Genomic DNA, 72,089 nt, shown 5'->3' on the forward strand with positions numbered 1-72,089 from the left:
AGTATGTATGTAGCATGCATGTAGCATGCAGTATGTATGTAGCATGCATGTAGTATATATGTAGTATGTATGTAGCATGTAGTATGTATGTAGCATGCATGTAGTATGTATGTAGTATGTATGTAGTATTTTTTTTTTTTTTTTTTTTTACATTTAACACATTAGCCGGATGATGGGACTACTACTGTCCCATCATTGGCTAATGTGTCAATCACTGTCATGGTAGCAGGCATCGCCCGATGGGACTTGTAGTCCCATCGGACGATGCCTGCACATACCCCCGGAGCCTGCACAGACCACCGGCAGGCCGGCACAGCCCCCCGGCAGGCCGGCACAGCCCCCCGGCAGGCCGGCACAGCCCCCCGGCAGGCCGGCACAGCCCCCCGGAGCCTGCACAGCCCCCCGGCAGGCCGGCACAGCCCCCCGGCAGGCCGGCACAGCCCCCCGGAGCCTGCACAGACCACCGGCAGGCCAGCACAGACCCCCGGAGCCTGCACAGACCCCCTGGCAGGCCGGCACAGCCCCCCGAAAGGCCCGTACAGACCCCAGAGAGGCTGTACAAGGGCAGGAAAGGGTTTTTCTTATTCCGATACCGGAAGTCCCATAGACTTGAATGGGACTTCCGGTATCGGAATCGGCGATACCGATACTTTTTTTAAAGATCGGCCGATACCATCCGATACGATACTTTGAAGTATCGGACGGTATCGCTCAACTCTAGTCATGGCCAAAAGTATTGACACCCCTGCAATTCTGTCAGATAATATTCAGTTTCTTCCTGAAAATGATTGCAAACACAAATTCTTTGGTATTATTATCTTCATTTAATTTGTCTTAAATGAAAAAACACAAAAGAGAATGAAGCAAAAAGCAAAACATTGATCATTTCACACAAAACTTCAAAAATGGGCCGGACAAAAGTATTGGCACCCTCAGCCTAATACTTGGTTGCACAACCTTTAGCCAAAATAACTGCGACCAACTGCTTCCGGTAACCATCAATGAGTTTCTTACAATGCTCTGCTGGAATTTTAGACCATTCTTCTTTGGCAAACTACTCCAGGTCCCTGATATTTGAAGGGTGCCTTCTCCAAACTGCCATTTTTAGATCTCTCCACAGGTGTTCTATGGGATTCAGGTCTGGACTCATTGCTGGCCACCTTAGAAGTCTCCAGTGCTTTCTCTCAAACCATTTTCTAGTGCTTTTTGAAGTGTGTTTTGGGTTATTGTCCTGCTGGAAGACCCATGACCTCTGAGATAGACCCAGCTTTCTCACACTGGGCCCTATATTATGCTACAAAATTTGTTGGTAGTCTTCTGACTTCATAATGCCAAGCACACGGTCAAGCAGTCCAGTGCCAGAGGCAGCAAAGCAACCCCAAAACATCAGGGAACCTCCGCCATGTTTGACTGTAGGGACCGTGTACTTTTCTTTGAATGCCTCTTTTTTCTCCTGTAAACTCTATGTTGATGCTTTTGCCCTAAAAGCTCTACTTTTGTCTCATCTGACCAGAGAACATTCTTCCAAAATGTTTTAGGCTTTTTCAGGTAAGTTTTGGCAAACTCCAGCCTGGCTTTTTTATGCCTCGGGGTAAGAAGTGGAGTCTTCCTGGGTCTCCTACCATACAGTCCCTTTTCATTCAGATGCCGACGGATAGTACGGGTTGACACCGTTGTACCATTGGACTGCAGGGCAGCTTGAACTTGTTTGGATGTTAGTGGAGGTTCTTTATCCAACATCCGCACAATCTTGCATTGAAATCTCTTGTCAATTTTTCTTTTCCGGCCACATCTAGAGAGGTTAGCCACAGTGCCATGGGCTTTAAACTTCTTGATGACACTGCGCACGGTAGACACAGGAACATTCAGGTCTTTGGAGATGGACTTGTAGCCTTGATATTGCTCATGCTTCCTCACAATTTGGTTTCTCAAGTCCTCAGACAGTTCTTTGGTCTTCTTTCTTTTCTCCATGCTCAATGTGGTACACACAAGGACACAGGGCAGAGGTTGAGTCAACTTTAATCCATGTCAACTGGCTGCAAGTGTGATTTAGTTATTGCCAACACCTGTTAGGTGCCACAGGTAAGTTATAGGTAATTACACAAATTAGAGAAGCATCACATGATTTTTCGAAACGTGCCAATACTTTTGTCCACCCTCTTTGTTATGTTTGGTGTGGAATTATATCCAATTTGGCTTTAGGACAATTCTTTTTGTGTTTTTTCATTTAAGACAAAGTAACTGAAGATAATAATACCAAAGAATTTGTGTTTGCAATCATTTTCAGGAAGAAACTGAGTATTATCTGACAGAATTGCAGGGGTGTCAATACTTTTGGCCATGACTGTATATATATATATTTTTTTTTTTTTGCCTAAAATGCAAAGTAAGGCCTCTTTCACACTTACCACTTACACACTGTGACAAATTCACTGGTAAAGTACTGAAAGGGAGATATGTTTAAGTAAGGAAGTTAATTTCAGTGATATGAACCTATGGAAAATGCTCCAGAACTCTCTTACTGAGAGGGGTTAATTGGGCATTTTAAGGACTAGTCATATTGTTAAAAATATAAAGCCAGAAAAAGCCCTTTAATTGAAAGAAAGACACAGACTCCTTTATTTAAAAAAAACGCTCCATACACTCTTTTTCCCATTTATTACTGTAAAATTAAAAAATAATAAATCACCATATTCCTCACCTGTCTGATGATATATATGTTCCATGAAGATCTCCAGCACTGCTACATCTGGATTGCATGGCTGACCGATGGCATGATGCCACCACTCAGCCATGAATGCAGGAGACATTGAATGCAGCTTCAGTGATGAGCGGTAACATCATAGAGATTACAGCAGATCACATCCAGCTGTCCCACACTCAGTTCGCTGTGAGCCGACCGATGAACTGCAGTAATCTTCATGACGTCACCGCTAGCAACATGAAAAAGACTGTGAACCTTTTAGGATATTGGTCCCTTTCCCAGATTTCCCTCTGCTTGTTATGAAAATTATGTGGGAGCCCAAGCCATTTTTTTTAATTATTTATTATTTTACATACGATGTACACAGTGGGTGCTGAATACAACTCCCATCATTATCTCCTGGTCGCGCTGATCTCTGGGAGACCAGGCGACAATGATGAGGCCTGCCTTGAGCACCCAGCATCTGAGAACAGTGTGAACTGTTCAGCTTTTCCTACTTGTCAGTACGTGTCACACTAATGTGGCACACGGATGCCACACGTATGGAACACACGAACACAGATGGTTCAGGTACTGGAAATATCAGGACATTTGAAGAGAGCCTAAATGTGTCATCTTTTAACTTTAACCCTTTTTAGAGATCATTTCATCCTCAACTTGCATAACTGTTCACAATAACAGTAATTTTAACCAGGAATGGCCAAACGTTTACATGCCACTGTAGCATCTATCTGCCTGATAGTTTTATGCCCTTGTTAAAAAAAATGAATAAAAAAATATTCCTCGACAACCCCTTTAACAGATAATATTAGAGCTAAACTGTAGAACACTTCCAATGACAATTCATTTAAAGTGTTTTTATTTCTGCTCATGAATAGTTCTTACATTACTAGTCTTAAAATATATAATTTAGACATAGAGTAAAGCTAAATAAATTACATAAAAAGATCAATAAAGCTCAAATTTGAAGATAATAGTGATAGTTAAAATATATCAATTGACTTAAAATATTTTAGCTGACACATATATAGTTGTGTTCAAAAGTTTACATACCCAGGCAGAATTTTTGCTTTCTTGGCCTTTTTTCGGAGAATATGAATGATAACGCCAAAATTTTTTCTCCACTCATGGTTAGTGGTTGGGTGAAGCCATTTATTGTCAAACTACTGTGTTTTCTCATTTTAAATCATAATGACAACCCAAAATATCCAGATGGCCCTGATCAAAAGTTCACATACTCTGGTGTTTTTTACCTGAGAACATGCACAGAAGTTGACACAAATGAGTTTAATGGCTACTAAAGGTAACATCCTCACCTGTGACCTGTTTACTTCTAATCATTGTGTGTGCATAAAAGCTGAGTGAGTTTCTAGGATCCAGACGGACTCTTGAATCTTTCATCCAGCCACTGATGTTTCTGTATTGGGAGGCATGGGGAAAGCAAAAGAATTGTCTGTGAATCTACGGGAAAAGGTAGTTGAACTGTATAAAACATGAAAGGAATACTAAAAGATATCCAAGGAATTGATAATGCCAGTCAGCAGCATTCAAACTGTGATTAACAAATGGAAAATCGGGGGCTCTGTAAAAACAAAAACAAAATCAGGTAGACCAACAAAAATTTTGTCCACAGCTGCCAGGAAAATTGTTCAGGATGCAAAGAAAAACCCACAAATGACATCAGCTGAAATACTGGACTCTCTGAAAACTAGTGATATGGCTGATTCAAGATGCACAATAAGGAGGCACTTGAATAAAAATGGGCTGCATAGTCGAGCCACCAGAAGAAAGCCATTACTGCGCAAATTCCACAAAGTATCTTGCCTACAATATGCACAACCGCACAGAGACAAGCCTCAAAACTTCTGCAACAAGGTAATTTGGAGTGATGAGACCAAAATTGAACTTTTTGGCCACAACCATAAATGTTGCATTTGGAGAGAGGTCAACAAGGCCTATGATGAAAAGAACACCATTCCTACTGTAAAGCAAGGAGGTGGATCGATGATGTTTTGGGGATGTGTGAGCTACAAAAGGACAGGAAACTTGGTCAAAGTAAAGATGAATGCAGCATGTTATCAGCAAATCCTGGAGGCAAATTTGCACTCATTGGACCGGAAGCTGCGAATGGGGCACACTTGGACATTCCAATATGATAATTATCCAAAACACAAGGCCACATCGACTTGTCATTGGCTACAGCAGAATAAAATGAAGGTTCTGGAGTGTCCATCTCAGTCTCCTGACCTCAATGTCATTGAGCCACTCTGGGGAGATCTCAAGTGCACAGTTCATGCTAAACAGCCCAGGAATTTACAGGAACTGGAGGCTTTTTGCCAAGAAGAGTGCACAGCTTTACCATCTGAGAAAATAAAGACCCTCATCCACAACTACAACAAGAGACTTCAAACTGTCATTGAGGACAGAGAGGTCAATACAGGGTATTAAGAAATGGGGTATGTAACCTTTTGATCAGGGTCATTTGGATGTTTTGGGCTGTCATTAAGATTTAAAAAGAGAAAACACAGTTGTTTGACAATAAATAGCTTCACCCGACCACTAGCCATGAGTGGAGAAAAAGTTTTGGTGTTATCATACATATTCTCTGAAAAAAGGCCAAGAAAGCAAAAATTCTGCTGGGGTATGCACACTTTTTGAGCACAACTGTAAAACCTCCAATTTAGTTTTTTGTTAATAGAAATTGTATGTGAGCTTGAAATGTTGTATCACTTCTTAATTAGTGTAAACAACCCCATTTATCATGCATTAGGCAATTTGCACTGACATTTCAGACTTTTATTATCACCCGCTAACAGCATGGAACAGCAAACACAGTAATGCCTTCATTGCGCTGTGTTACTGCTTTGCTGTGGACCCCTCATTTAATGAACAGCTTGAAGACTTTAGCTTTGCATTCCCTGTAAGGATGAAAACTCCTGATATGCTTGTTAACAAAGAAGCTTGCACACATCTGTATGTTTAATGCTTAAGATGCATTTAATAATGTATTAGCTCATAGAAACAAAACTGACACCAATATAGACATTCTGCACAAGAAATTGGAAAGTGACGACTCTATACTGAAGATGAGAACATTTATCTAACTTCGATCAAACTATGTCACAAGAATAAACGTTGTCTTCTCTGGCTGCCATTATTACTGGGTAATATGAGTTTAAGGCTATGTTCACACGTTGCTTTTTTTCTGCGTTTTTTGTCTGCAACCAAAACCTGCTCTCTTGGCAGTAAAAAAGCTGCTTACAAAAAGAATATATCACTGCATTTTTGTTTGAGATAATATGTGTCATTTGTCTACAATACATGCTTAATAAAGTTAGTTTCTTCACCAAAAAAGCAGTAGCAAAAAACGCAGCATGCATAGGAAGCAGCATTTTTGCACTTTCTCATTGCTTGTGTTCAGAATAGTAAAAATTGGTCTGGTCATTAACATGCAAACCACCATTGGGGGGTAAAGGGGATAAATAAAATGTCCCTGTGCTGAGATAATCTTATAAATGTGCCCCTGCTGTTCACTGTGCAATGTACTGTGTCTTAAGGCCCCGTCACACTAAGCGACGCACCAGTGATCACGACAACGACACGACCTGGAAAAGATCGTTTGTGCGTCGCTACATGGCCGTTAGTTAGCTGCCAAACAGGCAGATCTCCTAAGTGACGCAGCAGCGATCAGCGATCTGTATAACGATCTCAGTGGTCGTTGGGACCTTGTCGCAAAGCATGTAGTGTTTTAACGATTCAATTCAACCTAGTCCCGCCTGCACCGCAGAGATATGAGTTGCCAACGAGGTCACTCGTCGTTTATAGAGGGTGTCAAACTCATTGATTCAGGCGCACTAGTGGGACGCCAACGATCAAAAAACGGCCCAGGACGTTCGAGCATGATCAGCGACATCGCAGCAGGGGCCACATCGATGCTGCATGTCACACATAGCGACATCACTGACGATGTCGCTGTTGCATCATCAAATCGGTGACACTTAGGCATCTTTCACACTTCAGTTCAGTCATAATCCGCCAATTTTTGAAAAAACCGGATCCGCCAAAAAGGGGCGGATCCGTTTTTCCCCCCATAGACTTACATTATTGGCGGATCTTGACTGACGGTCGTCCGTCATCCCCGTTTTTTGACGGATCCGCCAAAATTTTTCTGGCTCCCGGGCGAATGAGATGGACACTGCAACGTTTTTTCTTCTTGACAGACTGCTATTTTCATGTGCGCATACCCAGAAGCTTTGCTCCGGGAACATTTTTAACCCAGTAGTGCCGTTCAGGGATCGTAAAATGCTCTCTCTCCTTTTTTCCGGGATGGGTTCCTTTAAAATTCGACCTTCGTCGGATCTGTCTGAACAACGATCCGGTGCCACATGTTGCTGTCAATCCGCCGACGGATCCGTTTTTGCCATTTTCACGGATTACAACTGATCTGTAAAATGGATGTGTGAAACAGGCCTTAAGTGATATCGCTAGCGATATCGCTAAGTGTTATGGTCTGATCATACCAAAGCTCCTGGGCAGGGGGGAAAGCCAAAGAGCATATATTCATTACAGCAGGGGATCACAGCTGATTTTTTTATGAGGCAAAACATTTTCCTGACTGTTTTTAAACAATCTTTTATTTCAATGAAATAATTATTTGCGATTCCATGCTGTAATATCTGTAAACTTTTTTTCTCCACCCCCTAGGAGCTGTGGTATGATCAGACCATGCTCCTGTACAGTCAGACACAGGCATTACACAGTACACAGCAGGGGCACATTAATAAGATTATCTAAGCACAGGAACATTTTATTTAAACACATCCAATTGTGAAAGTTGTTATTATTATTATTCCAAGATTTAGTGATTAAAAGGAACTTTTGTTCTTGAGCTACCCCTTTAAGTGAAAAGTCAATTTGCCAGTTTACATAAGTTTTAGTTTTTTGTTATTTTGTGAAACAAAAAAATGATCTCTTTATAAGAAAATAAATGCTTGTGTGAACCCACCCATATACATGTGATGCTATGTATATTTGTTGAGTCCTGGATAGCATTATTCCCAGAGACTATTCTAGTTAACTACAGACATTTATGTTACATTTAGAATTAATGATCTAGGGAATTTTCAGTTAAATATCAATCTGATTGAGAAATTACAATTCCTATAGTTCAAGTTTGACTGCCAGATCACCTTCAGGAAAGAAAATAATTAATTGCATCGCTTGTCCAAATCAGAGCCAGCTCCAGGTTTTCTTGGCCTTGGGCGAAAGAGTCTCAGTGGGCCCCTTTAACACATACCATGAATCATAATACACAGATAAAGCAGAGAAATATAGGTACAGTACAGTGCCAAAGATTTACCCTACTTCTTACATTACATGAGTGATATCTATTGTCAATTCTACAATGGCTCACAAACCGAAGAAGCCTCGCAGCACACAGTGCGTGCCATGGGGGGATTCAAAAGTTTTAATTTTAGACCAGACAGTGTAGTCCTTCATACAGTATTATGGGCAACACATAGTTCTCTTACAGTTTGCTGAGAACCATATATTGCTTCATACAGAATAATGGACCACATATATTGCTTCATACAGAATAATGTGTCCCATATATTGCTTCATACAGAATAGTGGGTCCCGTATATTGCTTCATACAGAATAACAGGCCTCATATAATGCTCCATACAGAATAATGAATCCCATATAATGCTCCATACAGAATTGTGCCCCATATAATACTCCAAAAAGAATGGGCCCCATATATTGCTCCTTACAGAATGGGCCCCATGTAATGCTCCATACAGAATGGGCCACATATAATGCTCCATACAGAATGGGTCCCACATATTGCTTCATACAAAATGGGCTTCACATATTGCTCCAAACCAAATTGGCCTTATATATTGCTCCATACAGAATGGGCCTCATATAATATTCCATATAGAATGGGTCTTATATATTGCTCCACACAGAATGGGCCCCATATATTGCTCCATACAGAATGAGCCTCATATATTGCTCCATTCTTAAAAAAAATAAACACTCACCTCTCCTCAATGGCCACAGGTCCAGATTCCTCAGTATTAGGCTGGAGTCACACACAACGAATAAAAAATTGATCCCATTTTAACGGTACGAAATCGCACAAAGAATTCTTGTCCAGCGATCCGTCTGTCATCCCATTTTCCGTCGATGAACCGATTTTATTCGCATCAAAGCATCAAATTGACATCCAATGCCAATGCCTGATGCTCTTTCCTGTTGACCTGGAGAAGTCTTGCGATTTAATCGCAAGTCACAAGTGTGGTGTGTTTTCAATGCGATTTTTAATCGCATCCATAGACTTGCATTGTCGAATCCGATCCGAAAATCGGTGACAATCGCAGCATGCTGCGATTGTCTCGGTCCGAGGATTGGATCCGATAAAAAAACGCATGATGGGAGCAGCACCATAGAATAACATTGGGACGAATGCAATGCGATTTTTTATCGCATTGCATTCATCCGATTTAATCGCTAGTGTGACTCCGGCCTTACCGTCATCTGGTTCTCTGCACTGTGACTGCTCAGAGCAAAGGACACACTGTAGTGACAACATTGAGCCCACTGCCCTGAGAAGTCACAGAGTCAGGAGACTCGAAAGACACTGGAGCTGTGTGGGAACAGGGAGAGGTAAGTATTACAAGTGCCGGGGTCCTGAGAAAGCTTGGGGTTCACTCGCGGGCGCTGGCACTGGGCTGCGCCGATTCATGGGCTCCAAAGGGTGCCTGTGCTCCAAGGACAAGTGGGCCTCCTCACTTGCTCAGGACCCTTCCACTTACCTGGGTACGCCAAGCGATGACGCCGGCCCTGGTCCAATTGTACTGTATATGACTCTCATCCTTGTGAAACTTAAAACCTTATCGATACACTAACTTTTAAAGTGTGACACAGGAAAAGTTATTCTAAGTGGACAAAACAACAGCCGTCACAAACTTTATTGCAGTTTTAAAATCAATATAAAATTATTTTTAACAATTTTTTTATTTATGTATACAAACAGAAACTAAAATACTACTAAAATAAGAAGTTTATAAAAAGTATTTTGTATACAGTGACACATTTTATAGAGAAAAAGGCCCAATTCATGAAGAGCAGTGCTGATAATGCTGGTCCTAATAGGGACGCATCCTGAATTCAGGGGGAAACTTAATTATTAAGAGACGAACACCGCTCAATGAATCAGATGCAACTGATAGGCCTCTGTGCTCCTTGCTACAAATTTTACTCCAGCACTGAAGTAAACTTTCAGGTGAAAAGTACCCGACAGCTAGTTATAAATAGAGATGAGTGAACTTCCATCTCAAATTCTACAAGAATGTAGCAGATTTGGATTCGAGTTCAGTTTACTGAACATTTTTCCTCAAAGTTGGTAGAATTCTATCAAAGTTTGATAAATGATTGTGTTTCTACTAATGCTTTTGTTTTTACTTTATCTATGATAGTGGTGCTATATGATGAGCAGCAGGGGACGTGTTTTATGAGTTGAGGGTTTGTGTCTTGGTCAGGGGAGCTGAGAAGTGTAGTTTTTTAATTTTTTTTCTTTAATAACTTAATGTGTATACTTTCTCTCAGCCAGTTAAGGTGCAACAACCATCCACAACGTCATGACGCAAGGTCTTCTATGATTGGCTGCTGAAGTCACATGTCCCTGTCCATAAATAAAGCCTATATCTTGCTTTGCTGTCGCCATTTTCTTAGTGTCACAGTGCAGAGAAGCTGCTCCTGCTAGTGCTGCTGAAAGTGAACTTGTCATTAAGCTAGATCGGTTCCTGTTCTGTGTGAAATCAATCTTCCAGCATCTAACTAGACTGTGCTAAAACTGTGTTGCAGTCTCAGAAGGTCCCATTTGCTGTTCAAAATCATTTGGGCAAAAACTATGTTGCAGTGAAGAATCAGAAGAACAGATTTCCTCTTAAAAATTGTTAGGCCTAATATAGGGTTTCAGACAGGAGGCCCTTTGTACTAATCCAAATCGTTTGGAATAAAGCTGTGTTGCAGTGAGGAATTAGGAGGCCATATTTCCCCTTGAAAATAGTTAGGTCTATTATAAAGGTTCATTCAGGAGTCCCTATTTGTTAATCCAAATCATTTGTGATAAAACTGCTGCAGTGAGGAATCAGAAGGACATATTTCCTCTTAAAAATTGTTAAGCCTAATATAGGGTTTCAGCCAGGAGTACCTATTTGCTAATTCAAACCTTCCATGATAAAACTGTGTTGCTCTGAGGAATTGGGCTGACACATTTGCTCTTAAAAATTGTTATGTTTAAGAGTGCTGTTCAGGCACACTATTTAAGAAAATAAATAGGGATTGTTCATTTACTGACAGGTGTGGGCGTAAGGCCGGGGTCACACTGGCGAGGAATACGGCAGAGTGAGAGGCGCTAAAAGCACGCATTAGACACTGACCAATGATTCTCTATGGGGTCCCTCGCACCAGGCGTATATTTCTCATCCGTATTCTACGCTCCGTGCCAATCGCAGCATGCTGCGATTGTCAGCGTACTACGGCCGTAGTACGCCAATGCAAGTCTATGGGTGCGCAAAAAATACGGACTACACACGGACCACAAGTGTGACCTGCAAGAAATACATACCCGGTGTCTTTTAGCAAAGCCGGCAATTCAGTGCGCTATACAGTAAACTCACACTGACAGGTTTAATAAAGAAACCAAAGAATAGATATAGACACATAGAATACATATATATATATACACGCATTCTATGTGTCTATATCTATTCTTTCATTTCTTTATTAAAACTGTCATAGGGCTCCATTATATGTCCATTTTGCAAGCCTGCGAGAAAATCTCGCCATACGGATGCCATACGGATTACATACGGATGCTCACATGCGCAAAATACGCGACCACACCTTGATTACGGATGACATACGGAGCACTGTTTAGGGGGTCTGTCATCCGTATTACGCATGTAAAATACTGACCGTATTTTGCGTCGGTTAGTGTGACCCCGGCCTTAGGCTGTGAAACAGCAGGTTACAAGAGGGGAAGGGCACATACAAAAAAAGTGGGCAAACGCTAGGTCGCGGTGAAAGGGGAATATGCTTGGTGTTTGCTTTGTACATACATTAGGTGCTAATGTTAATGAAAGCTCAACTGAATAAACACCATCTCATCCTATCCAAAGACCACTGAAACATGTTACTGCATGGGCTACTCCACTCTATTTCTTTGGCAACCACACAGCGGTACATCTTGTGGATAAGGGCCAGAAAGAGCATGTGCTCCAGTGAATGGCAAGCGCTGCATCAAGTGGCCTCTCCTCCTCTTCCTCCATCTTGGGAACCACAAATGAGTTATTCTGCAGAGTTGTTCACACATTCTATTCCAGGTAAGCATCTGCACCGATGTCCAAAATTTTTTCATGTTGGATCCAGGGCCAAATGAACTAGGGTCTGAGCAGAATCCAGACCTTCATGACCAGACATTAACAACGGGGGGTGGAGGTGATCCTGAAGAGACTCAGAAACCAGATGGGCATGCTGACTGAACTGCAGGAAGAGGAATATGGTTATTTTCAGGGTGAGGAATAAGAGAACAGAAAGTATGGCGATGAGGTTGTAGATCCCACTTGGTTCGAACCCATGAGTATGCAGCTGAATAGCTCAGCAGATGAGGTGGAGGAGGAAGACAAGGAGGTTACATTGTAGCTTCCTGCACATACACGAAGTGATGAAACTACTACAAACACTGCATCCTCAGCCACAACTGTGGCTTTGGAAAGCACTGGACGCTAGTCTGCAGTTTTCAGGGGCAGCAAGGGCTATTTTTTGTTATTATTTTTTGTTGTAGCGCCATTTATGTGACAATGGTATACATAATAAAAGCAAGTACAATAATCTTAAACAATAGAAGTCACTGACTGCTACTGTAGGAGAGAGGAACCTTCCCCTGAGAGATCACAGTCTACAAAGGATAAATGAGGATTCAAAAGGTGAGAGTAGAACTGATTGTGCAGCAGTATGGTAGAGCGATAGTTATTGTAGGTTGTAGGCTTGTCAGAAGAGGTATTTTTTCAGGTTCCTTTTGAAGGTTCCCATGGTAGTTGAGATTATGATATCTTGAGGGACACATTTCCAGAGTAGAGGGGATCTACGGATAAATCTAGTATGCGATTATGGAAATAGGAGATAAAAGGTGAGTAGAGAAGGAGGTCTTGAGAAGATCAGAGGTTGCATGCAGGTAAGTACCAGGAGAATAGGTCACATATGTATGGAGGAGACAGGTCCTGCACCTCCTCCTCCTCCAGCTTCGCCTCCTCTTCAGCCTCCATCTCCAAAAGCAGCACAATAGTAAAACACTGGAAGCACTGCAGTACTGCCTCATCAAAGCGGCAACAGGCTGTACTGAAGCTAATATGCTTTGGTAACAAACCGCACAATGAGGAAGAGTTGTGGACAGCTGTGAAAGAGAAGGCAGATCTGTGGCTAACCCTGCTGAACCCACAGCCAGGCATGGTTGTGTGTGACAATGGCTGGAACCTGTTGGCTGGTCAGTGGTGAAGCGAGCTCACACACGTGCCATGCCTGCCTAATGCGCTTAACCTCATTGTACAACATTTTCTGAAAAGCGACACAGAGCTGTCAGATCTGCTAGGAAAAGTCCAACGCTCTGCGGACCCATTTTAGAAAGTCAGCTACATCTTCATCCGCCCTTACCCGTGCATCAACAGCACTTGCAGCTTCTGGCTACCGGCTGGTGTGTGATGTCCCCAGGCATTGGAACTCTACACTGCAGATGTTGTTAAGGATTTGTGAGAAGAAGAGGGCATTTGGTGACTATTCTACCAGAATCAACAAGGTTGTCGTTATTCAGTTCTAACTTCACACATAAGATCTCAGGAGTGGACATGGATGTCAGACACATGAACCATCCTCCAAAACTTGGAGGAATCCACCAAGATGGTGAGCGTCAATGACGCCATAATTAACATCTCCAACCTGCTTCTGTGTGTTCTAATATGAATATTTATAGCTATTTATGTAGCGCAAAAATATTTGCAGTTTAACAGTTTCAAACACAACAGTCCTAAGTAACAACGATACCAATAATACAATAATTAAACCAAAATAAAATGACCCTGCTCATGACAGCTTACAATCTACACTAAGTAACTACAATAACAATAATTAAACCCCAAAAAAACAATCCTGCTCGTGACAACTTACAATCTACAATGAGGTGGGGGAGATAAAAACTACAGGGGTGTATTTACAATAATGTATTTAGTATTTACAATGATGTATTTACAATTATATTACTGAGGTTAGTGGAAAGTCGTGGAGGCCTGAGGACAAGGAGGAGAAGGAGAGCATGGTCAGTCATCCTCTTGGTGAGGACATGGAAGTATTGACTGTTAGCAGTCTTGCACGCATGGCTGAGTTTATGTTATGCTGCTTTTCCCATCACACTCACGTTCTCTAAATTTTGGGAGACGGGCAATACTGATTGGTGACACAAAAAGACCCACGCTACAAGGAGAACTTTCTATCTCTTGTTCCAGAGGCAGACAGGTGTACTAAAATGTTGGAGGACCAGAGGGCCCTTCTTGTGGAATTATTAACAAAATTCCCATATGAAAGCGCTGGCAGAAGAGGTCACAGTTTGTTGGCCAAGCAAGGAATACAGGTGAGAGACACACAACTCCAATCCAGTAGTGGCAGTGGAACACTGGCAAAGATCTGGGAGAGTTTTCTCAGACCCTCCCATTGCCCTGGTACTGAAGCGCGGGGGACTCTCACAAGGAGTGAAAAGTTTGTGAAAATGCTGAGGGAGTAATTTGCTGACCATGCCAACATCCTCTGTCATTCCTCTGAGCCTTATAATTATTGGTTATCCACGCTGAAAACGTGGCATGAACTGGTTCTCTCTACTGCACATGTGCGCTGTACTCACGGTCAAGGAGCGCACAGCGCCTCACTCTCTGACGATCAATGCTCTCACGGTGCTTCGATAAATGGCAGTACCGCTTTTAGTGGTGGGAGCCAACGGGAACAGTCCTTTGCAGCACCAGTGCTCTAAGGCTGGAGCACGCTGTTCAGCCTCCTATGCACTGCTTGTCCACGCCAAAAATTTATACTGTCGTGCCCACTTTCTCTTTCTCTGCCTCTAGGTCACCAGGCCTGTTTGTCTGCTGCAGCTCTCCACAGCATCGGTGCTTAGGGTACGTAGTGCACTGTCCCCCTTGATGCTCACACGCTCACAGCTGGGGAATCACTCATGTTTTGTTTTTTTTCCCTCAGCTTCCGGCCAGGTTCCCTGTCTAAACACGCCCCCTCTTCCTGGGTAATGTGGCCTGTCCATTCCCCTATTCCTTTCCCTGGGAAACAGGGGACGCAGCCTTGACATTCTGAATCTTTACATATATGGCCATTTAGGGCTTTAATGTAAGCATCATACAAGGCATGTTCTTCCAATTTTCAAGAGAAAATTTTGCATTACATCTAGAACAGTGTCAATTTGAAGGACTTTGTGGCTCATATCAATCCACAAGATGACATTAGTCTCATACTTCAAAATTTCGGTGGAAAATAACTTCACCAGTGATAGGTTGTGTATGTCCTGACTTATGTAACATCATTTGGTTGATAATAATTATACCCATTTGCTTCACAATATATTCATCTATTTCTTTAAGGCTTCAGAATATAATGTTGTAAAAGTGAAAAATAGTTGGTGAAGTGTGCTTTAACTCAAATTTGAAAATAATTGTCATATTTACTATTTCTCCATTGTTTGTGCAGCTAACCCACCTCATTGATCTTATCGAGTTTCTTTGGCAAGAAAACAACAGCTCCATCAATAACACTTGCTTTTCAAATTAATTCATCATGCTGGTAAAGTAGAGGTGAGATTAGGGATCTGGATAACATCTGGGGACTGTAGTCAACATGACAATGTGCCAAGACCCACTGGGGGTTAGCTGCCAATTTGACATACTTTGTGCACAGCTGAACAGAGTTGTCAGAAAAACAAGATTTTGATTCAATAACATGTTGGATGGATTGTCTAGTGGAAACACCCATATAGTATTATAATCATTATTTATTTATATAGCGCAATTAATTCCATGGTGCTGTACATGAGAAGGGGTTGCATACAAAGTAATAGATATCATTTTCAGTGAACAAATTTAAAATGACAGACTGGTACAGAGGGGAGAGGACCTTGTCCTTGTGGACTTACATTCTATGGGATAATGGGGAAGAGACAGAAGGTCGGGGGTACGGCACCTCGGTTGGTGAGAGGTGGCAACTCGGGTGGTGGTGTAGAAGTCACATCTACGACCACCACGCTCTCCAACTGACACCTCTTGAAATGCAGCCAAAATGTCAAAAGCTGTAGCTTCTGTTACAGAAAGTGCAGGGACTCCTTTTGGACATCATTGTCCAAAAAGTTCAGTATTAGTAGGTAATTGCTTGTCTGAATCTGGCCCAGGAACACCAGGCTTCAGCAGTTGCGAGTCCTGACGCTATGCTCTTCCAGGTGCTCTTCCATTCATGATTTAATCTAGAACATTTTGCCTTCATAATCCAGAGACATAGTAGCATAGTTTTGAAGGCTGAAGGAAGACCTTATGTCCATCTAGTTCAACCAGTTTTTAGTGCAGCTGTTCTGCATTGTTGATCCTGGGGAAGGCAAAAAACCCACAGAGTAGAAGCCAATTTTCTCCACAGGGAAAAAAATTCCTTCCCCTAAGCTGGGTCAACCATCTACCTATAAAATTATGTTATCCGTAACGTTCTATAGTGTTACTCACAAGAAAAGCATCCATTCCTTTCTTAAAATCATTCAGTGAGTTGGCCATCACCACTTCCTCAGGAAGAGAATTCCAGAGCCTCACTGCTCTTACCGTGAAGAACCCTCTTCTATGCTGTTGCAGAAATTGTCTTTCCTCCAAACGAAGAGAATGCCCCCTTGTTCTTGTCACAGTCCTTGGTACAAACAGTTCATTGGAGAGATCTCTGTATTGCCCTCTGATATACTTGTACATATATATTAGGTCTCCCCTAAGTCTTCTCTTTTCTAGAGTAAATAGACCTAATTTTGATAACCTTTCTGGGCATTGTAGTGAACCAACTCCATTTATCATTTTAGTAGCCCGCCTTTGAACCCTTTCAAGTTCAATAATGTCTTTCTTGAGCACCGGCGTCCAAAATTACACAGAATACTCCAAGTGAGGTCTGACGAGTGATTTGTACAGAGTGCAGAGTACAACACCGCCCTGCTCCTCAGGCTTTCTATCTGCACAGTAACTGACTGTAGGCAGAAGATGATGATGGTGGTAGTAGTTTGAGCATTTAAGACAGTCATGAAACAGCCATAACAACTTGAAGCAAAAGTATTTTTACTGAGATACCACACTGTTCAATATGTGGCCTGTATTTTTACCACAAAATAGTGTAGAGATCTAGGGTATCAGGCAGCAAATAAAGTGGAATGTAGGCCTGAATTGCTACAATTTGTAGTCCACAAATACATCAGACTTCTACAGTGATACCAGACTGTTCAATATGTGGCCTGAATTTTTTATTTTTAAAAAAGTCTTTTAAAAAAAACAGACTCAGCAAGACCTAACAGTTGGACTGGCAACTTCCTCATGTTGGTGTTACGGGGAACGGTTGCCCACCTTCTGTCTGCAACCACCACACAGCTTCTTCCTGCCTGAAGGAGTGCTGTGCCTCCCTCCCCCGTGTGCTGCTGTCCTCACTCTGCATGTCCTCTTGCCAGGTTGGGTCAGTTACTATATCATCCACCACCTCATCTTCCACCTCCACACCCTGGTCCTACTACTGACTTTCCGGCAAATGTGTCTCATCATTGTCCACCTCTTTGGACCGTGGCTGCTCAAATATTTGGGCATTGCTACATGGAATCTTATCATGCCCCACTTCAAGTGGACCGGGCGAGAAGCCCGAATCTATAAATGGAAAAGTGAACAGCTCTTTAGAGTGTTCGAGTGTGGGATCAGTTGTCTCAGGACACTCAGCATGGTGGGAGGAAGGAGGATCAGGGTGAGGAATATGCGGTCCAGATTCACGGCTACTCAGACTTGACCGTGTGTACGACAGGGTGCTGGTGGTGGTGGCCATGTAACTGAAAGTATTATCCGCTATCCAACCAACAATTTTTTCACTCTGCTCTGGCTTTAATAGTGCTGTCTTGCTGCGGTCCGCTAAGACTTCGGTCACCATGGTCCAGCGAGAAGATGTGGGTGTTTTTGTTGGCCCAATTTCAGCTTGCCCACGACCTAGGCCTCGGCATGCACCATCACCATCACGGCCACTTCCCTGTCCCTTGCCACCCGCCTTGCCCATTGTAAATGGACTAGAATATTATACACGTTCACTACAAATGGCTGAATTGGGAGCGAACTTGTATGTGATACGTGTGTGGGAAAACCACACTTTAAACTATCTGGACTGAAGTTACAAATTTTTTTGGTTATCCAATTGGTGCCACTAAGTACGTAACAGACAGCAAAAACACTAGAATATATATGCCTAAAATGCCAAAATTTGTAGCAAATGGATGTAGGAGGCATGTCACAGATATATCACACTGTAAAATATTTAGCCTGTTTTATTTAAAAAAGCAACATAGTGCTGTATATAACTAGAGTGACAGACAGCAGAAAAAATGGAATACCGGCCTAAAATGGCAAAACTTAGAGCATGCAGATATATGACCTGCCACAGAGATACCACACTGACAAATATGTGGCCTGTATTTTTTGCTTTTTTATGCTAAATAGTGCTGTATATAACTACAGTGAACACAGGAAAACAATGGAAAACAGGCCTAACATGGGCAAATTTGGAGCTCGCAGATATATGAGCTGGAACGGAGATACCACACTGACAAATATGTGGCCTGTATTTTTGGCTTTTTATGCTAAATAGTGCTGTATATAACTACAGTGACACCCAGGAAAAAAATGGAAAACCTGCCTAAAATGGCCAAACTTGGAGCACGCAGTAATATGAGCTGGCACAGAGATACCACATTGACAAAAATGTGGCCTATATATTTTTCTTTTTTAGGCTAAATTGTGCTGTATATAAGTACAGTGACAGACAGCAAAAAAAATGGAATTTAGGCCTAAAATGCCCAAATTTTTAGCATACAGATGGATGAGGCATGTCACAGATATACCACACTGTAAAATATGTGGCCTGTATGTATTTTTTGGGGAGTTCCGCAAAATGGTGTCAAGAAATTGTGTACGGCTACTTTCACACTTGCGTTTTTTTGCACTGCGCACCGTGCGCAGTGCAAATGCACAAAAAAACACATAATGCGTTTGTGTACTTTTTTTGTGTTTTTGCGCATGTTTTTTTTTTAAAAAATGCATGCTTTTTTTTACGCTGACGTGCGCATTACCATGCGCACTTATGCGCACCCATAGACTATAATGGGTTTTTGGGTGATTTTTGTGCGCATTACGTGCGCATGTGTTTTTTTGGGACAAGTCAGACACACAAAAAATGTAACAGGATGCATTTTGTGCGCCCGGGCGCACACTACAAAAAAACGCATGCGCATACAAACGCGTACAAACGCATGTGTATGCGCACCCATGTAAAGTATAGGAAAAAACGCATGCGTTTTTTTGCGCAAAAACACAGCGCAAAAAAACGCAAGTGTGAAACCAGCCTAACACACTCAAAAAAATTCTACTCTGCCGTACCACATCAAAATGAAACATTTCTCGGCGCACTCAAAAGTGATTTTTGGGACCCTTTAAAAATTGCTGGATTTTCATGCTGTGCTAGGAAACATATAAGGCTGTATTGTGCAGTGTCAAAAAGCAAATGGAAAAAAGGGCCCTGGACTGCTTTGCAATAAAATAAGCTCTTATAATCTGGTCACAAAAAATTTTTCCTAGCCAATTAGACCTGGGACTAGGTATATACGGTCAATATATGCTATATGTAGCAGAAGCAGCAGTAGACAGGAAGGGATTGGACTCTTTTGATGTATGAAATGATATCTATATACACGCATGCATTGCCTGCAGGCCTTGCACTTTTAATCCCCTGCCTACCTAACACTGCAACCTATATACTCCAGAATTAGTCTTTACAAGGACTGTTGGTTTAGCTGGATTTGAGTACTTTAGGATGGTAGACCCCACAATAATAAATCCCCAATTCTGATCCTATCTCGGTCTAAATCCAGAGCTGAATGCTCTGAGTAGGGCCGCGTCCCGTCTCTTATACCCCTAATGATGCTGTGCAGCCAATCACTGCACGACCACAACAAAGATGGCTGCGGCATTTCATTGCCTGGAAGACAATCCATGCATCGTGATTGGGTCTCTAAAGACCACCAAAAAAGCTGGGTGGAGACCCGAGTTCCTGCCGAGTAATCCCAGAAATGCTCGGTGCTCGCCGAGTACATTGAGTACCGTGATACTCGGACGAGCTACGAGTAGTGGCGAGCACGATCGATCATCACTAGTGTCTTCCCCTCATCCTTCAAACATGCCTCAATCACACCTATTCTCAAAAAGCCCTCCCACGACCCATCCTCTTTGTCTAGCTATCGCCCGATATCACTTCTCCCTTATGCCTCAAATCTACTGGAACAGCATGTCCATCTTGAACTGTCCTCCCACCTGTCCTCCTGCTCCCTCTTTGACCAGTTACAATCTGGCTTCCGACTGCATCACTCAGCTGAAACTGCCCTAACTAAAGTAATCAATGACCTTCTAACTGCCAAGAGCAAGCGTCACTACTCTGTCCTCCCTCTCCTGGACTTTTCTTCTGCCTTTGACACTGTGGACCGTTCCCTCTTATTACAGATTCTCTCATCTCTTGGCATCACAGATTTGGCCCTATCCTGGATCTCATCATATGTAACAGACTGGACATTCAGTGTCTCCCTCTCCCACACCACCTCCTCACCTCGCCCCCTGTCTCTCGGTGTTCCCCAAGGCTCAGTTCTAGGACTCCTACTCTTCTCCATCTACACCTTCAGCCTGGGACAGCTCATAGAATCTCATGGTTTGTAGTGTCATCTCTATGCTGATGACACAGATCTATCTATTTGGACCTGACATCACCTCCTTACTGACCAAAATCCCACAATGTCTGTCCGCTATTTCAGCTTTCTTTTCTGCTCGATTTCTAAAACTGAACATGGACAAAATAGAATTCCTCATTTTCCCCCATCTCACTCTACCCCTCAACCAAACCTATCCATCAAAGTCAATGGCTGCTCACTTTCCCCAGTTCTGCATGCTCGGTGATCCTCGACTTTGCCCTCTCTTTCAAGCCACATATCCAAGCCCTTGCCTCCTCCTGCCAACTCCAACTCAAAAATATTTACCAGATCCGTACATTCCTTCACCAAGAAACTGCAAAAGCGCTTGTGCACGCCCTCATCATCTCCCGCCTCGACTATTGCAACCTCCTACTCCCTCTTGCACCTCTCCAATCTATCCTAAACTATGCTGCCTGTCTAATCCACCTGTCTCGTCATTATTCCTCAGCCTCTCCTTTCTGCCAAGCCCTTCACTGGTTTCCGACTGTCCAGTGGCTCCAGTTCAAAACCCTAACTATGACATACAAATCCATCCGCAACCTCCTCCATACATCTGTGACATGGTCTCCTGGTACATACCTACATGCAAAATTCAATCCTCTCAAGATCTCCTTCTCTACTCCCCTCTTATCTCTTCTTCCCACAACTGCATAAAGACTTCTCCCGTGCTTCCCCCATACTCTGGAACTCTGTACTCCAACACATCAGACTCTCGCCTACCATGGAAACCTTCAAAAGGAACCTGAAGACCCACCTCTTCCAACAAGCCTACAACCTGCACTGATCCTCAGTTTACTGAACCACAGCATGAACAGCTCTACCCTCTCTTAGTGTATCCTAACCCATCCCCTGTAGACTGTTATCCCCCGCGGGCAGGGTCCTCTCTCCTTCTGTACTTGTGTGTGCCTTGTATTGTTAATGTTTATTGTATTTGTCTATGTATGCCCCTTTTTCGCATGTGAAGCACCATGGAATAAATGGCACTATAATAATGAATAATAATAATAATAAATAGATCACTCTGTTTGTGAAATAAATTAACTTTTTGATGGTATTCTAATTTTGTGAGAAGCACCTGTATATAAAGTATTTATTTATATTCTGCATAGTAGATTTCATACACGTTGATGATTTACTTTGAATAAATCCAAAGTCAGAATGTTAGCATATTCATGATTTTAAAAAAGACATTTTATGAGTCTCCACCTACCTGACCTGACTCACAAATGCAGCTAGCATTGAACAGTGTGTAAGATGTCTGCAGCAGGAAATAGGGACACAGAGGAGATGTCAATCATGGTAGGTCGATGGAGATTTAGTTGGAATCTTTCAAAGCTTTCCCTTTAAACATTACCATGCCTTCATGTATGAATTCTTCTGTCAATTACCCTCAATGGTTTTGCTATAGATTTATATCACAGTTGTTCCAATTCATGCTGATTGTCTGATCTGCAGTATCTGATCTACGGTGCGATTTGAAATGATTTTGCAATCACATATCCATCTTAGGCTGAGTTCACACGTGGCGTTTTTCTCGCGTTTCCGCGGCGGTTTTAACCGCGCGATTTTGCGGTGAAAATGCGAAAAATAAGCATCCCATGCATTCCTATGGGATTCCGCAATGCTGTGCTAATGCTGCAGTTTTTACTGCGGCGGAATCGCTTCGCGGTAAAAAACACAGCATGCTCATTAATTTTGCGGAATCTTGGCGATCCCGCACTCAGAGGAATGCATTGTTCTGCTTACTTTCCGCATGTGGCTGTGCACACCATGTGAAAAGTAAGCAGAACATTTGCGGATGGTACCCACGGTCCGGAGGAGAGGAGACTGCCCTCCGGGCTTTGGGTACCATATCCCTGTAAAAAATAGAATTTAAAATAAAAAATATTGTTATTCTCACCTTCTGACGTCCCGCGCAGCCTTCCCGCCTCTCTCCACGCTCCCGGGTCCCAGTAAGCCTTTGCGAGCGATGACATCCGTTCTCGCGGGATCGCAAAGTCTCGCGGTCATTTGCTCGACGTCATCGCGAATGACCGCGAGACGTCGCAATCCCGCGAGAATCGACGTCATCTCGGTAATTGTCGCAAAGGATTACTGGAACCGGGAGCGTGGAGAGAGGCGGAAAGGCTGTGCGGGACGTCGGAAGTTGAGAATAACAATATTTTTTTATTATTATTATTTTTTACATTCTATCTTTTGCTATTGAGGCCGCATAGGCGGCCTCAATAGTAAAAAGTTGGTCAGACTCGTCAAACACTATGTTTGACGAGTGTGATCAACCTGTCAATCAGTTCTCCAAGCGATGCTCCAGATCGCTTGGAAAACGCTAGCAATACTGCAAGCTAATAACGTTTGCAAAATGCTAGTTTTTCCGTGGGAAAATCGCGGGAATTTAAAATGCGATTTTCCCGCGGAATGGATTTCCGGAATTCTCTCGGTAATTTCCGCGAGAGTTCCGCTACGTGTGAACCCAGCCTTATAGTCCAATAAAAAATCTATCTAGTTCAGTGGCACTTCCAGATATCCCACAGACAGTCATAAGCAAAGAGATGATAATTCATGTTTTTATATCTAAATCACCCACTTTATATTCTACACATCTGCTTCACCATTCTTAAAAGCCATACCCCAGACATTCCAAATGAATAACTAATAGTTTCAGTTTTTAGAAGTTATTAAGCATGGTAGAAATTTACAGCTATGACCTATAATAGAAATTCATAGCTGTGATTACATATTTTCATTTTTTCATTCTTTATCTTTACTCTTTTACCATAGCAATTCCATTAAAATTAAAACAGTGAAGACAACAATTGTCGAGTATAAATTATTAATTCTTTTTTACTTCAAAATTCTGCTCAGATGCATACTGAATCGTTAACCTTCTAATGATTAAGTTTAACTTTAGTTTCTTTAAATGTCTAACTTGCATTCTAGAATTAAACATTTAACTGCATAAAATATTTGACTGCATTTAAAATTGGATTTGTTTGTTTAAGGTAAATGGAGAAAAACTATAAATCCTCATTTGTCAACATTGCATTTATTATTATTTTGAAATATTACACTAAATAGTAGACGCCATAGTTTCCACATCTTCTTTTGAATTTTATAGTATTCTACTCATTAAGGAAACCTGAAAATAGCTTCATGCAAGCTGGCGAATGCAAAACTCTATCCATAACATAGCATTACTTGTCTGGTGTAGAAAATGCTGCCTGGATAGATGGGGATTTCGACAATCTGGATCCTCATAGAAATCACATAGTAACAATAATAAGTAGCTACGAGAGATGAGTGGGTCAATTAGTGGAGGATCAAGTTTGAGTTGAATTTTCTAAAATACATGGTTCTACCAAAATTTCTTGAAATATGATAAAATAATAAAAATACCTAAGAAATTAATAAACTTTAACAGGTAAAAATTCTAAAAACAATTAAATACAGGTAATTCCAGCATTACAGCCAAGCACTAAATATTAGTGGGCGTGCTATGGTGATTAGCCCCAAAGATATTAGGTATAGATCACATAAAAATGTTATAAATATTATCATTTAATAGTGTACATGAATTAGTATTCTATTGTATACAAAGATAAATATGTGTCTATATGGGAAAAATGTAAAAAATGCATGACAAATATCGCAAGTAACAAATAAATATAAATAATTTAACGATAGTTTACCCACGAAACACCCGGCTGTTTCACTGTTTTCGACACTTCTGAATCATTGGTGAGCAGTCTAATCTCATTTGGCTGGCTCCATCATAATGCCCTGTAGCTGTTAGATACTTTGTATATTGAGGACAGAAGAAACTGGAAAAGAAAAAGTGCAATAGGGTCTTATAAAATGATTAAGGGGTGTCTGGCAAAGGAGAGAATACACTCACCTTGCTAGGTTGCTGAATGGCAACACACAACGGGCATATAACAGCTGCTGCACATATACCCGTCAAAGAAGATGACCATGAATACAGAGAGAAGATTTATTTATTTTTAATTATTTTACTCATTTTTATAGCGCCATTAAATCCACAGCGCTTTACAGACATTATCAGCACTGTCCCTGATGGGGCTCACAATCTAAATTCTTTGGAATGTGGGAGGAAACTGGAGTGCCCGGAGGAAACCCACGCAAACACGGGGAGAACATACAAACTCCTTGCAGATGTTGTCCTTGGTGGATTTTAGCCCAGGACTCCAGTGCTGCAAGGCTGCAGTGCTAATCACTGAGCCACTGTGCTGCTGTGTCTCTTGAAAAAAATGCCAAAATTTGTTTGACGTTGTTTTCAAGAGACATAGTATAAAAGACAGCTAAACCATACAATTTCACCAGCAGTGCATGAGGGATACCTCCATCTTCTCTCTATACTTTGTATATTGTTATACCTTGTACCATATAATCATACCTTGTACATTAGTGGTTAGTATCTGAATCACAAATGATCAGTCGTTCTGAGTGGAGAACGATCTCTCCCACTTTCTCTTTATCTCTCTTTCTCTCTTCTTTATAGTACTAAGACATTCACAAATTTATTCACAATCAATTAAAATGTGTGGGAAATTTGGAAAAGCCAATGAAGTTGAATTTCAAAGTATCTGCTTATCTCCCCTTGACAATACATCACAATGGGCAGCACTTTGAACATATTTTATAAGTGGTCATAAACTTGTAAATAACTCATGAAAGAAAAAAGTTACGTTAAAACCAAGCACACCATTGTTTTCTTGAGAAATTATCAATAAGTTTGATGTGTCACATAACCCTCTTCACATTGAAAAAAATAAAGTTGGATCCAAAATGACCGCCTTCAAAATGACCGCCATGGTTACCACCCATCTTGAAAAGCTTTCCCCCTTCCATATACTAATGTGCCACAAACAGTAAGTTGATATCACCAACCATTCCCATTTTATTTAGGTGTATCCATATAAATGGCCCACCCTGTACTATTACAGTACGTGGATGACCATTTGCTATGCTGCCTGGACCAGGTGTCCTGCAAGGAAGCTACAGTTTCCTTGCTATGCTTATTAGCAGAAAAGGGTTGTAAAGTCTCACGTGACAAATTACACTACTGCAAACAAAAGGTGACATTTTAGGCCACTGTATTGCTGAAGGTACAAGACACCTGATTGAAGAGAGAAAACAGGCAGTTCAAAATCTCTCTTTACCAAGGTCACACCGACATCTACGAACTTTCCTAGGCATGGTGGCCTATTATAGGCCTTGGATAAGGTCTTCCTCACAAATGAAGCAACCACTCTATGTCTGCTTGTCATCAGACAACTTTGATATCACTCAAGAAGCAATTGATTCCTTACATTCTCTCAAGCTGCTCATTGTGTCAGCCTCGGCCCTAGGAATTCCAAACTATGATCAGCCAATTTTCTTGTTATGCACAGTACAAGGAGGACATGCTACAGCAGTGCTGACTCAACATCATGGTGGAAAACAGAGACTGCTTACTACTCAGTACAATTAGACCCAGTGATCAGAGGGTCTCCTACGTGCTGCACTACTGCTAGGAAAGGCATGTGAGATCACACTGACTTTTCCTTTGACAATTACTCCCCACATGACATCCATGCCATACTCATACGAGCTCAACCAAAACATCTGTCTATGTCCAGGCAGCTCAGACTTGAATGTGCTCTAGTAATTCTTGAATATGTCACCCTCAAAAGATGTATTGTTCTGAATCCAGCTACCCTTCTGCCTGTGGATTCAGAAAAGAGGGAATTGGTGACAGTATTAGCAAGTGAGGAAGAGTACTCTGACATGCCGCACAAGCATGACTGCATAGAACTGATGAGCCAGGAGACAGTGTGTTTTGCACATGTTCATGAAAAACCTTATCCTAATGCAGATTTTGGAACAGGGAATAGGGACCACAGTAAACACAATTTATCCTTATGCTCCCATACTCCATTTGAGTTCAGCTCAGCCCCCATTTTCCCCAGTGTTCCTTCTCTGAGGGGAAAGCCTGTTGCTGGAGGGATTTCAGGACATCTTGGCTCAGTGTGGCTGGAGTTTGCAGACTCCCCGCCACCGTCCACTGCTCCATAGGCCGCCTTGCTGCTATTTTAGCAGCCTCGTCCGCCCGTCTGTTTCCCTCTACCTCCACGGAGTTACCTTTTGTGTGTGCTTTCATCTTGATTATGCCAACATGGACTGGTAACATCAATGCCTCCATTAATTGTTTCACAGCTCTGCATTCTTAATGGGCTTACCGGCTGATGTAAGAAACACTTTGCTTCTCCAGATAGGGCCATAATCATAGGATATTCCCCATGCATAATTTGAATCTGTGTAAATATTAGCGACTTGCAGCAGCTTTACATGCCTCAGCGAATGCCTTCAACTCTGCCTCCTGCGCTGACATTTGAGGAGGGAGTGGTTCAGCTCAGATTACCTCATGTGAGGATACTACTGCATATCCAGTGTAGAATCACCCATCCTGATGATATCTGGAGCCATCTACAAAAAAAACTCAAACTCTGCATTATGAACAGGTGCAAAACCCACTGTCTCCCAACTCATCAATTCTATGCAGTCATGTTCATACGTCATGTCAGAGTACTTTTCCTCACTTGCTAATACTGTCACCAATTTTTTTAGTGTTCTCTTAGTAGTATTCTTAGTTTGCGGACATCGGGCCTAGAAGGGGGTGTTAAGCGTCAGGTTCCTGCCTCAGCACAGGAGGAAGCCTGAGCCTTGCCTTCTGTGGTCTCCCATTCAGTCCCGGCCACAGAGGAGGTTGCTCAGCAAAGACGTCGCTCCCGACATCTGGCTCAAGCTAGTGCTGTCGGGTTAGTTGCTGCTGCCATCCCTGGTTCAGCTATAGCAACCTGCATTAGCCAGCAGAGAGCAGCTCCTGGGACTAAGTCCCTCTTTCTCTCCACTGAGCATACCTGTGGTCAGCCTCTCATTGGAGGTCAGAGGTCACATGCTCAGGTCCTGTTGCTACCCCGATTGGGCCATCAGGAAGGTCCCGGAAGGCTGTGCCTATAAAAGGCTTGCATGGCCGTGCGGCCAAGCGCTAGTATAGACTGAAATCGTGTGTTTGTGGATGCGTGTATGTTATCTGGTGACTAACTCCTTAAGAGTCCCTCCCTCTGGTTTTGTATGTTATAGGGTTTTGGAGCTAACTAGCGCCAGTATGTGCCATCCAACACCAAGCACGATTATACTGCGTCAAGTAGCAGCAACCGCCAGTGCAGCGCCATGTGCAATAAGTGCGCTTTCCAAGCCCTAAGTCTGGGTTGTTAGTGGTGTCCACCAGAGCGGTGCTGTGCGCACTTAGTGTGCTATATCTTCTGTTTAGTTTCTTCCTGGCACCTCAGTTGAGGCGCCGAGCGCTAGTGGTCTAGAAGGACTTTAACCCTGCGTCTTTGGGGCTGAGTCCTGAGACTGTACACTAGCGCTCACTTTGCCGAGCTCTGTGAGCTTTAACAGGCTTTGGCATTTACATTTCGTGGCAGTGCGGTTCTGTGAAGTAACAGAACCCGCCTCTGTACACACCGGGTAACGTTAACCAGCGTGTGTTCGTTTATTATACTGCCATATAGCGTCCGCCTTTACTGAGCAGCAAGTAACATCGCTGCACGGTGGACCCCGGGCTGTGAACGCACCTTGATACCATCTTTTTATTACTTAGTGCATTTGCTAGCCCTAACAGTGGTTGAGCCCAGTGATAAGAGGGGTTTGAACTCTTGCCAAACTATCACCAGCCACTTTCATAGTTCCTCATAGTAAAATAGGCACATCAAGCAGTCTCAATCCATACCTTGAATAGAAGGGCTGCAGAAAATGAGCCCTGTCCAAATGGTAGACCACATTTAGTAGAAATGGTGATAACAAATAAAATATTCAGTAGTATGTTAATATTCCCCTTCATAACACAAATGTGGGTCAAGCTAGTGAAAGCTGCTGACTACCTGGATGAACAGATTTCCCAGGTTCTTAATGAGACTAATATAATACAGAGACAATTAATCATAGTTACTAACCAACATACTATACTGTAGTACTAGATTACCTGACAGCAAAAGAAGGATGAATGTGTAAGATAATTGGTCCCACCTGTTGCAATTATATTGATCCTGATAGCAATCTCCAGGTCAGGGCCAGTATAGACAAAATAAGTGAACTTAGAGACCTATAGTTAAAGCAAAACAGTGCAAACAAAGTCTCCTGTTGGGGTAACACATTCTCATTTTTAAATCCAGCCAACTGATTTAGTTTCCTAGCAGGATGGATTTCTGATATTGTACAGACTTGCATGCAAATTTTATTTTTCGTTTATGGCTCTATGTAGCCATAAAAGTGCTGATATATGTATTACCTAAGCTATTGAAGAGTGCATGTGAAAAAAAATCTAAGGATGAACCTTCTATAGTGTATCAAAGACCCTAGATAACCACTGCTGGTGGGGGAAGTGAGTGTCCACATTGAGGGTGGATGGGCGAAGCAGGTAGAAAGCCCCTTTATGGGTACTAGACCCTTGAGACAGTAGCTCCTTTGTGGACATCAACTGACCCTGTGGCAAAAGGTTATACCATTTTCAAAAGGGGAAAATTGATATGGAAGGGTTAATGTTTTTCTTCTATTGCTAGAATTTGATCTTATAATGATGTAGCCTTATAGTCTCCAATTGAAGGATTTTATACTTATCTCATATGCAATGTTGTCAAGTATCAGCAAGATCATGTTCTGGGTACATGGTAAAAAAGATCATCATGATATGTGTTACAGGGGGGGCTACATGAGTTACGTCGCTGTAAATGGTATAAAACGCTGCTTCTTGCTTCATTGAACTAGAAAATTGTTTTGCTCACAACCTGTGTGCATTCTTTTCTCTGAGCACTTGTTATCTGTATCTTAATTCAACTTCACGGGTGATCCGACATATCTGACATTGGGTGGGAATGAAAACAGCTACAACAGGGGTTAATCCTCTTACCATATTGCAATTATCATACTAAATAGCACTGTGCACTTACAGTTGCTAATTTTGCCTTTTTACAGAGAAAATTATGATCTTTTATTTGCTCTATGTAGAAACATGAAGTCATGACTCATACAGGAAAAATTAACTTCGTATTTTTTCAAAGAGCTTAGAAGGATTCCGCTAGTAAGTTTTTAATCATGTGATATAGTAAACCTTATACAAAATAGAAGAATTAGCTGGGTAAAAGGGTAAAATGAGCAATTGTAAGTAAACAGTGCTATAAAATGTGATGATTTGGCTGTGAGCACAACCCCCATCTGTGGACGTCGGGCACCCAGACCATCCTCATGGAGTTGGTTTCTAACCATTTGTGCAGACTCATGCACATTTGTGGCCTGCTGGAGGTCATTTTGCAGGGCTCAGGCAGTGCTCCTCCTTTCCCTCCTTGCACAAAGGTGGAGATAGCGGTCCTGCTGATGGGTTGTTGCCCTCCTACGGCCCCCTCCATGTCTCCTGGTGTACTGGCCTGTCTCCTGGTAGTGCCTCCAGCCTCAGGACACTACACTGACAGACACAGCAAACCTTCTTGCCACAGATCGCATTGATGTGCCATCCTGGATGAGCTGCAATATCTGAGCCACTTGTGTGGGTTGTAGAGTCCGTCTCATGCTACCACGAGTGTGAAAGCACAACCAACATTCACAATTGACCAAAACATAGGCCAGAATGCATTGGTACTGAGATTTGGTCTGTGGCCCCCACCTGCAGAAACACTCCTTTATTGAGGGTGTCTTGATAATTGCCAATAATTTCCATCTGTTGTCTACTCCATTTGCACAACAGCGTGTGAAATTGATTGTCAATCAGTGTTGCTTCCTAAGTGGACAGTTTGATTTCACAGAAGTTTGATTTACTTGGAGTTATATTCTGCTGTTTAAGTGTTCCCTTTGTTTTTTTGAGCAGTGTATTAAGAGACGAAAATGTTTTCTAATCTCAGCTTTTTATATTTTTTTCCCCAAACTCATATCTGAAACTTTGCAATTTACACATTTATTTTTGCTTCAATACTAAAATTCATCGAAATCCTGTAAAAAGTAATCCTTCAGTGCACACGGATCATTACATTATTATCTCCACCTTTTGGCGGTTCTGCATTAATGCATTGTTATCATGTTCGAATCTCGCCATACGACCTGGCCTAGATGTGCTTTAAAACCAGTGCTCAGCAGTATATTGATTGATAGCAGAAATCTCCTAGGACACTTTTATTTAACAGGATGCTTCTGTATTTTGCACTGGAAGCTGAATGTCTGCAACAAAAGAAGTCAATTGTGGATTTTGGTGCTTGCTGTGAAGATAAAGAATGAAAAACAGCACTGTTAAATCTCCAATATATTAGAAACAATATGTGTTTGATTATAATGCTTGAAGCAAGATTTTTTTTTCACCGTGACAGACACATAGAACACTTTCAGCTACATAGCAGAAAAACAAAATCAATAAGAAGACATGCACATTATTTGCTCTATGCTTCTTTATGGCCATCTTTTATCATTTCACATGAGGGTGGTTTTGTTGTACACAGGGAGATAGATTTAACCTCTTTTGATTTAGCCTCTTGATCAGTCCTGTTTCCACATTCTGGATAATGATCTGGGATGAGGCAGACATGAGGAAACAACTTACATGGGGACATAAAAGATCAAGGAAGCTCATTCAAGAATGACAATTTTTTTTAAAAAACTGCTATACAGTCAAATAGTGCTCGCTCTATATGGAAAATCGTGGTTATGAATTTTTCATTATCTTGCAATTATACTTTTATAGTATTAAAATTAATTTAACCCTTTTCTGACATGTTATGTATGATCCCGTCCACGTGACCCGGGCCCGTGGGACCGTGGACGGGATAGTACTACACCGCGATCAGCTGAGCTCACAGGGTGAGCACTGCTGATCGCGGCCGGATGTCAGCTGATTATCACAGCTCACACCCGGCACTATGTGCCAGAGGCGGTCAAGGACTGCCCCCGGCACATTAACCCCTAGCACGCTGTGATCAAACATGATCACAGTGTACCAGGGGCATAGGGGGCTCCCTGCGTGCTTCCCTGAGCCCCCCTGAAAAGCGCCATGTGATCGCACTCTTCCGAGGGCCTCCTCCTTGCAGGCCCCCTGATCCAATATAGCCGTAGGGGCCTTCGGGGTCCTGCAGGGAGGCTGCTTTCTCAGTGATGGCTGAGAGCAGGCACTGAGAAAGCCTCCTGCAGTGCCTGTCAGATCGCTGATCTGACACAGTGCACTGCAAAGTGTCAGATCAGTGATCTGACAATAAATAGTAATGTCCCACACTGGGACAATATAATAAAGTAAAAAAAAAACAAGTGTAAAAATAATTTTTTAAAAATTCCTAAATAAATAAAAAATATTCTGTAAAAAATTCTTTTTTTGTAAATAAAAAAACAATAAAAGTACACATATTTAGTATCATCGCATCGGTAAAGATCCGTCCTATAAAACTGTCCCACTAGTTAACCCCTTTAGTGAACCCCTTAAAAAAATAAAAAAACAATGCTTTATCATCATAACGCTGAACAAAAAGTGCAATAACGAGCGATCAAAAAGACGTATATAAATAACCATGGTTCCACTGGAAACTTCACCTTGTCCCGCAAAAAACAAGCTGCCATGCAGCATCATCAGCAAAAAGATAAAAAAGTTATAGCTTGCAGAATAAAGCGATGCAAAAATAATTATTTTTTAAATAAAATTGTTTTTATTGTATAGAAGCTCCAAACATAAAAAAATGATATAAATGAGGTATCGCTGTAATCATACTGACCCAAAGAATAAAACTGTGTGTAAACGCCCCCCCAAAGAAATTCATGAAATTCTGGTTTTTGTTCATTCTGCGTCCCAAAAATCAGAATAAAAAGTAATCAAAAAATGTCACATGCCTGAAAATTGTACCAATAAAAATGTTAACTCGTCCCGCAAAAAAAATAAGACCTCACATGACTCTGTGCATCAAAATATGGAAAAATTATAGCTCTCAAAATGTGGTGATGCAAAAACTATTTTTACAATAAAAAGCGTCTTTTAGCGTTTTACAGCTGCCAAACATAAAAACTTGGCATAAATAGTAAATCAACCCCCCCTTTATCATCCCCTTAGTTAGGGGAAAATAATAAAATTTAAAAAATGTATTTATTTCCATTTTCCCATTAGGGTTAGGGTTAGGGCCAGGATTAGGGTTAGGGCTAGGGTTAGGGCTAGGGTTAGTGCTGAGATCAAGGTTAGCGGTGTGTTGGGGTTAACATTTGAGCTAGAATTGGGGGTTTCAATTGTTTAGGCACATCAGGGGCTCTCCAAACGCGACATGGCGTCTGATATCAATTCCAGCCAATTCTGCGTTGAAAAAGTCAAATGATGCTCCTTCCCTTCCAAGCTCTGCCATGCGCACAAATAGTGCTTTACCCCCACATATGGGGTATCAGCATACTCAGAACAAATTGGAAAACAACTTTTGGGGTCAAATTTCTCCTGTTACCCTTGGGAAAATAAAAAAATTGGGGACCAAAAGATCATGCTTGTGGAAAAAATATGATTTTTTTTATTTTCACACACAGGCGCTATAAACTTCTTTGAAGCACTTGGGGGTTCAAAATTCTCACCACACATCTAGATAAGTTCCTTGGGGGGTCTAGTTTCCAAAATAGGGTCACTTGTGGGGGGTTTCCACAGTTTAGGCACATCAGGGTCTCTCCAAACGCGACATGACACCCGCAGACCATTCCATCAAAGTCTACATTCCAAAACATCACTACTTCACTTCTGAGCTCCGACGTGTGCCCATACAGTAGTTTTCTCCCTCATATGTGGTAGTACTCAGGAAAAATTGGACAACAACTTTTGGGATCCAATTTCTCCTGTTACCCTTGGGAAACAGGGTGCAAGCATAACACTTGTGAGAATCATGTGGGAATAGTGGATGAGGGCAGGTATATCTCGCCCAGATTCCTTTCCTATGTGGCCTAGTCTGGTCAGTATCGCACCTGCTTGCTAATGAATAATGGGAGGTGGATATAAAAGGATGCCAGGTGGTTGTGTGAGTGTCTCAGCCTGGGAACACAGAGAGCCTGTCTGTGTGAGAGACACACGTGAGTGGAAGCAGTGCCCACTGCAACTGTGGTTTGGCTGGACGGGAGAAGCCCGCCAGTTGGTAGTTAGGTTGTCCATTGTTTAGTTAGTGCCGGACAGGCAAGGATTTGTTTTATGTTTTATTTCCTTTTGCACTGCTTTCACCGTTAATAAACCTGACCCAGGGTCAGTTACACCCGAATCCCAGCTCTGCGCCTGAGTTTCATGCTGAATGCACGTGACCTTAGACCCCAGCAAAGGCGATACCGGAGTGTTTTATCACATTGTGGTGGAGAACGCGGGCATCACGTTGCAAGCATGAGCATGGAGGACGTGGTGAAAGCGCTGGTACAGTCCACCGCCGTCCAGCAAGAAGCTAATCGGGTGATGATGGCCCAGCTGAAGGAGTTGGTGGACATGACAGTTACCGATCGTTCGCTTCTCCAGCAGGTGGCGCAGCGCTTGGCAAGCTTACCTGAGGTTAACCTGGAAGCCGAGTCGAGAGTGATTCACGTGAGTCGGTACTGGCAGAAGATGACGACAGAAGATGACGTCGAGGCATACCTGACTACGTTTGAACGGACGGCGTTGCAAGAAAAATGGCCGAAGGCAAGATGGGCCGGCCTGATTGCCCCGTTTCTTTCCGGTGAGGCCCAAAAGGCTTATTATGACTTAGAGCCTGAAGCTGCGCAGGACTTTGACAAACTGAAAGCCGAGATCTTGGCCCGGCTGGGAGTGACGACCGCTGTCCGTGCACAGAGAGTGCATCAATGGACTTATCAGCCGGATAAACCACCGCGGTCACAGATGTACGACCTGATCCACGTGACGAAGAAGTGGCTACAACCCGAGGTGCTGACAGCGCCAGAGATAATCCAGAGAGTCGTCATGGACAAGTACCTGAGAGCTCTACCGCCAGCCCTGAGGAAGTGGGTAAGCCATGGAAATCCTACGACGGCAGATCAACTGGTGGATCTGGTTGAACGTTACTCCGTGGCGGAAGGACTCCGAGACGACGCTACCCCACCTCGTTCTTCATCATCTCCACGTGGAACCGGTAAGACTGTTCCAGGGAGTAGGGGAGATGGAAAAATCCCTAAGACAGTGGGGGAGGAAAACGGGACTGCCCGCACTGCGAGGCCGAGAGTAACGAACTATGGTCTAAGCAAGGGGCCCGTTAGGTGTTTCCGCTGCCAAGAGATGGGACATATTGCTGCGAACTGTCCAGTCACTACTGAACCCATGCAGTGCGACGTCACAGACTCTAAAAACCACATGTCTATGGTTGCATGGGTAGTGAGTGTGAATGCCGGTCAAAAGGATGTGGAAAAACACTTGTGTGATTTAACTGTTGATGGCAAAAATGTGGTGGCATTGTTAGACTCGGGAAGTGTGGTGACTCTGGTGAAGGCCAGTCTGGTGTCAGCCCCGACTGGACCATCAGACAAATTTTCTGTAACGTGTGTGCATGGAGACACCTGTTCGTACCTCACCACGGTCATATGCATTACAACTTCCTATGGGTCTGTGCAACATAAAGTGGGACTCGTCCCGGCGTTATTGCATGATGTTATCCTGGGCCGGGATTTTCCCCACTTCTGGCAATTGTGGGAGAATCAGTTGATGCCTTCGGGTAATAGTGTACATGATTCTTCTCCCAGGGCGCGTGTGGGTCCTGAACCCCGGGAAGAGGTCTCCCCGGAAGACTCGGGGGAAGAGTCTGCGGGAAATGACCTGCAGTTCCCGTTTTCAGTCATGGCGGGTGATACGGAGGAGACCGGGGAAGTGGAGGAGGCTGAAAGCCGTCCACCTCCCCGTTTGCCGGATTTAGAAGTTCAGAAAGATGACTTCCAAAGCGAGCAAATAAAGGATCCTACCCTTTCTCAGGCTAGGACAAATGTAAAAGTGATAAATGGTACCCGTAGAACCTGGCTCTAGGCTGGCATATCCTTACATGGTTCTGGAGAATGATTTACTCGATCAGATAGAGAAAAAGGGGGAAGATACGGTGCAACTATTAGTCGTGCCAAAACCCTACCGGCGGCAGGTGCTGGACCTGGCCCACAGACATGTGATGGGGGGTCACCTGGGAGTCCAGAAAACCACCGAAAGGATATTACACTGTTTTGTTTGGCCAGGCATGCATCACGATATCCGTGTATATTGTGAGTCTTGTCCTGACTGCCAAGCCTCTGCACCTAAGCCCCGGTTCTCTAGCCCTTTGGTACCCCTACCTATTATTGAAGTCCCGTTTGAGAGGATTGGGATGGATTTAGTTGGGCCCCTTCCACGGTCTGCACGTGGACACCAACATATCCTGGTCATCTTGGATTATGCCACTCGTTACCCGGAGGCCATCCCTTTGCGTAACACGGCCACCAAGACGATTGCCAAGGAACTGGTGCATGTGTTTAGTCGGGTCGGTATACCAAAACAGATACTCACCGACCAGGGGACCCCCTTTATGTCCAGGGTAATGAAGGAGCTCTGCCGATTGTTACAAATCGAACCGTTACGCACATCCGTGTATCACCCTCAAATAGACAGGTTGGTCGAACGGTTCAATAAAACTCTGAAGCAGATGCTGAGAAAGGTGATAGACAAGGATGGGAAGAACTGGGACTATTTACTTCCGTATTTGCTTTTTGCCATCAGGGAAGTACCCCAGTCTTCCACGGGATTCTCGCCTTTCGAGTTATTGTACGCCCGATGTCCTCACGGACTGTTAGACGTTGCAAAGGAAACCTGGGAGGGTCAGGTCACTCCGTTTAAAACAGTGATAGATCACGTCACACAAATGCAGGACCGTATTGCGGCTGTTATGCCTATCGTCAAAGAACACATGATACAGGCTCAAGGAGCCCAAAAAAGAATCTATGATAGGGGCGCCAAGATCCGTATGTTTGCACCCGGAGATAGGGTGTTGATCCTGGTCCCCACGGTGGACAGTAAGTTCCTGGCAAAGTGGCAGGGCCCCTTTGAGATCAAGGAAAGAGTTGTTGAAGTAAACTACAAAGTATACCAGGCAGGTAAATGGAAACCTGAACAGATTTATCATGTAAATCTGATAAAGCCCTGGAAGGATCGGTCTGCCTTATCAGCGGAGCTGGCCCATCCTGTCTGCTCGCATACCGTACCGGAGGTACGGGTTGCAGAGACTCTCTCGGAGCGGCAAAAGACTGAGGTCAGGCAGTTTCTACTTCACAACCCAAAGTTTTTCTCAGAAAAACCCGGGCAGACTACGCTAATAAAACATGACATCGTAACGGAACCTGGTGTCACAGTTCACGTCAAGCCCTACCGAATCCCGGAAGCGCGCCGTGAAGCCGTTTCCCGAGAAGTGAAGGCCATGTTAGAGTTAGGTGTCATTGAGGAATCGCACAGTGCTTGGTCCAGCCCGATTGTGCTAATTCCTAAACCGGACGGCACCATCCGGTTCTGCAATGACTTCAGGAAACTGAATGCGGTCTCAAAATTTGATGCCTACCCCATGCCCCGGGTCGACGAGTTAATAGATCGGTTAGGAAAAGCCCGGTATATTACGACCCTAGACCTAAAAAAGGGGTATTGGCAGATCCCTCTGATGGAGGCTGCCAGAGAAAAGACAGCATTTGCTACCCCAGAAGGTCTATTTCAGTATGTGTATATGCCGTTTGGACTGCACGGAGCACCGGCGACCTTCCAGAGACTGATGGATCGAGTCCTGAGACCACATAGGCAGTACGCTTCGGCCTATTTGGACGACATTGTCATTTACAGCTTGGACTGGGAGACTCATCTCCAGAAAGTACAAGCTGTGATTGACGACCTGTGGGAGGCAGGCCTAACCGCGAACCTCAAGAAATGTCACATCGGGCTAGAAGAAGCCCGGTATTTGGGGTATGTAATTGGGAGGGGTGTTGTTAAACCCCAGGTTGATAAGATTCAGGCGGTTCAGGACTGGCCACAACCTGTCAACAAGAAGCAGGTGCAAGCCTTCCTGGGGATCGCCGGCTATTATCGCCGGTTCATACCCAATTTTATCACACACTGTATTCATGTTATTCATTGTATTATCGTCCTATCTCTTTGTATTGAGCAATGTAATTTGTTCATTGTATCTGTCTTGTTTTCATTCCTGATAATCACAGTATGAGACCGTGCAGTCTACCTTCATGTTTGCTGCTTCCACGCACTAATCCATTTCGAGTTTGTCTTGCAGTCATTATTAATTCACACTCTGTTTATTTCAAATGTTGCTGATCAAATTGCTCTCTTGAGGCTATGGTTTTGTTTTTTATGATTACTCGAACATATATTTGCTCATACTGCAATCAGAAGAAGAAAAGAGAATCTGATTATTTCACTCTGAAAATACCAAATAAAGTTAGTGATATGTCCTGTGACAGGGTCACTGACACCATATGTCAGGGGAGATAAGTGTTGCAAAGGTTGTTATCCTGCGTGATGTGAAACCCATATGTTTCCCTTCAGCATGATATGTGCTGAGAGTAATCAGTCATCTCCAGGGTCTGGGTTTCGGTGAGGAGGTAAGAGATGGGCAGGATGCCGACTCACCATATCTCCACCTTAAGGGAGTGGTTGGAGGGAGTTAAATATCCAGCCAATGGTTTTTTCTGTCTGTGCTGTTTTGGAGGAAAGAAGCCTTCAGGCGGAGCTTCAGGGTGAGCTGCCTTGGGTGTTTGTCCCAGAAGGCAAGAGCCATACTCGGAAGGACTTTGTCTGGACTTTTTATTTTCATTTGTGCCAGAAAGGATGTTTGTGTTACTGTTTTGGGCTTTAGGTTGTGTGCACATGTAGCGTTTTTTTAGTGTTTCCACTGCGATTTTAAACGCGCGATTTCGCTGTGGAAATGCTTAAAAAAAGCATTCCATGCAATCCTAATTGATTCCGCACATGTTGTGCTAATGGTGCGTTTTTTACCGCTGCGAAATCGCTTCGCGGTAAAAAACGCAGCATGTTCATTAATTTTGAGCATACATACACATATATTGCAAAAACGCATAGGAAAATGCATGTTAAAATGCATGACAAACGCATCAAAATCGCTTACAAAAACGCGTCAAAAAACGCATGCGATTTTCCGGCAAAGGGTGTGCGTTTCTGCTCAGGAATATTCTGCTTCAAAACTGCAACGTGGGCACATAACCTTATGGTTGAAGTAATAAACCACTCAGAGACTTTAACCTAAAGTGTTCCTGTGTTTACCTCTGGGAGCAGCTAAGTGAGCCAACCTTCCGCAGTACCAAAAGTGAGACACAAAGAGAATCACTGATTTTCTCTGATTAAAAATAAAGATTTAAGGCTGTGTGCCCAGGTAGCGTTTTTAAGCGTTTCTGCAGCGCTTTTTGGCAAGCGATTCTGCTGCAGAAATGCTTAAGAAAAGCATGCAATTGATTTTTAACGAAAAACGCACATGTTGTGCCAATGGTGCGGAAACGCTTAGCGATTAAAAACGCAGCATGTTCATTAATTTTGCGGAATCGCATGCGATTCCGCATACCATCAATTATATGGGCAAAAACGCTTAGGAAAACGCAAGCAAAAACGCTTGACAAACGCTTACAAAAGCGCGTCAAAAAACGCATGCGTTTTCCTGGGAGCAGGGTGTGCAATTCTGCTCAGGTTTATTCTGCTTCAGAATCGCTAAGTGGGCACATAAACAAAAAAAATTTGTAATTTTAGGCTGTTTGTTTTATACTCAGGACAAAGATCTGCAGCGTCTGTCCAAGGTAGGCCTGCTTGCTGGCAATGATGAGACATGATCTTTTCATACTTTACCTTCTTTACCCACAACAATCAGCAATAGAAAAAGACATTTAAAGGCAGTGTTTTTAATCTATTAATTGCTCCTTCTTTCTTAATAGTGCACTGGTTGCACTCAACATGTGTCTTCTTCAGCAGCACACTGCTAAACAGCCTCCTTCAATTCACTGCTGGAGGCATGGAGGCTTCTCTATGAGTGACAGTTGTGGTTCAGTACCATTATCCTACAGCTGAGCTTCTGCTTGCCAGTGTGACACATTCATGGTTTATCAGTTTTGGTTCTGAAGTCTACATACACTCTTCTCACTGTATTTAAATATAGAGAAAACCGGGCTTTTGAACAAGTCCCAGCACAAGTGAACAATGGATAGAACTGCATTGCAAACTGATAATTTTGGGTGCCTGGGATCTGACAGGGAGGGAAAACCAAAGACATGAGCTGGATCACATACTGTATTAGTATAAGCGCAACATGTTGGTGCACGTTCACACTGCAGCCACCAACAAACACAACATAGGATAAAGACAAAATGAGAAAATACCTTGCACTAGGTAAATTAGTTAATAGTAATAGTACATGTAAATAACATTGGGTACTTGGTTAACACTATTTTGATCAAATAAGTGTACAAGCAGTCCCATAGCGATAAGGTGTACCTAATCGGGACAGTCCTATCTCTAGTGATTTAAATCTCTAAGTTCTAGCAGGCCTCAATCGATGTGGGCAGAGCTGGACCCAGGCCTGACTGCTCAGACACCTGCCCGTGGAAAGCTATATAAACTTAAGTATATCCCAGAAAGGGGTAGCAGCACCCTAGCATCTACAAAGTACAAAAAAATTAAGAAAAAAAAAAGACATGACCTGGAGCACAGACTGTATAAATTTTAGTGCAACGTGTTGGTGCACGCTCACACTGCGGTCGCACATAAACACAATTTAGGTTAAAAAAAAATGAACAAATAGCCTGCAGTATGCTGTGTGTCATCATACATGCAGCCAAGAAGACAGGATCCTAACTACAGGAATGCCTTCCATACAAGCACATTCCACATTATCAACACCTTCAATTTTCTCCTCCGCCCCCAGCCCCTCCTCCCTCCCCACTCATCTCAGATGAAGACTTTGCCTCATTTTTTCAAGGAGAAGATTGATAATATCAGAGACAGTCTTGGTCAACAACCCCCAGTGCCCTTCCTCCTAACTGCCGTGCCCTCTTCCTCCAAAATCAACTTCACCACCATTACAGAAGATCGACTCTCCACTCTACTCTCAAGATCACATCACACTACCTGTGCACTTGACCCGATCCCATCATACTTCATCCCAAACCTCACCACAGTCTTCATCTCAACCCTAACCCACCCCTTCAACCTGTCACTAACAACTGGTGTTTTCCCTTCAAGCTTTAAACATGCCTCAATCACACCTATCCTCAAAAAGCCCTCTCTTGACCCATCCTCTGTATCTAGCTATCGCTCTATATCACTTCTCCCCTATGCCTCAAAACTATTGGAACAACACGTCCATCTTGAACTCTCCTCCCACCTCTCTTCCTGCTCTCTCCTTGACTGATTACAATCTGGCTTCCGGCCATACCACTCCACTGAAACTGCCCTAACTAAGGTCACCAATGACCTACTAGCCGCCAAGGCCAAGCGGCACTACTCTGTCATCCTCCTCCTGGTCCTGTCCTCTGCCTTTGACTCAAGGGACCATTCCCTATTACTACAGACCCCCTCATCTCTTGTTATCACAGACTTGACCCTATCTTGGATTGCGTCATACCTAACAGCCCGGACATTCAGCATCTCCGACTTGCACACCACCTCCTCACTGCGCCCCCTATCTGTCGGAGTCCCGCAAAGTTCAGTCCTAGGGCCCCTGCTCTTCTCCATTTACACCTTCGGCCTCGGACAGCTCATAGAATCTTATGGCTTTCAGTATCACCTCTATGCTGATGACACACAGATCTACATCTCTGGACCAGATATCACCTCCCTACTAGAGTTGAGTGAAACGGGTCGGTCAAATTCATAAGTTGCCGATTTTCGCTAAAGTCGGTTTTCATGAAACGAAACCCGACCATAGCGTGAGGTCGGCCATGAGGTCAGCGACCAGAGCCCCAAAGACACATTTCAAATGATGCTTCCAGCGCCCTTTTTCAGCCAATGATGGAGGATGCACACTGTGGGCAATGCGATGACATGGGCAGCGGTCACCACCATCTTTGAGAAGGGCTTGCTTTGTGTGGTGTCACAGGGGCTATAAAAGGGCGTGCCCACCGACCACCATCTTACTTCTGCTGATCTTAGCATATGGAGAGGTTGCTGCTGCTGATTCTGAATAAGGGAGAGCTTTAGGCAGGGAAGAAGAACAATAAAACTGCTTCTGCTGGTAGCGATTTTCACTGTACAACACAACAGTTTGTGTGCAGTGACAGGGGAGGCTATATTTTTGTGCATCAGCTCTGTTAGTTATTAGGCTGCCTTATAAGGCTCCCTGATAGCTGCATTGCTGTTTGCACACTGCTGTGCAAACTGCTTTTTTAAAAGCAAAAATAGTTTTCTTCCTCTTTTCTGCCCAGTTACCAAGCGTTCATTTTTCCACACTTTTGTGTGCAGCAGTCCTGTTTATTAGGCTGCCTGCTGCCATACTTGGACTGAGAGCATGATTGTTCAGCCTCCTAAAATCTCTAGGGAGATTCAAATTCTCCACAATACTATATACACCTTGTAGTTTGTCATACACCAGCCAATTTCAGCTTGTTAAATTGAAGTGTAATCTATAGTGGGCCTGAGATAATTGTTCAGCCTCCTAAAATCTCTAGGGAGATTCAAATTCTCCCCAATACTATATACACCTTGTACCTTGTTTTACAGTACCATATAGCTGGTGGTATTTTGGGTACATTTTCCAAAAAATGAGGAAGTATGGTGGATGAGGCCGTGAATGTGGGTGGGGGTTGTTAGCTGGTACTGGTGGTGGTGGTGGTGCATCTGCTGGTAGTGGCAAAAGCAAAATAGCACCTAAGGCAGGAGGTGTTGAGCCTGCGTCATCGTCTGGCTCCACAAGGCCTCAAAGTCTCCCTTTTCTGGGGGTAGGTAAACCGCTTTTAAAGCCAGAGCGTCAGAAACAAGTTTTGGTTTACATTGCTGACACAGCCTCCAGCTCTATCGCCTCCTCTTCTGAAGTTTCAAAAAATAAAAGCACTGAGTCGTCAGTGGAGGCTCCTGGTCAGGAACAACACCTTTCCTTGTGTCCTTCACCCCCACCAAAAGTGAAGGATGCGGCAGGCCACACTACAGATTACTCCATGGAGCTCTTTTCACATACCATGCCTGGGTTATCAAGTCAAATCGTGAATTCCCCAGTCCAAGATTAATCTGACATGGAGTGCACTGATGCACAGCCACTGCTTGATTTTTCTGCTGGTACATTCACTCAGAGCACTACATTGTCCTCGCAGTGTACTGAGCCAGAATCTGACCCTGATGAAACTCAGGTGCCCCTTCCCGCATACTATACCACCTTACACAGTGACACAGAGGAAGGTGCACATGAAATTGAAGAGGAGGTGATGGATGACCCAGTTGTTGACCAAGATTGGCATCCATTGGGGGAATAGGGTGCCGCTGCCAAAAGCTCAGAAGAGGAGGAGGATCTGCAGCAGGCATCAACTTCGCAACAGCTGTTATCTGGCATGCCCGTTGCAGTCCAAAAACGTGTTACAAAAAACAAAAGAGTTGCAGGACAGCTTGGCCAGATGGTCAAATTAGCACAGTGTGCAAGGCCTCAAAATGTCTTCCATAGTAGGAAGAGTGCAGTGTGGCACTTTTTTGAACAAAATCCTAATGATAAAGCAAAGGTTATCTGTAAGAAGTGTGCAAAGACCTTTAGCCGAGGGAAAAATCTGAGAAATTTGAATACCAGTTGCATGCTTAGACATTTAACCACCATGCACTTGCAAGCGTGGACGGAATACCAAACCTCACGAACCACATGTGCACCTGCTCCGAATGAAGGTAGTCCGCAAAGCTACATCACTTCCTCCACTGTAAGCCCACCGGTTAGCACACCACCAGCAGCAAATGTTGAGGAGTCGTCGCAAGGCCAAAGCAGTCAGGGAATCACAATTTTATTGCTACGAAAGACTGAATTTAGGCCATCAGCAACACCACCAACACCATCACCATCACCAACCCTCTCTCAGTCCGCCATGTCCACCGCTAGTTCCACCATATGCAGCTCTCAAGTCCAGCTCACCCTACCAGAGACTCTGAGTAGGACAAAAAAGTACTCATCCTCTCATCCGCATACACTGTGTTTGAACGCCCACATTGCCAAACTAATCTCGTTAGAGATGATGCCCTACCGGTTGGTTGAAAGCGAAGCTTTCCATGAGCTCATGGCCTACACAGTAGCACGCTATGACCTACCCAGTCGGCACTTCTTTTCTCGAAAAGCCATCCCAGCCCTCCACCTGCATGTGAAAGACCGCATTGTCCATGCACTCAAGCAATCAGTGAGTGGAAAGGTGCACCTCACAACAGATGCATGGTCCAGTAGGCATGGCCAGGGCCGTTACGTGGCCATCACTGCGCATTGGGTTAATGTGGTGGATGCAGGATCCACAGGGGACAGTGGTGGTGAGACAGTGCTGCCTAACCCACGGTATAGGAAACAGTTGGCTGTAGGCGTTCGACCCTCCTCCTCCTCCAGAAGCGAAAGCTCGTCCACAGGGGGAAGTCGCACGAGCACTCCATCCGCAGCTGCCAGTGTTGCACACAAGGTGTCCCACTATCGAACAGCTAGTGGTAAGCGTCAGAAGGCAGTGTTGAAGATGATGTGTTTGGGCGACAACAGACACACCGCGGAGGTACTGTCCGACTACTTGCAGCAACAAACTGAGTCATGGCTGGGCAGTCTACATCTTGAGGCAGGCAAGGTAGTTTGTGATAACGGCCGGAATTTTGTGGCAGCCATAGCCCTTTCAAAACTCAGACACATACCTTGCATGGCTCACACCTTGAACCTGGTGCAGTGCTTCCTCAATAATTATCCAGAGTTAACAGCCCTGCTCCATAAGGTGTGAAGACTGTGCTCGCACATCCGCCGGTCGCTCGTACACTCCAGTCGTATGCAGAAGCTGCAGTGATTACTCCACCTTCCCAAGCACCGCCTAATTATCGACGTTGCAACAAGGTCAAACTCCACCCTGCACATGGTTGAGAGGCTGTGCGAACAGAGGCAGGCTGTAATGCATTTGTGGGAGGATACACAGGCAGGCAGTTTTAGGGCAGACATGGAGTTGTCTGGTGTGCAGTGGTCAAAGCTGAAAGACCTTTGTAAAGTCCTTCAGTGTTTTGAGGAATGCACACGGCGGTAAGCGCAGACGACGCCATCATAAGCATGAGCATCCCACTTATGCGTCTGCTCATGCAAACTTTGACGCACATTAAGGAGCAGGCATCTGCAGCCGAGGAAGAAGAGGAAGAGAAGGAGGGAAGCCTTGATGACAGTCAGCCATTGTCTGGTCAGGGAACTGTCCTGGATGAGGTGAAGGAAGAAGAGGAGGATGATGGGGATGATTTATTTAGGGGAGGAGGATTCTTCTCAGGGGGCAAGAGAAAATGTTGGCATGGCAAGGTCTGGTACAGGGTTTGTGCGTGACTGGAGGGATGTGGATTTGCCAGAAAGTGCTCCTCCACCCAGCACTCGCAGTGCATCATTGACACCTGGAACATTGGCCCACATTTGTGATTATGCCATGCAGAACCTAAAAAGGGACCCCCGCATTGCCAAAATGATGAACGATGACGACTACTGGTTGGCCAGCATCATGGATCCACGCTATAAAGGCAAATTCCAAAACATCATGCCACAGGAGAACCTAGAGCTAATATTGGCTAACAAACAAGCAACTCTGGTAAACCGTTTGTTTGATGCATTCCCAGCACACAGCAGCAGTGATGGTTCTCACATGAGCCGTAGGAAGAGGTGTTCATGGTGCACACATCCGAAGTGACGTTGGAGACAGGGGTTTCATGACCATGTTGTGGACTGATTTTTCAAGCATCGCTCACACGACTGGTAATACTGCATCGATTGAAAGTGACAGGAGACAGCAGTTGTCAACTATGGTTACAAACTACTTCTCCTCCCATATCGATGTTCTCCATCACAGAACATTCCCCTTTGACTACTGGGCCTGTAAACTGGACACCTGGCCTGAATTGGCACAATATGCCTTACAGGAGCTCGCTTGCCCTGCTGCTAGTGTGCTATCCGAAAGAGTCTTCAGTGCTGCTGGATCAATCCTGAGAGAAAAAAGGACCTGTCTGTCGACACAAAATGTTGATGATCTAACCTTCATTAAAATGAACCATTCATGGGTTTCAAAGGATTTTGTCCCACATTCCCCTGCTGACACATAGGTTGCCAGAAAAATGGCTCGCTTTTGTCCTCCTCTTCCTCGCAATTCTCCAATTCCTCCATTTGCAGCTGCTGAATGTCCAACATCAACATATGCCATTTTTTCAACCTCCCTAACTGGGCTGCCTCCCCCAGGGCCGGGGTCACCACCTGGCGCACGCACCCGTGCGAGTGCCATTGCCCTGGACAGGTGGGTGGGCCCACTCTTGGGCAACGGCACTGGCACAGGGTCCCTCATAGTACAATCAAGTGTCTCTGATGGTGGGGGTGCACACCCGCCGTCAGACACACTGGCATACTATGAGGGGCCCTGTGCCAGTACCGCCGTCCTTGAGTGGGCCCCCCTGCTTTCTCAGGGCCCCAGCACTTGCAATACTTACCTCTCCCTGCTCCACCGCTGTGTAGTCTGGGCTGTTAAATCCTTCACTGGCACTGCCACTACAAATTTGGTGAACTGATAGATGATGGTTAAGACATAGCTATGCCCTGTCCTGCTGGGCTCTATCTACAGATGATTAATGGCTTCCATTTGTTATGGACTTCGACTCACAATGAGATGCAGTGGTGGTTTATCATCAGCTTTCAGTTTTCCTACTCACAGACATGTGACATTCCTGCCCACATTTTTAAATGTGTCTCCTCATGCCAATCCAATAGAATCGCCTACGGCCTGTGGCTTCTGTCTTTTGCACTCCAAAGTTACCTGACAGATCATGATAGGCAGTGAGGACCATATCTACATCTCTCCCTGTGATCACAATTTGATGGAGATGAGTAACGGTGATGGGATCCACGGTACTGCGAAACAGCAACCCTTTCTTCACAAAGAACTGTTTTCGCTGTCTCCACAGACAAAGTAATTGAGGGTCAGCATCGCCTCTGAGAATTCTCCCGGGAGTTTTCCCCGTGATTAGCAATTCCAAAATTTCTGCTATCACTCGACTTTCCGTCTGTACTTGTATCCATCTCGTTTCCTCTTGCGGAGAGTCTGGACTGTCTTACTGAGACTGAAATATATATGAAGATTTAAAAATACCCCAACAGTGTATACTGGTGTATGCTTCTAATACATTACCATTTTTCTACTTTTTAGATTCTTGTCTAATCCATACTGAGGCTGTGAGTGTCTTTGTCGGACTCCGGAAATATACACAGAGATTTTTAATGTTTAAACTATGCTATATATGCCTGTTATCCGGTGATACTGTACCCTTTCTCAACTTTCTACAATCTTGTCAAATCCATACTGGGCCTGAGACCGTCTGAGTCAGCCTCCTGATTAGAGTTGAGCAGTGTTCGAGTGGAACTGTTCGCCAAGTTAAAATTCCAGCTTTTTTGGGCGGTGTTCGAGCCGTTCGTCAAACTCGAACACTTTGCTTAAAATTCGGCTGTTCAAGGTTCCGTTCAAGAACGGTTCGTTCACCAAAAGCGTAACTTTATTTTCACATTAATAATGGCTTTCAATGTTAATAGACAGTTTCATGGCATAGTAGCGGTGTCTGGTAGCCAGTGGTGTAGTACACCTGTCAAGGAGCTACACCATGTGTGTTTCTAATAATTTTTTACCGCATCTTGTCCAGAAAATCCTTTTGGGCCTTGTAGCACTGTCTGCTACTCAGCAGAGGAGCCCACCCGTGAACCTAGCTATGCCGCCTGTTTATGAAAGAACCAGTTTTTTACTGCATTTAGCCCAGTTAATACTTTGGGCCTAGTAACTGTGTCTGCTACTCAGCAGAGGAGCCCACCCGTGAACCAAGCTGTGCCGCCTGTTTATGTAAGAACCATTTTTTAACTCCATTTAGCCCAGTCAATACTTTGGGCCTAGTAATTGTGTCTACTGCTCAGCAGAGGAGCCCACCCGTGAACCTAGCTATGCCACCTGTTTATGTAAGCACTGTCTGCTACTCAGCAGAGTTGCCCACCTGTGAACCAAGCTATGCCGCCTGTTTATGTAAGAAGTGTGTGCTTCTCAGCAGAGGTGCCCAGCTGTTAAGCAAGCTACAGCAACTGTGGTTTGGACACTTAATTTTTGCACATTCTTTCTGGAATGTCGGTTAGGCCTAATTCCGGAAATCCGGTTGATCTGCACTTACTGGGAAATCCTCGTTCACAGGGAAGAATTGGAATCCCAGATCCCCATCACTAATGTGGTTCAGTGGGTTATTCGCACCTGTAAGCGACACACGCTGGTCCTTTCAGTGTAGCGCTCGTGCAGCCCCGAACATGTAAGAGCATGACAGGCTTGTTATTGCTCGATCTCGAGTGCCAGAGCCTCGCATGTCCCTCTAGTAAGCTGGACATGGACCACGGGGGCATGCCAGAGCCTCGTTCGTTAACGGAATTAAGCTGACAAATCGTTAGCACAACTAAAAATGGCCATGCACCACCATCCACAGAATCGAGAAAGCTTGCAATCTGTCCATCCTTTCCGTGGCTGGCATGGTTGAGGTTGCACGTGTGGAGTCCAATGAAGCCGCAGGCTCCCCTCCTTGTGGTGGTGCACTTCTGGACATTCCTTTAAGGTTCAGCTTTGCAACCATACTGCCCCCGTAAACCAAACACTTTGCCTTCATGGACGCTGTTTGGAGGGTCGTGGGAATAACGCCGCCCGATCAGCAGTTGACATAATTTATGGTGGGAAGTCCGACGGTATATGATGATCGTCTTTGATTTTAGAATTTTAGATTTTTTTTTTTGGTACTTTAAATTTTTATTCCAGCCTTTCTTGACTTTAAAAGGGCATAACATGCCTATATCTGTAAAAATTTCAAAAACTGACCGTCACATCCAAGCATAGTGTGAACAGGTGCTTAATCTAGAGTCACCAACTCATATACATTCAAGCAAAAAAGGAAGCACACTGTAGCGCCATCACATGCAAATATCAAAATTGAAAATAAATTGCATTACTGCATTAGAAATATGAAAAATTGAGAAAGTTTAGCGCATAAAATGGCCAAGTTATGTGTACCTGGAAGCCACGTTAAGGCATTTCTCATTTTCCAGGTCCCTGTCTATGCCAATCCTCACTAAGACTGAAGTCTACATCTGAATGGGAACCTATGAAAAATCCTCTGTTTAGACCGAAGTCTATATCTCTGTGGAGGGGAAGTGGCCCTGCTTTGATTAAAAATGCCTGTGGCTAACAGGTGGAGTGCTCAGTCAGAAAGTAAATGAATACAAATTTCAAAAACTGACCGTCACATCCAAGCATAGTGTGAACAGGTGCTTAACCTAGAGTCACCAACTCATATACATTCAAGCAAAAAAGGAAGCACACTGTAGCGCCATAACATGCAAATATCAAAATTGAAAATAAATTGCATTACTGTATTAGAAATATGAAAAATTGAAAACTCCTCTGTTTAGACTGAAAATGAAACTTGTATTCATTTACTTTCTGACTGAGCACCCCACCTGTTAGCCGCAGGCATTTTTAATCAAAGCAGGGCCACTTCCCCTCCACAGAGATATAGACTTAAGTCTAAACAGAGGATTTTTCATAGGTTCCCATTCAGATGGAGACTTCAGTCTTAGTGAGGATTGGCATAGACAGGGACCTGGAAAATGAAAAATGCTTCAACGTGGCTTCCAGGTACACATAACTTGGCCATTTTATGCGCTAAACTTTCTCAATTTTTCATATTTCTAATGCAGTAATACAATTTATTTTCAATTTTCATATTTGCATGTTATGGCGCTACAGTGTGCTTCCTTTTTTGCTTGAATGCCTATATCTGTGTCTCCTCCTGCTTTTACTCCTCCACCTCTTTTCTAAATGTAGTTGCCCTTTTCCATGTTATTTGTGTCTTCTGAGCATTTTGTCTGCTTTGGGACACCTTTTAAGGTGTTTTGAATGTATTTTCTATGTGTTTGTATGTGTTTGTGTTTGCCTGCCATTGTTTTCAATGGGGTTCGACGGTGTTCGTCGAACGCTCGACGAACATTCAACGAACTTGCCTCCTGTTCGACGAACCGAACCAAACTCGAACACTAGCGGGGTGGCTCAACACTACTTCTGATATATAGATGTACATTTTTAATGTTTAAACTATGCTATATATACCTGGTATCAGGTGATACTGTACCCTTTCTGCCAGAAAGTCCTCCTCCACCCTCCACTCTAAGTGTATCATTGACACCAGGAACATTGGCCCACATGTGTGATTATTTCTTGCGGATCTTCTTTTTATATTGTGGTGTGATCCGTCCTGAGCGTGTGAGAGTCCGTGGGTTACTCCTGCAATTTATATGTAGATTTAAAAATTACCCCAACACTGTATACAGCTCTACGCTTGTGATACATTACCCATTTACTGCTTTTATATTCTGGTCTAATCCAAACTGACCAAGTGAGAGTCTGTTTCTGACTCTGGAAATAAATACTGAGATTGACAATGACCCCTACACTGTATACAGCTGTACGCTTCAGGTCCATTACCATTTTACGGCTTTTTATATTGTGTTGTAATCCATACTGAGCCTGAGAGCGTCTGTGTCTGCCTCCTGAAATATATATGGAGATTTAGAATGTTTAAACTATACTATATATACCTGATATCTGATTATACTGTACCCTTTTTCTACTTTTTATATTATTGTCTAATCCATAATGAGCCTGTGAGCGTCTCTGTGTGACGAATGAAATATATACGGAGATTTACAACTATCCTTTTACTGTATACAGCTGTATGCTTCTGATACAGTACCATATATCTGATGTTATTTTGGGTACATTTTCTCCAAAATTTGGAAGTATGGTGGAAGAAGCCATGGACATGGGTGTGGGGGGGCCAGCTGGTACTGATGGTGGTGGTGCATCTGCTGGTAGTGGCAAAAGCATAGTAGCAGCTAAGGCAGGAGGTGTTGAGCCTGCGTCATGATCTGGCTATGGAAGGCCTGGAAGGCTACCTTTTCTGTGAGTAGGTTAACCGCTTTTAAAGCTGGAGCATCAGGAACAGGTTTTGGCTTACATTGCCGAAACAGACTCCAGCTAATATGCCCTCCTCTTCTGAAGTTTCAAAAAATGCAATCACTGAGTCGTCAAGTGCTGGCTTCTGGTCAGGAAGAACCCCTTTCCTTGTGTCCTTCACCCCCACCAAAAGTGAATGATGCAGCAGGCCACACTTCACATTAGTCCATGTAGCTCTTTCTCACATGCCATGCCTGGGTTATCAAGTCAAATCGTGAATTCCCCAGCCCAAGATGAATCTGACATGGAGTGTGGGTCGCCAGCCAAGGCAGTGGGGTTAATCGGTACCAGGCCAGTGTCTCAGAGGGATGTGTCACGGTGGTGGTGACCCGGTCCGTGGCCCTGGGCGTCCATGCAAAGGGGTGAATAACGTTTATAGGTGAATGATACGTGACGCCACCTGTGGTTTCTGATAAGATTGGCCAGCGCTGCAGTGTCACTTCTCTGGGACAGATGTTGTGGTGCAGCTAAGATGTAGAAGCCCTGCACAGGTAGGGCCGTAGTCACAGGGCAGATGAAAGAGTTTGTAGATGGTGTGCAGTGCAGGATGTAGCAGAGCCGTGCGCCAGGTGCAGGAGAAAGATGACAGACACATTCATGCAGTTCCTTTACCTGTACTTGATAAGTGCCGTCCAGGACCCAGAGTACAGATGGAGAAGGAGTTGGTCAGTCTGGAAGCAAATTAGGAATTCTCTCTCTGCAGATAGGTAGTGTGGCCTCCATTCTAGCGCTTATTTGAGGTACTCGCAGTACTGAGTTCACTGAAGTTCCCCCTGTTGACTCTCTTTTGGATCTTTCTCGTATGGCAGGCAGCCGTAGCCTTTTCCTTCTGGCTCACGTCGCTGCTGGGGCCTCCAAGCTTTAGTTGTGAACAGAGCATTTACAGCTGCTACTTCCTCCGGTTTCTGCTGCAGGACCGTCAGTGTCCCTACAAACTCGGAGACCGGAATCCGGACCATGCGCTCCAGCTAGGAGTGAGCCTAAACTCTGCTCATCCTCCAGCTCCCCTTCTCCCATCCACACACTTCCCCTTCCCTTCACAGACTGCCCTAACTTCCCTCCTCCTGACCACAGAGAGCAGCTCCTCAGTAGTCAGGTTCAGAGCTCTCCCTGCTGGCCTGGAGTGGGAACTGTGTTGTTTGTTGGTTTAACTGCTAGAGAGATCCTTCGTTGCTACCAAGCATGACATCACACTCCCTAGGAGAAAGGTAATGCCACTGTGGCGACCGTACTCTTGGGGGTGCCACAAGTGCACTGATGCCCAACCACTGCTAGATGATTCTGCTGGTACATTGACCCAGATCACTACATTCCCCTCGCACTCTACACAGCCAGAATCTGACCCTGATGAAACTCAGGTTCCCCTTCCCGCATACTATACCACCTTACACGGTGACAAAGAGGAAGGTGCAGATGAAAGTGCAGGTTCCTTGAGCAGGTGGGGGGCATAGTCATGGGCGATGGCACTGGCACAGGGCACCGCATAGTACGCAAAAGTGTCTCTGCCGGTGGGAGGGCCTAAACAGCCAAGTGCAGTGAGATGGAAGATGGGAACAACAAGGAGTTCAGAGTAGTGCAGGGATTCCCTAGCAAGGAGACTTATGTAATTGTTTTCAATGTTGGGACAGCAATTTTTGGGGAGCACTGGCACAGAGCCCCTCATAGTGCTCAAAACTGTCTCTGCCAGTGAGAGGGCCTAACCCGCCGTCAGACACACCGCAGTACTATGAGGGGTCCTGTGCCAGTGTCATCGCCAACGAGTGGGCCCCCCTGCTTGCTCAGGATCACAGCACTTGCAAAGTTGAAATACTTACCTCTCCCTGCTCCACCGCCGTGATGTCTTCAGCGTTTCCTGACAGTGGCATTCTGGTCAGAGAGTGCGATGCCATCATGTCTGTACGCCCTCTGCCTAAACAATCCAAGTGCAGAGAGATGGAAGATGGGGACAACGATGAGTCCAGAGTACAGGGATTCCCTAGCGAGGAGACTTATTTAATTGTTTTAAAGGTTGGGAGCAATTTTTGGGGAGCACTATACTCTGGAGAATGATATATGGGGCCCACCATACACTGGAGCATTCAAAAGGTGGACATCAGACACTGGAGCAGCATTTACCGGGCCCATTATACACTGGAGTATTAGAAATGGGGCCCATTATATATGGAGCATTATTTGGGCCCATAAGACAGTGGAGCTTCATCCATGGGGGCCAACATATACTGTAGCATTATGTGGAGCTCAACATATACTGTATCGAACATTATATGGGACCAATGATTCTGTATGGAGAAATATATGGGCCTCATTACTCTGTAGGGCACACTATGCGGTGACCATAATACTGTATGGAGTATTATAATGTCCGTTTTTGGAGCTATTGGAGAATTTAAAATGGATATCAGTCATGTGATGTAAGAAGTGAAGTATTTTTCATTGTACTATACCGCTATTTCTCTGCCGTATCAGAAGATCATGAATTGTGGCATGTGTTAAAGAATCTATGATTCTATGATTCTATGGAGCCCAGTGAAACTCTTTGGCCCTGGGCCCACGAAAATCTGGAGCCAGCCCTACCCCCCCACACAACTTTAGCAAAATAACCCCCAGTTTTCAATGCCTAACTATTATTATAAAGTAAATTAGGGTTGACAAGCTTAAGTAATAAGAATTGATGTTTTTGGCATTAAAATGGGCACTATTGGTGTGTTTCCTGTCCTCCACTCAATGCCGACTTTTCTTCCCCATTGCCTTGCATTGGGTTTCGTGTTTCAGTCGGCCTTCAAATTTTCACGATAATCGGCCGATTGCTTTCGACCTGACTTTTGCGAAAGTCGGGTTTCATGAAACCCGACTCGACCCGAAAAAAGGCAGTCGCTCATCTCTACTCCCTACTAAACAGAATCCCTCAATGTCTGTCTGCTATTTCATCCTTCTTCTCCGCTAGATTTCTAAAACTTAATATGGACAAAACAGAATTAATCATCTTTCACCCAACTCATGTGACCCCCCCCCCATGGACCTATCCATTAAAGTAAACGGCTGCCCACTCTCTCCAGTCCCACAAGCTCACTGCCTCGGGGTTATCCTTGACACTGATCTCTCTTTAAAACCACATATCTAAGCCCTTTCCACTTCCTGCCGACTTCAACTCAAAAATATTTCACGGATTCGTACATTCGTCAACCAAGCATCTGCAAAAACCAAGTCCATGCGCTCATTATCTCCCGCCTTGACTACTGCAACCTCCTGCTCTGTGGCCTCCCCTCTAACACTCTCGCACCCCTCCAATTTATTCTAAACTCTGCTGCCAGACTAATCCACCTGTCCCCCCACTATTCCCCGGCCTCTCCCCTCTATCAATTTCTGCACTGGCTCCCCATTACCCAAAGACTCCAGTTCAAAACCCAAACCATGACATACAAAGCCATCCACAACCTGAGTCCTCCATACATCTGTGACCTCATCTCCCGGTACTTACCTACACAAAACCTCAGATCCCCAAGAGATCTCCTTCTGTACTCGCCTCTTATCTCCTCTTCCCACAATTGCATACAAGACTTCTCCCGTGCATCCCCCTTACTCTGGAACTCTCTACCACAACATATCAGACTCTCGCCTACCATGGAAACCTTCAAAAAGAACCTGAAGACCTACCTCTTCCGACAAGCCTACAACCTGCAGTAACCACCGATCCACCAAACCACTGCCCGACCAGCTCTACCCTTGCCTACTGTATCCTCACCCATCCCTTGCAGATTGTGAGCCCTCGCGGGCAGGGTCCTCTCTCATCCTGTACCAGTCGTGAATTGTATTGTTTAAGATTACTGTACTTGTATGTATTATGTATACCCCTCCTCACCTGTAAAGTGCAATGGAATAAATGGCGCTATAATAATTAATAATAATAATAATTAGGTTCCCTGATGATCCCCTCCACTACCTGCAGAGAAACACATTGGGATTGGAACCCCTAAAAAGATAAGTGTATCATCTTACCATAAGTGGTTTGCTGTATTTGTCCATGTACACGTACCTAGCCCGATTTGAACCTTCTCCACGTTGTTGATGGCTGAATAAAGAACTGTGGTTTTTTAACTTATCCAGTGAGTGCTGCATCTTTGCTTCTTTTGTCTTGGATTGGTGGAGAATGGGGCCACTGGCTCCATCTTCCACCAATCAGCGTGTGAGACAGCAGATGTGATGACAGCGTGCTTCTGCTGAAACTCACTGCACCAGAAGATAGGAGCAGAGTGCTGGGAGAACGGAAGCTAGGTGAGTAAGTGGTGTTTTTATTTCCTGTGTATTGGATATTTATATTTTTAAGAGGCTATTTGAGTATATATGGAGGGAATCTAGGGTGCACACTGTATACAGTATATGGAGGCTATGTGGTGCTCCTACTGTATATATGGTGGCTATATGGGAGTCTCACACTGTATGTATGAGGCCATGTGGGCTCACACTGTATATATGGACACTCACACTGTATATACGGAGGCTGTGTGGGGTTCTTATGGTATATATGGATGCTCACATTGAATATATTTAGGCTATGTGAAGCTTACACTGTAAATATGTGGGCTATCTGGGGCTCAAACTGTATATATGGTGCTTTTATGGGGCTCACACTGCATTTAAAAAGGCAATGTAGGGTTCACCCTGTATATATAAGCTTAATCTAGATATAGGGAGGCTATATACAGGATGCAGACAGCGGTGAACACGTTGGTGGAGGATGGGGCCTCTGGCTTCATCTTCCACCAATCAGCACCTGAAAGCTCATAGGTCTCAATCTGTCAAAGCATATTACCTTACCTGAAAGTCTTGCATCCGGTGATGTGTGACAGCACAGCAGTGAAGAATAGTTTCTATAACCATGACTAGTTATGTTGTGGTAACTTTGACATTGCTAAGGATGTATTTGCATTACAAAGCTTAAAAGTGACTGCATACAGTCCAAGGAGAGATGAGTGTTATACATGTCTTTTTGGATCAAATGCTTTGGATCAAATACTTGCTATTCACGGCAAGTGGATTCAATTTTATTTTAGTTTTTACATTAATACAAACTTCAAATTCAAATTTCAAAAGATCTGTCCATCTCTACCACTAACCTAATCTATAGTGCTTTGATTTTATGGTTGTTACCAGGTTATTCCATAAATCCAGTTTTAGAAATGAACATATTCTAGAAAAGGTTGTGAATCCAAGAAAATCAAGTGTCCAAATGTGTTTACGTTCTCTGGTAGAATTCCATGTGTACAGGAAAACCTGTTAATGTCACAGCAGTACTTTATAATAGTATGCTATATTGTTCTGATCACCACTTCAAGCAACCCCAGTCCTGTATACGTAATATTGGACATTTCCATAGGGTTTTGGATAAACCACTTGGTGCATTGTGGCATCAGTGTTTGATATATCTGCTTGACTGTTTTTTTAAATATAGAATACAAAATTCTTCTCTTCCAAGACTACAAGCCTAATATTGACCTAAGATACTAAAGGTCCCATATGCTCCCAATTACTTATTATAAGTGCTCATTAAAATCTGACAACATCTTTTCTAATATTGTAATGTTCTCAAAGTGTATGTTCAGGCAATGTTGTTCCTTGACCGGGACTGGTAATTGGAAGCCAATAAAAATGTTATGCTTTGCAATCTTCTTAAAATTACTGACACATGAAAAGGAATGTATTTCTGAAGGTAAAGGTATGTAGGAGTAAAACAATAGCACTTAATCTTCCCCTTTTAACCTCTTCATCATTTAAAGTTTGCAAATACTTGCAGAAGAACATTAAGTTGTTAAATGAAGCAAAAATCTAATTGCCTCAGACACTTTCACACTTAAGGCTCCCGTATATCTTCATACTACCTGTCTTCGCTTTTCTCACTAAGGCTATCAAAGTTAGATAATTTTCTGCCACAACAAATTTACACTGTATGTTACATGTCACAAGACAAGAACTAAAAATATACTTTCTGCCAGCAGCCAACAATTATAGTAAAGGCCCCGTCACAAAAGCGAAATCGCTATGTGTGATGGGGATCAGCGACCGGCCCCCCTGCTGGTTATCGCTGATTGTGCTCAAGCAGCCTGGGCCGTTTTTCGATCGCTGGTCTCCCGCTGCCCAGCGACGCTGGTTGTTAATGTAAAAATTGGGTATCCAGGAGTCGCGTGGCTCCTAGATACCCGATGTTTACCTTGGAAACCAGCGTGTTATGAATGAGTCACCGAAGGAGAAAAAAACAAAAATACAAGCTAAGTCCTGAAAACCGGAGAGGTTGATAGCTATCGGATTGCAGACGCCTGATCCTATTCACACAACTAACAGTAGCCGTGGGGGGTTCCTACGGTGCCCTAGACCGCTCGTTCACAGCTGGAGAACTAAATAAGCCTAAAGAAAGAAAGGGTAAATCAAAACTGCCCCAGAGCAGACCCCAAAGCAATAGACAGCCCCAACATGTATTGTCGGTGAAAAGCAGATGAAAACACAAACACAGACAGAAAGACAGGTTGAGCAAACGATGGGGCCCAACTAACTAATTAGGAAAGGACAGAAAAGGTGCTGGCTGCAATCCGCAAAAATTCTGCCAAAATAATGTCCAACACGTCTGATAGAAAAAAGGCCCTGAAGTCACTAGACTTCAAAAACACTATATCAGCACTCAGGTATATTCTGAAGACTGAGCAAAAGATCAACTTGACCAGAGACAAAAATGGAGCTCAGCCTGTAACAACAAGGGCAGGGAGAACACAAACACTAAGTAAACAGACAATATCTCATGGAAAAATAAGAAAATAAGAGAGCAAATACTTAGCTTTCAGAAGACAGGTACTGAACTGGTTTGCAAGAGCTCAGAGCAGAAAGGATCACCAGCACCCCTGTAGGGCGTCGGCTGCCTTATATCCACTCAGTGATTCCGGGTGTCCAATCAGGCTCCACCTGTTCAGATGACAGGTTCTTCCCAACCAAGTCAATTTCACTACCTCTCTTCACCAGCAGAGGGAGTTCATCAGACATCAACGGTGAAGGGGAAAATGAACTCACAACACCAGCGTGTATGCCGGTTTTCAAGGTAAACAGCGGGTATCCAGGAGTCGCGCGGCTCCTGGATACCCGACGTTTACATTAGAAACCAATGTCCAGCATCGCTGGTCCTGATCGCTAGGGCTGTCTGTGTGACAGCTCACCAGCGATCAGCCTAACGATGTCCCAGCGATCCCATCATGTCGGATCGTTGGTGGGATCGCTGGGACATCGTTTAGTGTGACGGGTCCTTAACACAAAAGTTAACATTTACAAAAAAAGATACTGTGTCTAAACGTATAAGGCTATGTTCACTTGCTGCATTTTTGCTGCATGTTTTATGAAATTTAAAAGCTGCTTTTTATAGTACCTGTAAAAGCTTTTAGGTCTAAGAAATCTCATATGCACCCTTTTTTTGTTTTTTCTTGACTGAAGTGGAAAACTGCTTTTTGAAAACTGCAGCATTTCAATTCTTAAAGTGCTTTTGCAGCATTTTTTTTCACGCACGGAAAGCAATGAGTAAGTGCAAAAGCACCACAAAAATACTGCTACTTTGCAACGTTTTTGGTGAAGAAAACAGGTAGAGTAGGAAGTTAAACCCATATATTATGGGGACTTTGCTTCTCCTGACTCTAAGTACAGTTTAATTAAATTAGTGACAATTAAATTAGTGACATGTGTTAAAGTAAGCAATGCCCCACTAATTCAATGCCTAAAGGGGGTTTTACACTAAGCGATATCGCTACCAATATCGCTAAAACGTCACCGGTTTTGTGACGTTATAGCGATATTGCTAGCGATATCGCTATGTGTGATACTTACCAACGACCGTCTCCCCCGCTGTCCATCGCTGATCGCGCGAGATTGGGCGGCTCCATTTCTCGTCGTCAGCTTCCTGCTGGGCTTCCTGCTGTGACGACGAGCGACGCGTGGAGGCGGGCGGGAGGACGCAGGATCGCTGTGTGTGAATGGTAAGTATCGTGCGCTACGTCGCTGCTGCATCGCTGTGAGGTCTTTCTGTATGAAAGCTCACTAGCGATCATTTAGCGATGCACCAGCGATCCTGACCGGGTCGTATCGCTGGTCGGATCGCTGGTGCATTGCTAAATGTAAAAGGGCCTTTACCAATGTGTTACGTAAACAATGCCTGACTAATTCAATTTTCCCTCACCGTTTTTACACTTGCAATTTTTTCATAAACTTGGAAAACCTTTGTTCACAGCTGCACTTCATGCATGAATACAGCATTTTTTGTGTTCAGAATAGTCATTATTTTTTCAGACATAAAAAGTTTTTACCCTAAATAATTTGATCAAACTGCTACCTTTTCCAAAAATATTTAATGGTTTCACGTATAATTGCATTAATTGCAAGCTTGTAATGCTTATGCTTGCAAAGTGAAAATAAAACTGAACTTTGGAATCATGAAAAAAGCAGCAAAAGTGCAGCAAGAAAAGCAGCAAAACCTCCATTTTGGTTGCAGCATTTTTACAGCCAAGAGATCAGGTTTTGGCTGCAGAAAAAAACGCAACAAAAAACATAGTCTAAGAAGAAACTCAGAGATCCTCTCACACATCTCATGTTTAACTCTTCTACTTGTGATTACTCTTAATTTTCAAAACAGTAAAGGCAATTCTCTTTGGCGAGTCTGCATTCTAAGAAAGACAAACTGTTCCATATATGCATTTTTGGCACACTGTACTGCAATGATTCCTGCTCTGACTGAGTTAATGTTCTCATGGATTTTATTGTTGTTAGGACACTGCATTTATTCTTAAGGCCCCGTCACACATAGCGATCTTGCTAGCGAGATCGCTGTTGAGTCACAATTTTTGTGACACAACAGCGATCTCACCAGCGAGATCGCTGTGTGTAACAGCGATCAGCAACCGGCCCCCCTGCCGGTATCGCTGATCACTGCAGGAAAGGCCAGGACTTTTTTTTGGTCACTGGTCTCCCGCTGGCCACCACGCATCGCTGCGTGTGACAGGCGGGAGACCAGCGATCTGCTGGTAACTAATGTACACATCGGGTATCCAAGGGACGTGCGTCCCTTAGATACCCGATGTGTATGTTAGTTACCAGCGCGCTGATGCAGGGAGCTGGTAACTAACGTACACATCGGGTATCTAGGGATGCACGTCCCTTGGATACCCGATGTGTACGTTAGTTACCAGATTCCTGCATCAGGGCGCTGGTTACGATTCACCAGCGATCCTGGCACATTGATATCGTTGTCAGGATCGCTGGTGAGTCGCTATGTGTGACTCGAGCCTTACTTATGCCAGACATATTTTCCAGTAGGTCATGAGACATAAGCCATTGTTCATATGAGACTAAATGTTGACTCCTGAATTGATGTTTGTTGAAGTGTTGAAGGGCTCATGTTTACCTATTATATCAGCTACTACAGTTTATGGTACCTCTATCCTTGGAGGGATGCAGGGTAATTGAACAATTGACATTTGCTAATATGTTGATTACCCATTGTATAAGTCCATGCAGCTTGTTGACCTGCAAACGTTGATGGACAAACTATGCAGATTGATTGAATACTCGAACAATGAGAGCTGAGGTCATCCCACCTTCCACCTGACCTGTGGATGATGGCCTGAAGAACAGATGTGGGTATAAAAAGAGACTTCTGTCCTTCTGCAGAGATACTTTACAGAATAGCAGTCAGGAACCATGGCTTCAACAGGGGCAATACTTTTATGATCCACTTTCTATCACTGAGCCCATGAAGACTTTCGGAGCAACCAGGTTGGAACAATCAGGTCACTTGATCACGTACAGTACCTCAATGGACTGTCAGCTTCCTAAACTTGTTGATGCCTCCTTTCTGTGGGTGCCTGCCTAAAGTGGGATGCCACTGGTGGGGTTAGTCAACCTTGGAAGCCCTGAAGTCGCAGCTGCTCTAATCCCGGCGAGCCCATGGAAGGATGAGACTCTGTACCATCTTATCTACTTGTTTGACTGTACTAAGTGTTACTGTCTGTTGGTGGTTCAATAAAGTATTTACCCTCACTTTGTGTTCTCTGAGTAGTATTCTGTTCACGGGGAAGGGGTATGAGCGTTCAGTGGGATAAGCCCTGCAGTCTTTCTAAAGACAGCAAAGCCAGTGGACGAGAGCACCCACGGACCCTCGTGTCTCTACAATTATCAATCATTTATTTGAATAAAAATCTTACCTAACAATGTTAGACACCTCAGAGCTCAATGCTATTCCTGGAACACAGCAGCTATTTTGCATATCACTATAAAATCTTCTTTTCTAACTGAAAAATCACTCTATTGAGCACAAAATTCCAATGCATTTTTTGTGCAGTGAATTATATTAGTGTTTTCTCCAGTTACAAAAGAAAATCTTGTGGTCATACGCAAGATCACGAATGAGTCCTGGTACAGTTTTGAGCTAAAGTAACCAGCCAAAATGAGGAAACGACTAGCTTTTTCCCTCTTCTCTTATTGTAGTAACCACAGAAGTAAATCCTGAGCTAAATAACCCTCTCTATACACTCGCATCTAACCTTGTGCAAACTAGTATATGTAGTATAAGCTGGAAAGATCGCCTAGCTATTAATGGCACTTCCAATACTAAATATAAATACATTTTTTACAAATCTTTATTAAACAAAATATCACAAACAAATTAAAATTTCATAGGAGACACAAATTACAAAAAGGATCTGCAAACACAGGGATAAGTAGACCTAATATTCAATATACCACCTAAATGAAATTTTTAAAGACGTAATACTTTTATAGTATTGGGAGTAAACAGGTGGTGTATAAGAGCAAAACAGGTTTTTAATATAGACTTAACTCATGCACATATAATAAAAAAATTAACTAAATATTCACAGTATTTATTGAAATGTGGTTGGTGCTTCTGAAAATCAATGCTCATGACAGTTTTTCACAATTGCTGGTCCAAACGTACGTGGGTATAATTAATTATTTAGGTAAAAAATGAACTTAACAACCTATTAACAAATAGCAGTAGTTTAAAATTCAATAATTGAACATATATTTACATTAGTCCAGTTGGGAAGGGTTTGAGCACATTAAATCTGGGAAAGGTTAATAAAAAAAATCAAAAAGTTGTTGTTTTATGAGTAGTTCAAATTCAAACAAAGTATTTAGCATCATAGTTGGTGCTCGTAGTGTTCAAAGTATAGAGCAGTTTAAACTTCCCTTTAAGAAATGCACACATGAGCTACAAATATCCAAGAATTTGAGTATACTAACAGGTATAACATAAATATTCCAAGTGGAGATAATAATAATGAGCCATAAATAGGGTAAATCCCAAGGTGCCAATAGCATACATAATATTTAGGTAGATAGCACCACTATATTGTGCCCTTCAATTTGAATTAGTGAGACAAGAGAGAGGAAAAAACTTCTAATGAAATAAGGAATACATGACCTGGTTTGCAGAGTAGTGCCCCGATGCACGTTTCACGTTAGCTTCTTCCCTGGAGGATTAGTAGTGCATGTATAGTGAATTGCTGTTTTTTTATATAATGTGCTTGTCAGTGGTGGCAGTGGCAGGATGCGGCTCTTCCGCCAGCAGAGCCAGAGGTGATGTCACCGCAGTTCGGCATCTCTTGCAGCCAGTCCACTCTCCGTTTGATGTGTCAGATCAGGGGGCGGAGTTAGCAAGAGGTGCAGACACGTCTCCACATAAACATACTGCAGAATCTCATGCAGCTAGATGTCTGGGCCTAACAAGTGAAAGTGCTGTGTGCATATCATAATCCCATATGCTGTTGGCCAATAGTTATCCTATGGGATATATGATCGAAACCCTATAGTAAGGGATACTGAATGTGTGAAGCTGGGATATTTATGGGAGTTTCTTAATGACATGAATAGACAGAATTAATTAAGATAATAATGATTTAAATGAAATTAGAAAGACAATAGAGTCTAAGATTAAAAGCTATATATGTGCAAGGATGTACTTGAGGCCAAAGTTGGTGTAAATATGTATATGACAATCCTAACTGACATACTTAAAACTATTAATAGTGTATCAGTGTAACAGTGACAATAAAATGAAAAAATATATAAAATAAAATGAAATAAAACAAATATATATTAATCGTATTGAGTGCAGGGTGATACATGTGCATAGAACAATATAGGATATGGACTAGAAAAAAAAATGAAGCAGGTAGTGACAGTCAAGAGAAAAGAAATCCAGCTATTAATTTAAGTTACATTGCTAGTGTAAACAGAGTGACATAAATTAATGAATAAAATAAATAATAGTGACCCATGACTCTGGAAGTCAATAAAACCAGTTAATTGGACTGGAAGTGCAAAGCATATAAAGTGCATTTGTGCTTTAGACATATGCCACTCAGTGCATAAAGGGTGACTAGGACCATATAATAAGTGAAAACTGATTAAAAGTGAAAATTATATTAACACTGTAGAAAAAAATATTTTTATTTAAAAAAAATGTAAAAGTCTCTCTGAAAAAATCTTCAAAAAACATCCCTGCAACAACAGCCATCGCAAGAGGACCATCCATGCCAACTCCACCGCCACCAGCCACAGGAAATTGCCGCCACAGCACATGGTAAGTATGTAAATTATGTCTAGAAATACACAAAAAGAAAAAAGATAAATAAAAGCACAGAAAAGATTAAAAATAAGATAAAAGCATTAAATAAAATTAAAACAAATTAAAGGAAAGCAGAAAAACTCAGAACTTCATTTAGTCCATTGGGTTGCACTGTATTGATTGTGGATATCCATTTTGCCTCAAGTTGGGCCAGATTTTTCTTTCAGTTGCCACCCTTTGATCTATATATACTTTATCAATGCCTATGACTTTCACAAGTTTGGCATTGCAGTCATGTCTGATCCTAAAGTGCTTGGGCATTGGTTTTAAAGTTGAATCATCTTCTGTGTCTCTGGAGTTAATTATATACCTGTAATGCTCTCTTAGGGCCCCATCACACATAGCGATCTTGCTAGCGAGATCGCTGCTGAGTCACAAGTTTTGTGACACAACAGTGATCTCACCAGCGAGATCGCTGTGTGTGACAGCGATCAGCAACTGGCCCCCTGCAGGTATCGCTGATCGCTGTAGGAAAGCCCTGGACATTTTTTTGGTCGCTGGTCTCCCGCTGGCCAGCACGCATCGCTGCGTGTGACAGGCGGGAGACCAGCGATCAGCTGGTAACTAACGTACACATCGGGTATCTAAGGGACGTGCGTCCCTTAGATACCCTATGTGTACATTAGTTACCAGCGCGCCGATGCAGGGAGCTGGTAGCTAAGGTACACATTGGGTATCTAAGGGACGCACATCCCTTAGATACCTGATGTGTACCTTAGTTACCAGCTCCCTGCATCGGCGCGCTGGTAACTAACATGCACAACGACGCCAGGCGCTGGGCGTTGCTGTGCTGATCGCTGGTGAAGCTGTCTGTTTGACAGCTCACCAGCAATCACATAGCGACTTACCAGCGATCCTGACACGTTGATATCGCTGTCGGGATCGCTGGTGAGTCGCTATGTGTGACTCCAGCTTCACTTTTCAATGGCCAAGAAGTCAGGCCAATGTAGACCTTGTTACATGGGCATACTGCGTAGCATTCCACACCAATGCTGTTACAGGTGATATGTTGTGTGATGGTGTAAGTCTTCTGCCCATCACGAGACTGAATTGCAGTTTTTACAGAGAAAAAAATCCCCATTTCGGGCCACTGGATCCAAATGCTTGTTCAACACTCGGTCCTTTATAATAGCTTTGGACCAATAGATCCCTGAGGTTTTGTGATCTTTTATATGTGATGGAAGGTTTGTTATCCAGACATTTTGTCAATGTTGAATCAGTAATATACTGTATATTGTCAAGAAAAGTAGATCAAATTGAATGGATTTTGCTTTGTGCACTGTACTTCACCTTTTAAACAGCAGAATCAGCAACACAAGTTATTTGGGGCAGGTATGTATAGCCATGAAGATTTATCTTAGGTTACTCAACTTGTATCTAAATATGCAGTTATGTGTTGTAAATTTAAAGGCAGTTCACAATTTATTGTAATAAAAGCATATTCTGATTTTTATGCAGGCCAGGTCAGAATATGCTGGTGATATATACAGTAAATAATAAAAAATAAAGTTAAAAATATTAAAACAAAAAATAATGAAAATAAAATCATGTTTTTTTTATAGAATAAAAACATCATATTGAATGCAGGGTGTGAAGTCATTTCACGGCTTATTGTTGGCCAGCATTTTCAGCCTATTTCATTATAACCGATCTAATTTAATTTAGCAATTTCGGAGACTATTAATAGAAGCAGTAACAGTGCTGACTAAGCAGTGGGACTTCGCTTTAAAACATCTGTTACATTAGTTTTGTATAAGGAAGGAAGACAAAAGCCAAACACTTGGAAAGGTAGTGCTATAAAAATGTCACAAAGCAAAGTCTCAGACTCATTTTATTTCTGGGAGAGTACAGAAAGATGATAGACGTGTTGCGAGGTTTCAAGTGTTGCAAATAGCAGACTCATTTCCAGTTATTTTACACTTCAAGTGATGCAAATAGTAGACTTATTTCCAGTTATTTTATTTATAAAGCTGTCAAATTCATACAATGCCATCCACACCGCCTCAATGCATTTCTTGTATCTTTTTCAGATCATATTGGCATTACCTATAATAGAGAGGCTTTATTACAAAACCATATGATTGTGTACCTGTTAAAAAAAGAGAAAATAACTTTAACATTCTCCAGGCTCCCGCATATTAATGCTCATTTACCTTACATTTATGTGTGTCAGCTATCTAGTCATCTTCTTCATGTCCGAGGTAGTTTAGTAATCTGTCCGTTATAATCATACTGCCCTTGCTGTAAGAGAAATAATCTCTCCATACATTCATTTCCACATGCTTGTGTAATTGACTTGTATTTAAAGTGGATCTTTTACTACGTTTAGCGTGTTAAACCGGCCACATCATGGGATAGTGAATGCACAGCAGTGAAAAATAAAAAAAATAAATTTGCAAAATGTTACCAAAGTGTTTTCAAAGATGTTTCTTTGGCCCTGAGGAAGTGGCAGATTTGACACAAAACGCGTCGGCACAATAAACATTTGAAGAATAATCCTGTCCCTGTGTGGTCAGTGTGGATATATTGAAAAACCCGGTCTTTTTTGTTTCCTCCTATGTGACATTGGTATCTACGAGAGTCTGCAGCGACCACTGATTCCTTTTACATTCTGCAAGGGGTTGTGACTGTTCATAACCTGCAAAGGTGAGTGCACTAGAGTTGAGCGACTTTTGTTTTTTTAGGGTCGCGTTTCGTTTCGTGAAACCCGACTTTTCCAAAAGTCGGGTCGAGCAAGATCGTCCGATTATAGGGAAAAGTCGGGGTCGTCCCGAAACACGAAACCCAATGTAAGTCACTGGGGAATAAAAGTCGGCAGTGAGAGGAGGACAGGAAACACACCAACAGTGCCCATTTGAATGCCAAAAGCATCAATTCTTCTTACTTAAGCTTGTCAACCTTAATTAACTTCATAATACAAGTTACGCACTGAAAAATGGGGGTTATTTGGCTACAGACTGTGGGGGGGGAGGGCTGGCTCCAGGTTTTCATGTGCCCTGGGCGAAAGAGCGCCCCTTTAACACATACCACAACTCATCATGCTCCGATACGGCAGAGAAATAGCGGTATAGTACAATGAAAAATACCTCACTTTTTACATCTCATGACGAGGCCCATCTATTTCTCCATACAGAATCATTGGTCCCATATAATGTTTGAAACAGTATATGATGAGCTCCACATAATGCTACAGTATATGTTGGTCCCCATGGATGAAGCTATACTGTCTTATGGGCCCAAATAATGCTCCAAACATAATGGGCCCCATTTCTAATGCTCTAGTGTATAATGGGCCCTGTAAATGCTGCTCCAGTGTCTGATGTCCACCTTTGGAATGTTCCAGTGTATGGTGGGCCCCATCTATCATTCTCAGACGGTGTTAGGCCCAGTATGGATTGCACGTGATTGCACAAAGGTTAGAAAGGGTACCGTATCCCCAGATAACATGTATGGATAGCGTACACATTCAAAATATATGTCTCAGGAGGCAGGCTCAGACGGTGTTAGGCCCAGTATGGATTGCACGTGATTGCACAAAGGTTAGAAAGGGTACCGTATCCCCAGATAACATGTATGGATAGCGTACACATTCAAAATATATGTCTCAGGAGGCAGGCTCAGACGGTGTTAGGCCCAGTATGGATTGCACGTGATTGCACAAAGGTTAGAAAGGGTACCGTATCCCCGGATAACATGTATGGATAGCGTACACATTCAAAATATATGTCTCAGGAGGCAGGCTCAGATGGTGTTAGGCCCAGTATGGATTGCACGTGATTGCACAAAGGTTAGAAAGGGTACCGTATCCCCGGATAACATGTATGGATAGCGTACACATTCAAAATATATGTCTCAGGAGGCAGGCTCAGATGGTGTTAGGCCCAGTATGGATTGCACGTGATTACACAAAGGTTAGAAAGGGTACCGTATCCCCAGATAACATGTATGGATAGCGTACACATTCAAAATATATGTCTCAGGAGGCAGGCTCAGACGGTGTTAGGCCCAGTATGGATTGCACGTGATTGCACAAAGGTTAGAAAGGGTACCTTATCCCCAGATAACATGTATGGATAGCGTACACATTCAAAATATATGTCTCAGGAGGCAGGCTCAGACGGTGTTAGGCCCAGTATGGATTGCACGTGATTGCACAAAGGTTAGAAAGGGTACCGTATCCCCAGATAACATGTATGGATAGCGTACACATTCAAAATATATGTCTCAGGAGGCAGGCTCAGACGGTGTTAGGCCCAGTATGGATTGCACGTGATTGCACAAAGGTTAGAAAGGGTACCGTATCCCCGGATAACATGTATGGATAGCGTACACATTCAAAATATATGTCTATACATCAGGAGGCAGGCTCAGACGGTGTCAGGCACAGTATGGATTTGACGGCCCAGATTACACAGCGGAGGAGCAGGGAGAGGCAAAGATTGCAAATGCTGGGGCCCTGCCCAAGCAAGGGGGGCCCACTTGTGGGCGTCGGTACTGGCACTGGGCCCCTCATAGTACAGCGGTGTGTCTGATGGCGGGTGTGCACCACCACCGTCAGAGACACTTGATTGCACTATGAGGGACCCTGTGCCAGTGCCCGCGCCCAAGAGTCGGCCTACCCACCTGTCCAGGGCAACGGCACTCGCACGGTGTCGTGCGCTAGGTGGTGACCCCGGCCATGGGGGGGGAGGCAGCACAGTTAGGGAGTTTTAGAAAGTGGCATATGTTGATGTTGGACATTCAGCTGATGCAAAAGGCGAAATAGGTGAAGTACCAGGAAGAGGTGGACCAAAGCAAGCCATTTTTCTGTCACCCTATGTGTCATCAGGGGAAGGTGGGACAAAATCCTTGGAAACCCATGCGTCGTTCATTTTAATGAAGGTTAGATCATCCACATTTTGGGTTGACAGACGGGTCCTTTTTTCTGTCAGGATTGATCCAGCTGCACTGAAGACTCTTTCCGATAGCACACTTGCAGCTGGGCAAGCGAGCTCCTGTAAGGCATATTGGGCCAATTCAGGCCAGGTGTCCAGTTTAGCGGCCCAATAGTCAAAGGGGAATGACCTGTGTGGGAGAACATCGATATGGGAGGAAAAGTAGTTTGTAACCATAGTTGACAACTGCTGTCTCCTGTCACTTTCCATCGATGCAGTATTACCAGTTGTGTGAGCGGTATTTGAAAAGTCAGTCCACAACATTGTCATGAAACCCCTGTCTCCAACGCCACTTCTGCTGTGTGCACCACGAACACCTCTGCCAAGCTGCCCCCGGCCCGTACGGCTCATGTGAGAACCATCACCGCTGCTGTGTGCTGGGAATGCCTCAAGCAACCGATTTACCAGAGTTGCTTGTTTATTAGCCAATATTAGGTCAAGGTTCTCCTGTGGCATGATGTTTTGTAATTTGCCTTTATAGCGTGGATCCAGGATGCTGGCCAACCAGTAGTCGTCATCGTTCATCATTTTGGCAATGCGGGGGCCCTTTTTAGGATCCGCAAGGCATAATCTGACATGTGGGCCAATGTTCCCGGTGTCAATGATGCACTGCGAGTGCTGAGTGGAGGAGCACTTTCTGGCAAATCCACATCCCTCCAGTCACGCACAAACCCTGTACCAGACCTTGCCATGCCAACATTTTCACTTGCCCCACGAGATGCATCCTCCTCCCCTAAGTAATCATCCCCATCATCATCCTCCTCCTCCTCTTCTTCCTCCACCTCATCCAGGAGAGGTCCCTGAGCAGACAATGGCTGAATGTCATCAAGGATTCCCTCCTCTTCCTCCTCATCAACATTGGCTGCAGACGCCTGCTCCTTAAGGTGCGTCAAAGTTTGCATGAGCAGACGCATAAGTGGGATGCTCATGCTTAGGATGGCGTCGTCTGCGCTTACCAGCCGTGTGCATTCCTCAAAACACTGAAGGACTTTACAAAGGTCTTTCAGCTTCGACCACTGCACACCTGTCAACTCCATGTCTGCTCTCAAAGTGCCTGGCCGTGTATCCTCCCACAAATGCATTATGGCCTGCCTCTGCTCGCACAGCCGCTCCACCATGTGCAGGGTGGAGTTCCACCTTGTTGCAATGTCAATAATGAGGCGGTGGTTGGGAAGGTGGAGCAATCGCTGCAGATTCTGCATACGAACGGAGTGTACAGGCGACCGGCGGATGTGCGCGCACAGTCTTCGCACCTTCTGGAGCAGGGCTGTTAACTCCGGATAATTTTTGAGGAAGCACTGCACCACCAGGTTCAAGGTGTGAGCCAAGCAAGGTATGTGGCTGAGTTTTGAAAGGGCTATGGCGGCCACAAAATTACTGCTGTTATCACTAACTACCTTGCCTGCCTCAAGATGTACACTGCCCAGCCATGACTCAGTTTGTCGCTTCAAGTACTCGGCCAGCACCTCGGCGGTGTGTCTGTCGCCCAAACACATCATCTGCAACACAGCCTGCTGACGCTTTGTACTAGCTGCTCGATAGGGGGACACATTGTGTGCAACAGTGGCAGCTGCAGATGGAATGCTCGTACGACTGCGCTCTGTGGACGAGCTTTCGCTTCTGGAGGAGGAGGAGGAGGAGGGTCGAACGCCTACAGCCAACTGTTTCCTATACCGTGGGCTAGGCAGCACTGTCCCACCACCGCTGTCCCCTGTGGACCCTGCATCCACCACATTAACCCAGTGCGCAGTGATGGACACCTAACGGCCCTGGCCATGCCGACTGGACCATGCATCAGTTGTGAGGTGCACCTTTCCGCTCAATGACTGCTTGAGTGCATGGACAATGCGGTCTTTCACATGATGGTGGAGGGCTGGGATGGCTTTGCGAGAGAAGAAGTGGCGACTGGGTAGGTCATAGCGTGGTACTGCATAGGCCATGAGTTCGCGGAAAGCTGTGCTTTCCACCAACCGAAAGGGCATCATCTCAAAAGAGATTAGTTTGGCAATGTGGGCGTTCAAACCCAGTGTACGCGGATGAGAGACTGAGTACTTTCTTGACCTACTCATAGTGTCTGGGAGGGTGAGCTGGACTTGAGAGCTGCATATGGTGGAAGTAGCGGTGGACAGGGCGGACTGAGAGAGGGTTGATGATGGTGATGGAGTTGGTGTTCTTTCTGATGGCCTAGAATCAGTCTTTCGTTGATATAACAGTGGGATTCCCTGACTGCTGTGGTCTTGCAACGACACCTCAACATTTGCTGCTGTGCTAACCGGTGGGCTTACAGTGGGGGAAACAATGTAGCGTTGCTGACTACCTTCGTTGTGATCAGTTGCACATGTGGCACTTGAGGTTTGGTGTTGTGTCCACGCTTGCAAGTGCATGCTGGTTAAATGTCTAAGCATGCAACTGGTATTCAAATTTTTCAGATTTTTCCCTCGGCTAAAGGTCTTTGCGCACTTCTTACAGATAACCTTGGCCTGATCATGAGGATTTTGGTCAAAAAAGTGCCACACTGCACTCTTCCTACTTTGGCAGACATTTTGCGGCCTAGCACGCTGTGATCTTTTGACCCTCTGGACAAGCTGTCCAGCAACTCTTTTGATGTTTGGAACCTGTCTTTGGAGTGCTCCGGGCCTGCCAGATAACAGCTGTTGCGATGTCGATGTCTGCTGTGGATGCTCCTCATCTGAGCTATTGGAAGCAGCACCCTCTTCCCCCAATGGATGCCAATCTGGGTCAACAACTGGGTCATCCATCACCTCCTCTTCTATGTCATGTGCACCTTCCTCTGTGTTACCGTGTATGGTGGTATAGTGTGCGGGAAGGGGCACCTGAGTCTCATCAGGGTCAGAATCTGGCTCTGTACACTGCGAGGACAATGTAGTGCTCTGAGTGAATGTACCAGCAGAATCATCCATCAGCGGCTGTGCATCAGTGCACTCCATGTCAGATTCATCTTGGCCTGGGTAATTCACCATTTGACTTGATAATCCAGGCATGGTATGTGAAAACAGCTCCATGGAGTAATCAGTAGTATGGCCTGCGTCATCCTTCAATCTTGGTTGGGGTGAAGGACACAAGGAAAGGTGTGGTTCATGAACATGAGCCTCCAATGACGACTCAGTGCTTTTACTTTTTACAACTGAAGAAGAGGAGGCGATAGAGCTGGAGGCTGAGTCAGCAATGTAAGACAAAACTTTTTCCTGATGCTCTGGCTTTAAAAGCGGTTTGCCAACTCCTAGAAAACTAAGGGTTCGAGGCCTTATGTAGCCAGACGATGACGCAGGGTCAGCACCTCCTGCATTCGGTCCTATTTTGCTCTTGCCACTACCATCAGATCCACCACCAACACCATCATTACCAGCTGCCAACCCCCGCCCAATTCCATGGCCTCTTCCA

The sequence above is a fragment of the Dendrobates tinctorius genome, unplaced genomic scaffold, assembly GCF_039654945.1.
Source record: "Dendrobates tinctorius isolate UK_male_01 unplaced genomic scaffold, ASM3965494v1 ptg000156l, whole genome shotgun sequence".
NCBI classification, from domain to species: Eukaryota; Metazoa; Chordata; class Amphibia; order Anura; family Dendrobatidae; genus Dendrobates; species Dendrobates tinctorius.